Below are 60,948 nucleotides of genomic sequence, written 5' to 3'. Positions count from 1 at the left end.
GATATCAAGTTAAGCGTTAGCTAGTAATATTAGCTACTGCTAGCTGCTAAGTTACCTCAGGATTTAAAAGTCTTGCATGTCCCTTAGCTAATGACAAATAATTAAAATAAATATTTTACAGTTACTGAAAGACAACCACGAGCTGCTGCTTGAAATCTGAATTGTTAAATTTTTTAACAGTACTTTTGTTAACCTAGATTCACATGAACACATACACAAAATTAAACTTTAGTCAGTATTTCTCTTATGTAAATTTATATTAAAAATAGTTCTATGTGTAGAATGAGAAAAGCATATGATGTCTATTATCTAAAAGCATTAGTTAGAACAAGCATGTTTATGCAGAAAATTCTATAGCATTAAAACTATTTGTTGTGCCATGAATATTCACTTATCACCAGTACTGAAAATATGAAACCAAATTGGGAATCTCACTTGGATATTTTCTTTTTCTCCTGAACTGCTTGTAAGACTGAGCAACTGGAGCCATATACTCACATCAAAGAAATGTTAGCGCTGATATATATCTGTGAAAAAAGTGGTATCACATCCATCCATCCATCCATTATCTGTAACCGCTTATCCAATTTAGGGTCGCGGGGGGTCCAGAGCCTACTTGGAATCATTGGGCGCAAGGCGGGAATACACCCTGGAGGGGACGCCAGTCCTTCACAGGGCGTGGTATCACATAGGATATTCCAAAAACATGTGGGATTGTCATTAAGGACAGATCAAGTTTGCATGGAAATGTAAATGATAATAAAATGTATTGTTGAAGTAATTATCACATACTTCTTCTAAGCTAGCCCCTTCCAAGGTGTGTCCTGTGATTCTGGGTAGGCTCTGGCTCAGGCTCTCCCATCGTGACCCTGAATTGGATAAGTGGTTACAGACAATGAATGAATGAATGAATGAATGAACGTCCTAAGCCAGTGGTTCTCAAAGCAGCAAGTTGTGGTATGTCATTCGGCCTCGTAGAAAATACTACTTAATTAAAAAAAAAAATAATAATGCATAATGCAATAAAACTGAAAATCTGAAACTGAAAGATGTCCATGTGAAACCTACATAATATTCCACATTTTTCAAAGTTTGTGTAAATGTAGTTTGTTTAGAATAAAAAAAAAGTCTAGAGGCAAAAAAAAGATTTAGCATAGCTTAGGGAAAACAACATGGCTGATTTTCACATCTTTAGAGTCCTAAAACATTGTTTAACAGCACCAACTTATACAAGTGCTGAGAGCTGCTGTGTGAACCTGCTCCAAGCGCTGCACTGTATTCACAGATAGTCTATTTAATTTCTTTCAAAATGCTTATTTCCCCAAAATTCTATATGCTCTCATAAATGTATAATTGTGTTTAAAACATTCAGTTTAAGCCTAATTATTTATATTCACACTATAATTTTTAGAAATTATTTGCGCTACACCATACTAATAAATTATTGTGGTCTAAAACCAGGTGTTTCAGTTTCATTGTCCAACCCCTGTATGTCACCTGTGTGAAAGTGTTGCTGTTAGGTTTTGGGTATGTTACCCACATTTATCAGTGTGAATTCCTTCTTCAAGAATTTAGTCTTTTGTTAGAAACTCATAAATTTTTCACAGTATATAAGTTTTGTGCAGTTTATGAAAGCTTGAAATTTACCCATATAAAACTAGTCCCTGAATTTTAACCATTCATTCATTCATTATCTGTAACCGCTTATCCAGTTCAGGGTCGCAGTGGGTCCAAAGCCTACCTGGAATCATTGGGTGCAAGTCAGGAATACACCCTGGAGGGGGAGCCAGTCCTTCACAGGGCAACACATACACTCACACTCACCTACCGACACTTTTGATTCACCAATCCACCTACCAACGTGTGTTTTTGGACTGTGGGAGGAAACCGGAGCACCCGGAGGAAACCTAAGCAGACACGAGGAGAACACACCAACTCCTCACAGACAGTCACCTGGAACAGGAATCGAACCCACAACCTCCAGGTCCCTGGAGCTGTGCGACTGTGACACTACCTGCTGCACCACCGTGCTGCCCACTGAATTTTAACCAGTTTTTCTCAAAAATATTTTGAGAAAACCTCACTTGTGGCACAACATGAAGCCTACTGCCTTCCTGACCCATAGGTTAGGGTTCAAACTACAAACTGGAACACAGCGGCAAGAAAACGAGATCATGAATGCCTTGGGAACTTTGTATACAGAGACTGTTACAAAAGTATGTTAAACTGAAAAAAGAAGTATTTTAATGTTTATAGTAATAATTGCAAAACTTGGAACAATTAGTCCCAAGTTTGACCAAATTTAAGCAATGGTGTGGCATTGAAGAATTTTCATAACTGTCACATGTTAAGCATTTCACAAGTGAACAAAATCAGAAGAGGTTTCCATATGTGTTAAAATAGTTTTTCAAGGAGGGGTGTTCATATGACAATATCAGACCGTGAAGGTTTAAACTAGACTCCATCACAGTATATTTGTTGGTTATCCTCATGTATATGTAAAACGTACTTGCAAAAAAAAGTACAACAAATTAAAAACCAGATTGCCACTTGCAGCTATATTTTTCACTTTTTCACCTTCAGGGGTTTCTGTTTTTCACATAAATCAGTTAAATGAATGGGTTGATTCAGAAAACCTGTCAATGAAATGTAATCTGCAGTCTACTTAACCAGACCAAAACATAACTTACTTCAAAATGCTGCTTGAAGAAAATAAATTTATGGTTTTTCTAAAAAATTGTTTTGAAATGAATATTACAGCTAGCTTTGATAGGGTTTTCTCTTGAGTGTGTAGTTCTAAATATTTATGTCATTTAAATATTGTTATTTTCAACTTTCTTTATATAAATTGTCGCTGTCCAAAGAAGATGCATCTTTATTTTTGTCGATTTTAAGTTTCTTGCCTAAATTAAATACAGCTGCTTTCTTTTACATTGTGTGAAAAATGTTATCACGTATTGACCAATAAAAATGCTTCAAAAGTACTTATAATAAAATATTTTTACATTGACTTACATTGAAAGTTATAATGGTTTTTTCTTTGGATAGTGATGGAGTGCTTCCGATCGCTTCTGTTCTATAGTAGTGAAAACAATATTATCTACCATGTCTGATTTCAGAGACTACACAATAGAGATCAGCGGCAGAGACAGAAATGGTTCATAATTTGGGTTTCAGACTTAAGTGCCCAAAGATGATATGCAAAGGGGAGCATGAAACTGAACAAGATGGCTGACAATACAATTTAATTGTTATAATAGATAAATAGATAATGGTACAGTTAACTAGCTAACTTCCTAACAGCTCTCCATGTAATTAACAGAATCCCTTTAAGTATGGGGTATGACATTTCATTCCATGCCTTCTTATGATATAGCAGAATATATATATATATAATCTATAAAATCCTATAAAAATGATAAACTGCTAAAATTGGACATGGGGTGGAACAGTTAAGAGGACTAAAATGACATTGAAAATGGACATAATAATAAATAATATGGGAGTATTTTAAGAAACTGAAGAAACTATCCTACTGAAGTTTATATGGGGCTTGTAACTCGATTACAGATATAAAAATCTGAGTAAACCTCAGTAGTGTTCTGTGAAATCACAAATCATAGTTAAAAGCTAAAAACGCAGCTTTTCTGCCTCAAGGCTGCATGCATGTTCAGCAGAGAACCAAGAGAATGCACGCATACACACAAACTTAGAAAGAGATAAGAAAAGTAGAGCTGGTATTTGTCAGTTAAAGGTGCGCGTTTCTTATAGTTTTTTTAAATTGAAGTCAAATATGGAGCTTATAGACTGGTTTAAAAAATTCAGACCCAAATCCTTAAACCCCTGGGAACAGTTAGCGTTAGCTCGAAAGTTTGCTTTGATTTGGAGAGTCATGTGAATGGTCAGGTAAACTTTACCAATTTTAGGACCAACTGTTTTACATCCAGAGGAGAACAATGCTGGTAAAATACAGTGTTAATGTATTGGAAATTGGGATGATATTCCTCAGCATGACTTGATGAACCATAAAAGCTAAACACTGTCAAATTTGTGAGTTAAATTCGTTTGAAAGACAACTCTTTACTCTGCTTTAGGTGCCCAGTGGCTTTAAAGACTTTCTGAGGACTTTTAACGTCTGTTGTTTTTTAAACGCCTTTTTTGGTGTCTTCGGCACACCGTAGCGCAGCTAGCGTCGCCGCTTTGGGGATATGGTTCGATGTATCTTTAGACGCTCATTTTTAAATCCAAATGCATTTTTTATGAAGAATCAAAATGTCTCGCAACATTCAGAGTGTGACTCTCTCTCTGACTTTACCCATAGCCTGCCAGATCTGCCTCGAAAATGTAAGTTTAACAAGCTCATTTTATTAATCCATTTAGAATATAGCGCCATGTATTAACACGAGATGTTGCTTTTGTTTACTTTGCTCGACTTGGGGAGAAAACAGATACCTAATATTAGAGCTTATTTATAATGTTAGACATATGTTTTATTTAAAAAATAATTTATAAGGTTTTTTTTAGAACATTTAATGAAAAACTGCATGTTTTATAAAACAGACTGCTTCACACCAGAGACAGCAAATACGCTGATATGCACTGATATAAAACATTAATATGACTATATTCTACCCTAAATGTCCATTTTATCAACTTCAATTACCATACATGTGCACTTTATATTTCTACACTTACAGACTGTACTTCACAAGGACCCACACAGGACTGCCACAGTGTAGATATTATTTGTGTGGTGGATCATTTTTAGCACTGCAGTGACACTGACGTGGTGATGGTGTTTGTGAATGATTAGCATGCTGGTATAATTGGATCAGCCACAGCATTGCTGGAGTTTCTGAACACTTGAGTGTCACTGCTGGGCTGACGAACCAGCAAAAACATAAAGCTAATGAATCTTGTAGGTAGCTGAATTAGATGAGGTAGAGAAACAGGTGTGTTTAAATAGAACCACTTATCACAACCCAACACACACTGTTACATTAATGTCACTGCAGTGCTGAGAATGATTGTGAATACCTTCTCTGTGCGGGTCCTGATCATTACAGAACAAGGTAGATGTGGGCATACACAGTGAGCATAATTAGACCTGTTTAAATGGATTTAGTTTAGGGCAGTGTGCGAAAGGTTAAACAAAATAGAATATATTTATTGTTTTGATAATATTTTGTTAAGTGAAGTCACAATGTGATGTAGTTTTAGGAGCCAGACCATGCCCCAATCACTTCTCCACTGCTCTATTTATACCCTTTCACTCTCACTTCATCCCCTTGTTGAACACCATCGCACACACCGCCACCCCATCTCCTCCTTTCTTTTTGACCAATCAATCCCTGGGTGCGGGGCATGGCATTACATACATGCATCCAAACCACCCAGAACTCCAGCCCAAAATCTCCTGAGTTCACCCCCTGCCCATCGTGTCTCCGAGCGTGGTACATCCTAGCAAATGTGCTTTTATGTCATGCTTTCAGTCAGTTCAATCAATCTCAGAAAAGTTGTACTACATGTTGTTTGTTGCGCACCCTAGCTATAAATGCTTTTTACAACATAAAGCACTGCATGAGACAACAATTCCATGTTAAGTATATTACAGCATTCAGTTCAATTAAAGTACTGAAACTAAACAGATTTAGTATTTTCTGTCTCTACAAGTGTCCATCATATTAGTCACAAACTAACATACTAGTGAAAGTAGAATATAGTACAGGTTTCACATCTATAGTCAGACCTTTATATTATAATGTTATTTATTAATTTGTTCTTACAGATTGTGTGGTTTCTTCTGAACAGGTTCATAAGCCCAAGATTTGTTCCAATAACCATGTATTCTGCACAGTCTGTATTGATCTTTGGCTTCTGAAATGCAGTCAGTGTCCCACATGCAGAGTGGCTATAACCCCAGAAAACCCCTGCAGAGAAATCATAGGTAAGCTTTGGTCACTTTTTGGGCCTATGTGCTTTTTGAAGTTATGTAAGGGCCATGCCTCCCCTCAGCCCTATATATACCCCGAAAATTCATGTAATTTCCACATCGGACAAACTTGCTCCAACCTCCACCCTGTCTCCACTCTTATCTCGTATCCATCTATCCAAGGGGAGGGGAGGGGGGGCTTCATATGCATTCATAAGCCACCATGAACTCCTTCTGAGTTCACATCCCCATTTCAGCCTCTATGGGTGTGGTCTGTACTAGCAAAACACTAGTAGTATTAGTACAAAATTAAGGTTACAGATACTACCATATACAGTGGTGCTTGAAAATGTATGAACCTTTTAAAATAATAGATATATATATTTGTCTTCTATTTAAGTCAAATTTTCAGAAATGTGGAAACAGACGAATATTAGAATATTATGATCACCACTACACTCACTGTCAATTTTCTCAGCTCCACTGATGAAACAGGAGAACTCTTTAGTTCTGTAATTACAGACTGTACATAAACTGTGTATCTGCATACTTTATTCTCCTTTCAGCCTGTTCTTCATACCCTGTTATTCAATAGATGGACCTCCACAGGACAACCAGAGAGCAATTATTGCTAGTAGATTATTCTCAGCACTTCAATAATGCTTATGTTGTTGTCGTTGTATGAATGCATCAGACACAGCAATGCTTCTGGAGTTTTTAAACACCTCAGTGTCAATGGCGAACTAAGAACACTCCTACAGCCAGATGTGTCCTCTGGCCAAAGTCTAATGACCACTGTTGAAAAAATATAGGAAGACCCACACAAACTGTGCAGCAACAGTTGTCGTCTCTGACTTTACATCTGTAGGGTGGACCAACAAGGTAAAAGTATCTAATAGAGTGGACAGTGAGTGGACACAATGTTTAAAAACTCCAGAATCACCACTGTGTCTGATCCATTTGTACTAGCACAAAACACACAAACAAACCACCACAATGTCAGTGTCACTGCAGCGCTGAAAATAATACACCAGCCAAATAATACCAGCTTTCTGGTGGCCCTCTTGGGGGTCCTGATCACTGGAGAATAGATGATGGGTTAACATTGTATGCAGAGAAACAAATTGACGGCAATTTGCGTTTGTAGAACAACAAAGTGCTCCTATAGGATAATTAGAGCTGATCAAATGGGCATTGACAGGTACAAAGTAGGTATATATGCATTGGGGATACAGTATACAGTATCAATATAATCTACTAATTCTGCAAGTAATTTTATAATGGTTCTGGAAAGTGTCACTATCTGGGGGAAATCAGATCATTTTGATCATTAGTATTGTTGCAGTTGTTATGAAAACTAAACCATGATATTGTTGACAACTGTTGAGTCCAAAATTAGTCATCCATACAACAGCCCAGACTTGGTCCTGAGTGATTTTTAACTGTTCCCAAATTTGAAAAGATATTTCAATGAAAAGCGATTTTTCTGATGATAGTAAAGTTGATTTATAAAGATAAAATGCATCTTTCAGGTAATTGAAAAGCAAATGCTAGGTCTCACAAATGATATTTTTAGGTTAACAGTGATTACATAGAAGAATGCATTTTGTTGTAGATTTTGTTATACTTTCTGGTGTATTTTGTAATATCCGTTGTTAATATAAAAGAGATTTTTAAACTGTTTTTTTTTTTTTTTTTAATGTTATTATTTATTTATTTTTTAAAGAAATACTGGCTTCTATGTCTGTATATAGGTTATGTGCTTTTTAACAACTTAAAACTGGTATATTTGTAAATGAATTTTGTGATATCTGAACATGCAGAATGGAAGAATAGGATTTGTTTTGACTTAACACTCACTTTTCTCTTTTTGTGTGATGAGAGGAGCCACCAATGACATAGAATCAAATGGAAATCATTCTCTTAAGAGGCGTCTCAGAAGGACTAGAGGGGAATTAATACTTCAGGAATACGAGGTTAGAACTTTTAATACTATTTGGGCACTAGGAACATCATTTAAATCTTTAGAAGTGAATTGGGTCTTTCTTTTCATGTATTGTCATGATGACAATATATAAATAATATTATAAGCAGTTGTTTAAATTATTCTGTGTTTTATTTGTGCAAACCTATCACGTTGATTGATATGACAATAATGTAATTAATTGAACTGAACTGAATACTCCATGCTCCTGTTTCTTCCCACAGTCCAAAAACACACCTTGGTAGGTGGATTGGTGACGCAAAAAGTGTGAGTGTGTGTGTGTGTGTGATGGTTCCGGGGAGGCTTCGGACCCACCGCAACCCTGATCTAGATAAGCGGTTACAGACAATGAATGAATGCTCCAACTAACCTGAAGGGTAATACTTGTTTAATGCAACTTTTCTTATGCAAGATATCCTTTCTGATACATTGGATGGTCTAACTTTCAGGATGAAATTGAAACCTTAATTAAGCAGAATGAGGACCTGAAGAGCAAAAACCTGAGACTCCAGTCACAATTGAAAACTGCTCTGGAACCCAGCACTTCCTTCTTTCCTCAAAATGAGACTGAAGCTGTTGACTTGTGTGTACTGGAGGAATCAACCAAAAAACTAAAAGCTGCCAATCAGCTCTATCAGAAAGTCAAGCAAGATATGGAGAAGCTAAAAGAAGTAAGATTTTAATGTTTCTAAAACTGCAAAAACAATAATTTTTAAATAATACTGTCAGAAAATGTCAAATATTTGGAGCAATGCCATTAAAAAAAAACATTTGGTTTTATAAAAAAACCTATAAATGGGTGGTAACTAAAAATATTAATAATACTGTGGTTGGGATGTTCAAATGTGATGAAAACTTTAAAAAGGAACAGCAAAAGTAGGTGGTGTATAATCATAACTATAAACTAACGGAAGGATGTTAAATAACAAAGATTTGATACAAAACCAAATTGAAACAAAAGTTATGTGAAAAGATGTGTACAGATTTTTTTTTAACTTGTATGGGCCAAAAGCTTGATTTCAGGCCGTGAATGAGGAAGACTTGTAAATCGGTTTGGTTTTAATATCATTCAACTGACTACTGAATGTACTTGTACAACTCTACTCCTGGTCAAACAGGCTTTTCTTCAAAATATGTGAACGTTCCCTGACCCTGTCTCTGCAAAAATTGTCGGATTTTATATGATGTCTCCTGTGGATTCTATTGGCTTTGAGCCACTGCGTTACTTAATCAAAAGTCTAGTGGTCTGAAGGCAAACTTGCATTCTCTTGCTTCAGGCTAACAAGACCCTAAGGTCCCAGAATGTAGACCTAATCCAAGAAAACATGCGCTTGAAGGCTGAAGTGGAGAGCAGGTCTCCTCAAAAGTAAGCAAAACTTCACTACTGTGTGCAAGTAACTCTGTGTGTGTGTGAGATATATATATATATATATATATATATATATATATATATATATATATATATATATATATATATATTAGTTAAAATAATGATAAATAGTATCATTAGTTAAAATAACTAATGATAAGTAGGGATTAATTATCTCAAACAAAAACGGCAAAGAATTATGGGTAGCTGTGAGATTTTATTGTTTGATACAAGTTTGTGTTTGAAAGACAATCTTGAACTTACAGTCATATCTGTCAGTACAGTACTGTTGATAGTTATGTATATGTTTTGAGGATTTGGAGATTTAGATGTATTTAATTGCACCAAGCATGTAAAAAGGTTACTTTCATGCATTTTGTTGCACTCTTTGAATCTGATATCCAACAAACATAGAAAACAAAATATCAGGAACGTGGAATCACAAGGCTTTCTTTGAGGGACAGAAATATGGAATTAATCTGTCACCTTCACTAGCAACAGACAGCAAACTACTGTTTTTTTTTTTTTTTTGTTTTTTTTTTTATATAACTACACTAATGAAAAAAATAAATCAGTTATGTTATCAACCACAAAACAAACAAACATTTTTTCATGTACAGCTGGTTAGAATGGGTCCAGTAGCTATATAAAGCATTCATCAATCAGGAATCTATTTAGGTGATCATATAGATTGTGTTAACAAATCAAAACAGAAGATATCGCCTTGAAATTTTCTGAGAATTGTGATTTGCTATGTTTTTGCAAACAACAGAGGGGAAAAATGCATTAGCAAGCTAACCATCTAATCTGCTATACATGTAATACTGGGTGCTTATTTTTGTATCTAGCAATAAAAATACTAAAATATCTTAGCTGTTCAGCAAGAAAAAAGCCAGTTCAGCATCACTTTTGAATCCTTTCAGGTCACGGCTCTCGCGACAAAAAGCCAAGCCAAGTTTAATCCTGGTTTTAGCAAGGACATTCTGTTGGCTTGCAATCTTTCATCAGTTAAATTTCACATTTAAATTGTTGGATAACAGGTCAATTTGCAAATGTAGATTGAATTAGACTTTCTTATATATTCATGCTTGCTTTTGTATTCAGCACTTGTAGAAACACTGGTAACCAACAAAAGGCACCAGATCATCTTCTAGAGGCTGTGCATGTGACATGGCCACAAAACACTTATGAAAACCTACCTTACAGCCTCTGCAAGGAGGGCCACCCCAGCACAGATACCATTTTATTATATATTGTTCCCTTCCTGTTTAGGAATCCTACTTCTTTAAATTAAAAAACTAAAAAAATGTATGGACTGCCACTTTAACAAATGTCATTGGAGTATAAAATTGATATCAAACATAAAAATGAATTCAAAATAATATGGGACATGAAAATTATGAAGTATAAATTTTTTTAAAACTCCAGGCCATAAAATTTGTATTTGGTTTGTTCTAATTTATGCTCCTCATTTTCATATTATTAGAGCTGTACACTAGTGTGTATAAAAGCACTGTTTTTTAATCTCAGGTATGGCAGGTACACTGTAGCAGCTCTAGAGGCAAAGATCCTTCAGAATGAGCGAGAAGTTGCTCAGCTGAAGAAGGCCCTGGAGCGCAGCGACAAATACATTGAGGAACTAGAGGCCCAAGCGTCAACAAGCCAGAGGGATGGTGGCAAAATTAAAGAAGATTCCCAACCAGAGGGTAGTGCCTCTGGAGAAATGCAGACTGGTGGTAACACTGCACCCTATATTGTTTGTTGCAGATATATAAGGCCCCATTCTTAGAGCCCACTGATCAAAGTTTACGGATCACTGGAATGAATGGTTTTACTGTTTCAATGATCAATGCAGATACTGATAATATCTACTATGCAATTCTAGCTAATATGTTGCAAATAATTTTGTTAGCCAATGTTATAGAACATAAATCCAGGACTTTATGTCACTAACTTAAAGATTAAACCTGTTTGTATTATCTGGAGAAATGTTATTAAAACGGAATAAGATGTGGTTATATACAGGTGCATCTCAATATACTATGTCATCAAAAAGGTTAATTTTTTTTTCAGTGTTTCAATTCAAAAAGTGACTCTCATATAGATTCATTATAAACTGAGTGATCTATTTCAAGTGTTTATTTATTTTAATGTTGATGATTGACATGCAGCCAATGAAAACCCAAAAGGTATTATTTCAGAAAATTAGAATTACAACACAAAAAACTGCAAAGTTTTCCTAAGCTTTTAAAATGGTCCCTTAGTTTGGTTCAGTAGGCTATACAATCATGGGTAGGACTTGAATTGACAGATGTCCAGAAGGTAGTCATTGACACCGTCTTGCCAAGCATATTAATGTAAAGTTGAGTGGAAGGAAAAAGTGTGGTAGGAAAAGGTGCACAAGCAACAGGGATAACTGCAGCCCTGAAAGGATTGTCAAGAAAAGGCCTTTCAAAACTTTGGGCGAGTCATTGCTTCAAGAGCCACCACACACAAATATACCCAGGACATGGGCTACAACTGTCACATAACTTGTGTCAAGCCACTCATGACCCGGTGACAATGCCAGAAGCATCTGCTTGGGAAGCAAGCAGCACTTGGCACCTGTCCACACTGCTAAAAGTTCCTATACCTGGTTTAATAACCACAGTATCACTGTGCTTGATTGGCTAGCAAACTCGCCTGACCTAAACCCCATAGAGAATCTATGGGGTATTGTCAAAAGGAAGATGAGACACACCAGACCCAACAATGCAGACAAGCTGAAGGCCACTATCAAAGTAACTTGGGCTTCCATAACACCTCAGCAGTGCAACTGGTTGATTGCCTCCATGCCATGCCACATTGATACCATAATTAATGCAAAAGGATCCCCGACCAAGTATTGAGTGCATATACTGTACATACTTTTAAGTAGGCCAACATTTCTGTATTAAAACGGATTTTTTTTACACGGTTCTTATATAATATTCTAATTTTCTGAGATAATGACTTTTGGGTTTTCATTGGCTTGGGTTTCATTGAAATAGATCACTCTGTTTGTAATGGATCTACATGAGTTTCACTTTTTGTGTCGATTTACTGAAATAAATTAACTTTTTGATGATATTCTAATTTATTGAAATGCACCAGTATTAGTAATCATAATCAATGATTATGTAATAAATATGACCAGCTTGAATGTTTTAATACATTGCAAGACATGTTACAATCTCAATGGGTAGAAATGTGATTGCACTGTTGTTTTCTCTGCAGATGGAGGTGCTACACTGAACTGTAGCAGAATTGCTACAATGCAAAGGAGCCTTGGTGAAAAGGAGGAGGTTTCAGTTTGCACAGGTTTGGAGAGGAAGTCCATAAATCTCCCAAATGGCCATGGCTACTTGCTTACCACATCTGATATGTGCCCTGGGATTGGAAATTTGGTTGAAGGTTTGAGCTCTCAGAATGATATGCTCCAAAATATTATCATGCCCATTCCTTCCACTCCATCAACACCATCTTCAGGCTTCAGCTCACTCAGTCTTAAAAGTCCTGCTGTGTGTTGTAACAAAAAAACAAGCTTCAAGCACCTTACATACCTAAGGAGACTCAGTTTTGATGATGGTTGCAGCTCTAGTAGTTTTTGTGCCACAGCTTCAGGAGATCAAAGTTTTAAAGTTAGCCAGGTAGACAGTGGAGATTCTTTGAGTCAAAGAAACATTTCAAACTCAGATAACGGTGTGTTATGGAGTGGATGGCAGGACACTAAAGCCACTAACCCTGCTACATTTCTCAGCACAAATGAGAACACTGCTGAGTTCAAGGAAGGAGTGAGCCAGGATGCATCTACACTTGATTATGATGACTCTAGCGAAGTAAGCATGGACTTAGCATACCATGACCAGATATCAGAATTGGACTCCATGATGGCTCACACACCGGACATCAATGTTCCATTAATACCAGGGGGTGATATGTACCTACTAACTGATCCTAGATCAGCCACTGAGAAACATAGCACAACAGGTCAGGATGGCAGCAGAAGTGGCCCAGGAAACGTTGGGGAATCCACAAAACGGAAGTGCCCTATTAGCTTATCAACTGCTAGTCCTTCCAAGCTTTCTAGAGTCAAATAAAGCAGAACATTTTTCTTAGTCTCCTTGCCTATTTAAACTATTTCAGTCTGGCTCAAGAGAATTTGGTTCAGCTCTTTCCCTTTTTTTTTTTTTTTTGTAAAATCAGACCAGTATTGCATTTTTATGTCCAAATCATGTAGAACAACTGAAACTCCCTAGGCTTTATTTAAGACCTGTTGTTCTGGTGTTTTTTTTTCTATTCTTTTATAAATCTGGATATTTCCAGTATTTGGTGATTAGAATTTTTTTTATCCTAGTGTATCAGCATCCAATTGAAATGAACGATCTTAGATTGAGTAAATGAATCGAAGTATTATGTTTTTAAATTACTGATGATTTTCTGGTCATTTAAATTGGAACTTTAATAATATCTAAGCTTTCAATGTGGACTAATTCTTTTAGATTGTTATTTTAGTTGGGTTGATGATTATTTCTCTATTTTAGGTAATTTGCTGCTTATATTTTTGTAATTTGCATTTCTGTCAATGATGGCAGCTAACTGGCATGATAAATGATGTAATAAATGTTTTAGTAGCAGTAGTTCCAATGTAGTCTTTAAAGGCATACTTCACGATTGTCATCAAATATGTGTCTAGTATTCTAGTCTCTCTCTCTATTTCTCTCTCTCTCCCCCTGCCTGCCTGCCTGCTTGCTCATGGCAGAGGCATCTGGACTATATTTAAACAATGTAGAGAACTCCAAACATTGAAGAGCATTAACCGAATGAGGATATTGTTCATGACTGCTCCATAGGTGGATGATGCAGAATTATTTTTGCTATTTCAGATTACTTAAGGTGAAAATGTTTCCAAATTCAGGAGACGGCTAACTGCATTACTGAAAGTGCTAGGAAACTAAACAACTCAAGTTAAATACATTTCTGTGTTAATTAAAACTGAATAAAAACTTACAGACAAGTTAATCTTCAAAGTGTAAAAATCAGAGAGAACTGCAACGTACCCTTTAAGAACTGGATTATTTTATATTTTTTTAGAATTCTATTCTGGTTTTACATAGGGTTTTCACTAATAATTTGCTCTATACCGTGTAATCTTGCTTTTATCACTCATTTGCCCTGTCCTGTGAAATAAATCTGTGGTTTTTCACTGAAATAAAATACAGCTGGCATATAATCAGGACATTTTTGTGGATTATGAGTTCTGAAAACAATTAGAATTACAACTAATAGAAAGGTTGACAGTGATTCATAGAACACTTTTCTATGAGATTTGTGTGATTATAGAGAACAAATTTAAGGATTAAAAACAGGTGAGGACAATGTATCAAACTTTGTTTAAAGAGTCAAATTTAAGTTTAAATATATATATATATATATATATATATATATATAACAGAAATGTAGCTTGCTTTTTTTTTTTTTTTTTTTTTTAAATCAGCTCCACTTTGTAGTTCTACAATTTTATACCTGGAATAATCTGCTTTGATGGTCCCCTTTTACTATGTTCCATAATGTGACTGGAACTACACATTACTGTAATCATACCCTAGATTTGTTACTGATCCTTGGGGTTAGCATAGATAACAGAAATATTTTTCCCCAAACTTCAGCCATCTCAGATCATTATCTAATTATATAATTATCATTTCAGATCATTATCTAATTATATAATTTAATTATATAAAAATGAGTTTCTCCTCGTTATTGTCTGTTGTGCTCAATTGCATCATCTACAATTTATTAATAACTTTCCTGAATTATCAAGCTGATGTTATTTTATTTATTTTTTTAAAACACCCCGTCAGACACAATGGAACCTGAGAGATTAACTAACGGTTTAGATGATGTGCTTCAATCCACCATAGATAATGTGGCATCACTTAAGTATAAAATGACAAGGCAAAAAACACTTGCACCTTGGTATATTGATCAAAACTAGAGCGAAAAGTCGGTCAACCAAACAAGCTATTCCATTCTGCCTGGAAGGACAGCCTTATTGACTACGGAAGGACACTCCCAAATGCTCAATGTATTTGGCCTCACTAATCTGGAACAACAAACACAATCCTAGAATAACTGAACTCTAAACTTTCTAAAAATCAAGCGGTTACAGAACCTCAGATTCCAGGTATTCTTACCAGCAATGTTCTTAATAATATAATAATAAAAATATTAATAAAAATAAAAATATCTTATAGTCTAATAAAAATATTAGACTGCAAATCCAATCTGTAGTGTTAAATTCAACCCATCTGTCACCTGGTGTGGCTGATATAGAACAAAATGTATTTGTGAAAGAAAGGTTAGAAACGTTTCACCCACTTCCACAGCCCAAACTAGAGAAAATAATCTCCTTGGAAAATTGTACAAACAGCACACTCGATGCAATTCCTTCTTTACTACTTTACTGTACTGTACTACTAGTACTACCAATTATAATCTAACCTATTTTAACAAAATACACTCACGCCTTAACCTGTGGCATGTACCCAAAGCTTTTAAAGTAGCAGTTATTAGACCTTTGATCAAGAAACCAAATCCTGATCCTATTGTATTGTCTAATTGTAGACCTATTTCCAACCTAATATTTATATCTTAGATCTTGAAAAAAGCTGTAGCCCATCAAGTTTGCACTGAAACAGCTCTAGTTAAGATAACAAATTATCTTTTTGTTGCCTCTGATTATTGTCACTTATCTTTATTAGTGCTACTCAATCTGAGTACAGCTTTTGACCCAATAGACCACCACATTTTCCTAGAAAGATTAGAGAACATTGTTGGAATCACAGCAACATATATTTCATGGTTCACATTTTATTTGTCTGATCATTACCAATTAAGTAAATTATGTCTCTTCAAATTATTCGAAAGTGAGATATGGATTTCGGCAAGGTTCTATTTTAGTACCATTATTGTTTATATTATACATGCTGTCACTAGGTACACTCAAGCAGAAAAGCATTAACCTCCACATTTACACAGATGATACACAGCTGTATATATCAGCCAAACCTGTTGACAGATTTAGATTAAAGAAAATCAAGGATTATATAAAAGATGGGAAATGCTAAATAGTGATAAAGCAGAGGTTCTCCTTTTGGGACCAAAAGCAACAAGAAGTAAATTATCAGGCTTGTAATAAACTGCAGCATGGACACAAATGTGACAGGCTTACTACTACTAACTGCAATAATCAATAATTATATCCTAATAAATGTTCCAAACCAGTTTGTCTTCCTAGAGATAGGGTGACCATTTGACATATTTAGCATATGAACAGGCAAAGCAGGAAGTGCTACAACAGCTCTCACTGTGGAACCAGAAGACCTAATCAATTTCAAAAGTTTATTACTGAGTAATCAACAACCATCACAGAGTTGGAACTTGAGTGGTATTTGCACATGGACTATATTCAGACACAACAGATTTCACCGTCAGGAGGAGCTAAGGGGAAGGCGGTATTGTCAATTTATGTTTTGTCAATTGAGTGTTTTTCTACTACTCAATGTTCAGTTCAGCTCCGCTGACTCCACGGTACATAACTGTATCTTGTTACTGCTTGCTGTAAAAAAGGTTTCCATCTTTTCATCAATTTTTGAGATGTCCCATTTTTCCTACAGACTTAATGTTAAACCTGGCTGATTTCTGTGTTAATCCTGGTTCATCTTGGAAAATCTTGGTGTTGTCATTGATTCAATAAATTAGAATATCTTCAAAAAGTTAATTTATTTCAGTAATTTGATTAAAAAAGTGAAACTCGTCTTTAGATTCATTACAAACAGAGTGATCTATTTCAAGTGTTTATTTATTTTAATGTTGATGATTATGGCTTACAATGAAAACCCAAATTTCATTATCTCAGAATATTAGAAACATAAAATTATATAAGAACGATTTAAAAAATTATTTTCAATACAGAAATGTTGGCCTGCTGAAAGGTATGTAAGGTATATGCACTCAAAAAAACATCTTAAAACAAGACTTTGGACCACTGAGCAACAGTCCCGTCCTTTTCCTCCTTGTCCCAGTTATGATGCTTCTGACGTTGTCTCTGGGTCATGAGTGGCTTGACAAGAAATTGCGACAGTTATAGCCCATGTCGTGGATACATCTGTGTATGGTGGCTCTTGAAGCATTGACACCAGCAGCAGCCCACTTCTTGTGAATCTCCCCCAAATGTTTGAGTGACCTTTTCTTCACAATCCTTTCAAGTCTGTGGTTATCCCTGTTGCACCTGTATGTCATTTGATCAACATATAGCCAATATTACAAGAGCAGCTTTTTAAACGTCAATCTAAGAAACACTTCATCCCTGCATGATACAGACAAACTAGTACATGCTGGTACTAGTCTTCTCGCTGCTTGCGTTTGTAGACGGTGGACAGATGCAAGTGTTTCAGGGTGCCCCTGTGTTTGTTTTACCTACTGGTTCCCTTCTTTTCAGTTATGCTGCTATAGTCAGATCTGTCGAAGACATCAGCCATACTCTGATTATTTTCACATTCTCTGTATGCCTTAAACCCATAAATCCAATCTCATCCATATTTGGTCTCTTTTTTTTTCCCTTGCCACTTGTTCCATTGGCTTGCTCAGTTTGTGAGGAGTTTGGTGTGTCCAAAAACACACATCGGTAGGAGGATTGGTGACTCAAAAGTGTCCATAGTTCTGAGTGTGTGAGGCCCTGTGAAGGATTTGTGCCCCCTCCAGTGTGTGTTCCAGCTTTGTGCCCAATGATGCTGGGTAGACTCTGGAAACAGCAACCCTGAACTGGAGAAGTGGTTACAGAAAATGAATGAATGAATACTGTAATTGTTCTTTATCTCTGTAAAGCTGCATTGTGACAACATCATGTATAAATTGTTATATAAATAAACTTGACTCATGTGGGGCCTGACCATTAAAGAATGGTGAAAATGGGCTAACAAAGTTAGCAGAGAAGCCTTTGGACAAAAGTATGTAACTACAAACTGCAACTATATTATAAATAGATCTAATAAAAGGAACAATCGCAGTAGAGAGAAGACGGTTATTTTAATGTTTTTGCTGAAGGGTATAAGTCCACAGGTTTGAAGACCTATTTTCTAATGAGTGAATACAGCTCTGTATATTGTAAATTTGTAAAAAAAAAAAAAAAACAAAGAAACAAAAAATAAATTTAATAATAAACCACTTCCAGCTACTAAAACTGCTACAGCTTACAATGACTTTGTGTGTGAGCTGTTTGTCCTGTTTTTTGTTCTGTGTCGTAATATTGTCAGCGCTTTGGGTTCTTGAAAAGCGATTTATAAATAAAATGTATTATTATAATTTTATTGTTATTATAATGACTTTTATTTATAAAAACACTTTTCAAAAACCTATAGTGCTGACAATATTAGAATACAGAACAAAGAACTCCAAAGGACAGACACAGATACATAGAAAAAAACAGTTCACACACACAACAATAAATAATAATAATAATAATAATAAACAAAACTACATAAAGGCCAGTAAGCAGCACTTAAAATTGGTCCCAAGGTTGACACTCATTGGAAATAGTAGCAGTTTTAGCAGGCAAGTAGCTGGAAATGGACCATAGAGTTAACACACCATCACCCATTGCATGGTATGTGGTGGAACAGCTGCAATTGTTTCTAATTTGAATAATTCCAGTGCTAAATGTCTACACAACTCAACAACTCTGTGACTCTGACTTTCACTTCAAGAATTCAGAAGACCTCAGCAGGCAGATTAACTTTTTTATATAAAGCTCCTCCAACTCTGGAAAAACCGTCCAGTTACTTTTCCAGACTCAGGCACATTCTCAGTCTTTATGTCTAGCCTGGAAACTTACTTGTAAAAGACTGTAGGCCCAGGGGTTATTGACATAAGGAATTATGCTAAACTGAACTAATGGCGCCTCTCTACTCCCTTTGAGTTAATGACTGCCCTCTTGTCAGGGTGACACTGATAGATGACTGGCTGCCAGAGGCTCCTGCTTCCTTGCCTTGAAACCAGTTATCTGCTCTCCTTTCCCAGTATCTGCTACACTCCGTACCTTCACATCTCATCTGTGGCCCCTGTTGTCATCATGCAGTAAAGCTGCCTTGTGACACCGTTAGTTTGTAAAGATGACTATAAAAATACATTTGACATGATAGTACCTAGCTCATATCATTCAAAGTTTTAAGGTCTACAGGACTGTTGCCAACCTCCCTAGATATGGCCACATGAACAATATGAATGATAACAAAAGAACTCAGACCAACTTCCAGAGTTTAGAGGTGAACTCCAAGGTCAATGTACATCAGCGTCAGATTGCACCATCTATCATTATTTTAGCCAAAGTGGACCTAATTGGAAGACAGCCAAAAGCAAATCATAAAAATGTGAGGCTGGAATTTGCCAAAATGCCTATTGACATGCCTCAAAGCAGCTGGGAGAATGTCCTTTGTACAGACAAGACACAACTGGAGCTTTTTGGTAAGTCACAACAGCGTCATGTTCAAAGGAGCAAAAATTAAGCAAATAAAGATAAGAGCATCGTACCTACTGTGAAACATGGAGGAAGCTTGGTTATGTTTTGGGGCCGCTCTGCTGCATCTACCACATGGTGTCTTGATTCTGTGCAGGGTACAATGAAATCTAAAGACTATCAAGGCATTCTGGAGTGAAATATGTCCAAAGTCAAGGTCATGTGTCCCAGTCACATGAATGCTTTGAATGACATCAGCACATTTTCGACCACAGGACATCACTACATTTACATTTACAGCATTTAGCAGATGTTGTTATCCAGAGTGACTCACAAAAATGCTTACTGTTCAGACAGAGAGTGTATCCAAGCTAGTACAAATAGGTTAGGGTCCAAACTCCCTCTGAGCTCCAACGCTTGCCAGACAAGGGCCTATGCTGATACCTAAAGAACAAAATTTAGTAAGTGCAATACAAAGCATCTAGTCAGTGCTCAAATCTAGAAAGAAAAACTAGTCAGCGCTCATACCTAGAGTGAAAGGAGTTAAGCACAGTATAAGTGCAAAAACAGTCTGTTACTGTGAGCACGCACTTAATTGGGTCACAGAGAGTTGGGTATTCTGTCTGAGTTTGTAGACCATAAGAGAATCCTCTGTTCGGACAACCAGTGCAAGTTCGTTCAACCATCTGGGTGCCAGGACTGAGAAGAGTTTTGACACTAGTAATCCATGTATCTTTAGAGACAGCAGGTCAAATCAAGCTGTACTTGAAGATTGAAGGGCTTGAGGTGCAGTCCAACACTTGACCATTGCAATAAGGTAGGGAGAGGCTGGACTGTTCTTGGCTTTGCAGGTAAGCATGAGAGGCCTGATGCGGCAGCTACAGGAAGCCAGTGAGGAGAGCGCAGCAGTGGAATGATGTGGGTGAATTTAGAAAGATTGAAGACAAGCTGTGCAGCTACATTTTGTATCAGCCGATGTGGTCTGATGGCCTGCAAAGGAAGACAAGAAGGAGTGAGTTGCAGTAACCAAGCCTTGAAATGAATAGGGACTGTACTAGCACCTGGGCAGCCTCCTGAGAATGAAAGGGTCGGATCCTCCAGATGTTGTACAGTAGAAATCTGCATGATTGAGTCAGGTTCCCAATATGGGTTGGGAATGATAGCTGGCCATCTAGGATCACACCAAGGCTTCTTGCATCTCCAGACAGAACAATTGAGGAGTTGTCATTAAATATTAAGGTCATGGTGGGGACCAGATGTTCCAGGGATGAAAAGATTCTCAGGCTTACTAGGATTGAGCTTCAGGTCATCCAAGAAGCATTGTCAGTCAGACAAGACAAGACTGGAAACTTGGGTGTCAGATGGTGGAAAGGAAAGCATTAGGTGTCATCAGCATAACAGTGGTAAGAGAAACCATGAGAGGTAATTATATCAACAAGAGAACTGGTATACAATAAAAATAGAAGAGGACAGAGCACAGAGCCTTGAGGGACACCAGTGGAGAACCTGCACAGAGTGGAAATAGATCTGTTCAACGTTACCTGGTAAGGGCAATCCTCCAGATAAGACTCAGATTCTGAACAGTTCAGAGTTTGTTGAGGACCAACAGGAGGATCTTGTGGTTGACTGTGTCAAAGGCCGCAAAAAGGTCCAGAAGACTCAGAACCGATGGCAGTTTGGCTGATCATGCTGCTTGGAGTTTCTCAGTAACTGCTACAAGGGCAGTTTCGATTGAGTGCACTGGTTTGAAGTATGACTGTTTGGTGTCCTGGAGCTGGTTCTGTGTGAGAAAGAAGGACAATTAATTATAAACTGCATGTTCAAGGAAGGAGTGATACTGGTCTGTAGTTGCTGAAGTCTGAGGAGTCAAGAGTGGGCTTCTTCAGAATGGGAGCCAACCTAGTAGTCTTGAAGACTGATGGAACTTGACCAGAAGACAAGGAACTGTTTATGATGAGAGTGATGAAAGATAGTAGATCTACTGAGATTGACTGGAGTAGTTTTGATGGGATGGGGTCCAGTGGGCAGGTGATTGGCTTGCTGGACCTGTATCTGCAGGATGTCGTCTGTGGAAAAGAAAGGAAAAGCAGGTTAAAGAATTAACAGTATGACAACTACTAGTGGAGGGAGGGGGGACAGAGGAAAAAGACTGATGGATTTTATTAACCTTCTCCTCAAAGAAAGTGACAGAATCCTCTGGGGTGAGGGAAGAGGGTGGAGGGGGATAGAGGAGAAAGCTTTGAAGAGCTTGCGTGGATCAGATGCTGACGCTTCCAATCTCCCTCTATAGAAAGACGACTTTGCAAAGTTACTTCATTAGAGAACCTGGATAGGAGAGATTGATAGGAATGAAGATGTGAGTCAAGATGGGATTTCCTCCATCTTCTCTCTGTCTTTCTTAGTTCCCTCTGGTTGCTGTGGAGAACATCTGTCAGCCAAGGTGCAAGTGGTGAGGATCTTGTAGGCCTGGAGGATAGAGGACATAAAAGGTTAATTGCAGATGGGAGTGAGTAAAATATTTGTGGCTGTATCCAGGCAAAGAGACGAGAAAAATTATGTGTGGGGAAGGGTAGTCAGTATTATTATTAATTGAATTACAGTAATTCAATTCAAAATGTGAAACATATATTATATAGATTCATTACAAACAGAGAGATCAATTTCAAGTGTTTATTTCTTTTAATGTTAATGATTAAAGCTTATAGCCAATGAAAACCCAAAAAGTCATTATCTCAGAAAATTAGAATAATCAACACAAAACACCTGCAAAGTTTTCCTGAGACTTTAAAATGGTCCTTTATTAGGTTACACAATCATGGGGAAGACTGCTGACTCATTGACACCCTCCTACTGTATCAAAGCATATTAATGGAAAGTTGAGTGGAAGGAAAAAGTGTTGTAGAAAAAGGCGCACAAGCAACAAGGATAACTGCAGCCTTGAAAGGATTGTCAATCTTAATGGAGATGTGGATTTCATTGTCCAACAGGACTTGGCAACTGTCCATACTGCCAAAAGTACCAATAGCTTTTTTAATAACAACGGTATCACTGTGTTTGATTGGCCAGCAAACTTGCCTTGTCAAAAAGAAGATGAGAGGGACCAGACCCAACAATGCAGACAAACTGAAGGCCGCTATCAAAGCAACCTAGGCTTCCATAACACCTCAGCAGTGCCACAGGCTGATCGGTTCCATGCCACACCACATTGATGTAGTAATTAATGCAGAAGGAGCCCGGACCAAGTACTGAGTGCATATACTGTACATACTTTTCAGTATTTAAATCTTTCTTTAAATTGGTCTTATAGAATATTGTAATTTTCTTAGATAATGACTTTTGGGTTTTCATCGGCTGTAAGCCATAATAAGAAATAAATGTTTGAAATAGATCACCCTGTTTGTCATGAATCTATATCACATTTTATGAAGAAAAAAAAGATATTCTAATTTATTGAGATGCACCTGTACATGAGGGCGGCACGGTGGTGCAGCAGGTAGTGTCGCAGTCACACAGCTCCAGGGGCCTGGAGGTTGTGGGTTCGATTCCCGCTCTGGGTGACTGTCTGTGAGGAGTTCTCCCCATGTCTGCGTGGGTGCTCCAGTTTCCTCTCACAGTCCAAAAACACACATGGATAGGTGACTCAAAAAAAAGTGTCCGTAGGTGTGAATGTGTGTGTGTCTGTGTTGCCCTGTGAAGGACTGGCGCCCAATGATTCCAGGTAGGCTCTGGACCAACCGCGACCCTGAATTGGATAAGTGGTTACAGATAATGAATGAACCTGTACATGAGCTGAGAGATAGAGTGCAGGTTGTGTCAAGTGAAGGAGGAGCAAGGAGGGAAGACATGAACAGGAAGAGCAAGGACAGAAAGCGTAAAAGAAAGAAAGTGATGATCTGAGCAGCAAAGTAGAGTTACTGCGATGTCCAGCAGAGGGGTAGGTCTGCTGAAAATCAGGTCCAGAGTTTTGCCAGCTCTATGAGTTGGGGGAGACTGGATGAGAGTGATGTTGAAGGTTTAGATTAGGTCTTTGGGCTGGCCATTTCATTATTTTAATGTTTTCCATTTCAAGGAACTGCTTTACCCATTTTGGGAGCTGACAGGGCATTTTCACTTTGCCATGTAGCTTTATAAAGCCCAACTCCTGCTGCCAAAAACATTCCCCAAAACATAACACTTACTTTGGGTTCAGTTTTATGATGAACATATTTTCCATCTGACCCAAATAAATTAAACTTGCTTTCATTGCTAAAGTGAACTTACTTTAGCACATTAGCATTTACGTAAGTGGACTACTTCTCCTGTGTCCACCCAACATACTCCCCAGCAAAGTTTAGTCTAGCTTTTGATTCGTTCTGCTAATGAGAGGTCTGGTCACTTTCAGTCCAAATGCTCTTCAATGTTGAGACACGATGGTGTGACAAGACTGATCAGTGCTGAACTGGCAAGCAATTCCAGCTGTAGTGTTGAACCAATTTCCCACTGAGATTCTCTGTATTATCCTATACTCTCATTTGCCTTTCATGGATGACCAGCCTTCCTGGGGCACTCGAATGTGCTTGAGATGTTGTAAAAATGAAATATTTTAGAAATCACAGATATGGGATGACCTACTTTTTTAGGCATAGCTGATAGGATCATCCATTTCACCTTTATTCAACCTGCTGCTGGAGGGTTTCAGTCAGTTTAGAATGGTTCACCATTTGCAAAGTCAGTTAAATAGTATTTGTCAGATAATTAAGGAATTAGCCCCAAGCACCAGATTAACACTAATACTCACATGGACAAAATTGTTGGTAGCCCTCCGTTAATGAAAGAAAAACCCACAGTGGTCACAGAAATAACTTGAATCTGACAAAAGTAATAATAAATAAAAATTCTATGAAAATTAACAAATGAAAATCCAACACTGAATTTAAACTGTGGTTCAGCAGATTTATTTTAAAAAGTAAACTCATTAAACAGGCCTGGACAAAAATGGTGGTACCCTTGAAAATAATGTAATCAAAGTTGTCCACTAATTAGCATCACAGGCATCAGTCAGCGGGCCTATATACAGGGCTACAGGTAGTCACTGTGCTGTTTGTTGACATGGTGTATACCACACTCAACATGGACCAGAGGAAGCGAAGGAAAGAGTTATCTCAGGAGATTAGAAAGAAAATTAGAGTCAAGCATTTTAAAGGTAAAGGCTATAAGACCATCTCCATGCAGCTTGATGTTCCTGTGACTACAGTTGCACATATTATTCAAATATTTGGGTGTCACAGGGTGTCTTGAATCTGTGCAGGGTACAATGAAATCTGAAGACTATGAAGGGATTCTAGAGAGAAATGCTGCCCAGTGTCAGAAAGCTTGGTCTCAGTCGCAGGTCATGGGTCTTGCAACAGGATAGTGATCCAAAACACAGCTAAAAACAGAGAAGAATGGCTAAGAGGAAAACATTGGACTATTCTGAAGTGGCCTTCTATGAGCCTTGACCTAAATCCTATTGAGCATCTTTGGAAGGAGCTGAAACATGCAGCCTGGAAAAGGCATCCTTCAAACCTGAGGCAACTGGAGCAGTTTGCTCATGTGGAATGGGCCAAAATACCTGCTGAGAGGTGCAGAAGTCTCACTGACATACAAGAATTGTTTCATTGCAGTGATTGCCTCAAAAGGTTGTGCAACAAAGTAATAAGTTATGAGTTTGTTTTTTGTACATAATTCTGATGAAGCATGTTTGAAAAGCAATGTCTGACTTTCACTGGTTAATTTTCATTTATTTATTTGTATTTATTATTACTTTTGTCAGATTCAAATTATTTTTGTGATCATTGTGGGTTTTTCTTTTATTATCCGCTGGGTACGAACAATTTTGTCTAATTTTATCCTGGCAACAGGTTGGCATTTGTCCTTTGCTACATAAGGTGCATAAAATGCAGCATCTAGACTTTTGTGTTAGTAAAGCAGATATGTATTAATATGTGTAATATATTATACAATAACACATATCTCTGCTTTACTAACACAAAAGCCAATATGTTTGGCTAGATAGATAGATAGATAGATAGATAGATAGATAGACAGATTGATATATAGGTAGATAAAACCCAGCCAGACATATCAGCTTCTTTAATAAATATGTTATTCATTTCATCTTTTCCTTCACCTGATCTCTCTTTTCCTTTCTTGTTCTGTTTGCAACATCTTAGTTCTTTATTATCATTAGTAGAAAATATATCCTAATCTCGCGAGTGTAGGATGTGGGACCTCTCTATCTCTCGCTCGCTGGCTTGTGGGCCACAGTTTCTTATTCTCGCGAGATGTCGAAGTTTTGGCTCCTCCCCCCCCTCGCTCTCGCTCTCTCTCTCTCTCTCTCTCTCTCGATGTGCAGGTGATTCTGCGGCTCTCTTGCGCGCACAGCACAGCAGCAGCGTTGGGACTGGTCCGCGCGCTTTCACTTTACGCGCTGCATACACTTTTTCTTTTTTGTCGCGCTCTTATTCGGTTGTACTTTATTCTTCTTCTAGCGGTTCACATACTTAGACACACACACACACACACACACACACATACACAAACACACTGCAAACATGATGTCCATGAACAGTAAGCAGCCGCACTTCGCCATGCACGCGAGTTTACCTGAGCACAAATACACCACGTTACACTCGAGCTCGGAGGCCATCAGGAGAGCGTGCCTACAGACTCCACAGGTAAATACACGCGCGTGCGCGCGTGTGTATATCACTGTTTGTGTGTGTGTGCATGTATGTGTGAATGCGTGCGTCCTCACTCCGTTTCCCCCCCATATTTCTTTCCACTCTACATCGGTATATCGGTGTTCATGTCATGTTCATGTCTATACTCCTAAAGTCATTCTGTATGAATTGCAAAGTCTCTCTTTCTTTATCGCCCTCTTTTTTATTTTATGCTTGCGTTATTATTATTATTTTTTTAGTTAAACAAGTAAACCCTTCTCTTTCTTCTGTCTTTGTGTGTATTTGAAATTTTATGAATGCAGGCTTCAAAATAGCAAAATTCTCTCACTCATTCTCTTTCTCATACAAAAACTCCCTCTTTGTATATATATATATTGTTTGTACTTTAATACATTTATATGCAAAATAATTTATTTCTATTTTCTACAAGTTATATATATCAACTCTTTTTTTCTTTTAGCGTTGTTATATTTGCATATTTCTAGAAAGTAATACAATTTCTTTGTATTTTCTTTTATTTCTCCTGTGATTTATTTTTATTATGATTAAGTTTCTATAGATGTATTCTTTTAAAAAGCAAATTTTTGTCCTTGTTTTTTCTCAGTTAAATATAATTCTTACATTCTTCCAAACAGCCATATTTTCTCACTTTTTTCTTTCATTCTTTCTTAACTGCATGCTTCTAAAAATGTCTTATTTTTTCTGGTCTTTTTTTGCATTTTGTGATCACAGTCATTTTAACTGGCATTATTCCTGTTTCCTCACCACTCTATCTTTTCTTTTTTATGCCCCAGCTACAAAGCAACATCTTTGCCAGCCTGGATGAGACACTGCTTGCCCGCGCTGAGGCGTTGGCCGCCGTGGACATTGCCGTCTCACAGGGCAAGGCCCATGGCCCATTTAAGCCAGATGCCACTTACCACACCATGAACAGTGTGCCATGTTCATCCGCGTCCACTGTGCCACTCGGGCACCACCACCATCATCACCATCATCACCATCATCATCCTCACCCACAGAACTTAGATCCCCCGGATTTGATGGAGCATATTGGCTCACCAAGTTTGACCCTTATGCCCAGTGGACATGAAGGAGCAGGCAGTGGTGGTGGTGGAGGTGGAGGAGGTGGTGGAGGAGGAGGAGGTGCCAGTTTGATTTCAACTCCAGCGCACCCACATTCACACATGCACGGTTTAAGCCACCTTTCGCACCAGGCTGCAATGGGTATGACCTCCCCCCTCGCGCACCATGGCCTTCTGCCTGGGCATCATCCCGTGGGTACAGCAGGTACTGGAGTGGGCCCTGGTAACACTGGGTTACCTGGCAATGGCCTGCCCACCATCAGCGACTCAGACACAGATCCCCGGGAGCTGGAGGCATTCGCTGAGCGTTTCAAACAGAGGCGTATCAAGCTCGGGGTTACACAGGCTGATGTGGGCAGTGCCCTCGCTAATCTTAAGATTCCGGGTGTGGGCTCGCTCAGCCAAAGCACCATCTGCAGGTTTGAGTCTCTCACCCTTTCCCACAACAACATGATTGCCCTCAAGCCCATCCTGCAGGCTTGGCTAGAAGAGGCTGAAGGAGCACAGCGAGAAAAAATGAGCAAGCCTGAGATATTCAATGGTGGTGAGAAAAAACGCAAGAGGACATCCATAGCAGCACCAGAGAAGCGCTCGCTGGAGGCTTACTTTGCTGTCCAACCCAGGCCATCCTCTGAAAAGATAGCAGCCATCGCAGAGAAGCTGGACTTGAAAAAGAATGTGGTGAGAGTCTGGTTCTGCAACCAAAGACAGAAACAAAAAAGGCTGAAGTTCTCAGCCACACACTGATGGACAAGACAACATACAAATATATGCACTGAAAAGGGGATGCATTGCATTTACCTGGTTTAAATATGTATCATTTTTACATGAATATAATATATTTTATTTGAATACAAAACTCTGTTCAGTAAATAAACTGGTTGCCTTATTTTTTTTAAAGTTCATATAATCTGTTAAATTATTTGAAAGTTTTATACAATCTAATTCCTAAGACCAACCTAGATCCAAATCATTACATTTACTATAAAACCATTCAGCACAGTTCCTGCCTATGGGGTTGACTCATGTTTTTGTTGTAGGCTCTTTATTCACATGGATAGAATATACACATTTAAATCTAACAAATTCAATGCACCCCTTTGCATTTCAGTGTAAACACAAACAAAAATACACTCTGTTCCTTCCTGCCTGCCTGAGTTTGTTTGGGGACCAAAAAGGGAAACTGCAGGACACTTTGGACAGGACATTTTTGTTCATGAGGACATTAACTCTACGTCCACACGCGCTGGTGAATGTGATGTATGCAAATCCACCACAGGTAAACTCACTACAGGTGATGTGAGGGGAGAAAAAACTTCAAAACAACCAAACAAACTAAACTCTCCTTTACATTTCAGCAATGCCTTTTATTCTAAATCCCAGAGAACAGATCCAGGACTGGGTTTAGATTATTTATTTATTTATTTATTTATTTGTTTGTTTGTTTGTTTGTTTGTTTGTTTGATCATTAATAGTTTATTTTTTGCCCCAGCAATTTTTATTTTGTTTTGACGTTTGATGAAATAGCCATTGGAAGGATTACCTCATACTATAAAACTCTCCATGTCCTGTTCCCTCTTCTCATAAACTGTTTTTCAGCATTCATTTGTGTATTTGTTTGGTCTGTAATGGGGATTTTATTGATGTCATTTGCAAATCCCATCAGTCAGCATCTGAGCTCACCAAATGTTCTCATGCAGTGTTTTAAATGTTTTAACAGAGAGAGAGAGAGTCTTTTTCACTGCTCCTATTTGATTTGAAATTGCACTGAAATCTATTATTCCTCATTGTTATTGTTGTTTATTTATTTATTGGATAATTTATTGTAATTATACCACATAAATCTAAATTTCTCTAAATCTGTTATTATTATGATTATTATTATTATTATCATCATCATCAAGCAATTTTCTTTAAAATAAGTAGATTATCATACATTCTGAAATTATTATTATTATTTCGGTTGTGTAGATTTACTGAAAATTTTGTATGTAAATATCATTATGAATGACACTTTGCTCATCGTGCATACAACGATTTATTCCCAATAATTTTGCAAATCAGGATTAAATTAGTTAAATCTGTTTATTTAGCACAGCTTTAGCGCGCATGCGTCCATCAAAACACAACCTGATGTAGCAGAATAGAGAAAAATTAAAACAATATTTTGTTGTTTGGTTTGCAGTGCAAACCCTCTATGCATTAAAGTGAGGAGCACTAAAACCCCACAGAGTCTGTCACACACACGCACACACACACACACACACACACACACACAATAATCAACTAAAACAATATTGTGTAAATACTAATTCATTTTGTGCACACGTATGTTTACATGCAGCCGCCGCGTGCATCCTGTGACGTCACACGTACCTGTGCACTAGTCTGGCTCGCGGAGTGTCTCTCACCTGCGCGCATGCGCACTTCCTCTCTGTGTGTGTCCCTCATCCCCCTCTGTTCTGTACGCCAAACCCAGCGAACACAGCCTGGGCTCTTCTAATAAAGCAGAAAAAACTCTACTGTTCTTAGATTTATTACCGTCATTATTTCCGTTATTATTATTATTATTATTTGTATTAAATTTTTTATTTAGATCTACTAAGAAGTTACAGTCAAAGATCAAATATAATCTACTTCTGCTGCTACGATTAATGCTATGGTGCACTGTCGCTGGTACTGTGTACTGCTGCCGCTGCTGTTATAATTCTCCGAAACACAGTTTCTTTAAAAAACGATAACAGCTAAATAATTACATGTGTTATGAGTTTTGCTGGTAGGTAAACCCTCCTGTATTTGTGTAATGAAATATTAAAGGTAAACAGACATGAAACCTCTATGCGTATTAAGCCCATGAAACCGTCTGGTCTGAGCCATATCTATAGTGCAACGATCATTCGTAATTACAATCGTTTATATTTGATATATCAATTGGATATTATTATTATTATTATTTAACATTATTTAACTGCAGTAAAAAGAGCAGTATATCAAACCACAAAGACACAAATCTATTACACATCAGTTCAGGAAAATCATCACCGGTCGCTTCAGAGATACCATTAGCTATATTATTAAATTATTATACTATTATAATCCCTACGGCTCCAGTCTAGTCCATTATAATTTTATACTGTTCTGTGATGAGCTAATCACTCATTCTCCATTTACTGTAAATCATTAAGGCAGAAAAGTCAGACGGAAGTATGTTTTAATGCTTTTCTGACTATTATTATTATTATTATTATTATTATTATTAATTATTATTATTATCTTCCTCCGACGCTCCACCGTCCAAAAACACATGTTGGTAGGTTGATTGGCTTCTCAAAAGTGTCACTAGGTGTGAGTGAATGTGTGAGTGTGTGGTGCCTTGTGATGGACTGGCACCCATTCCATGGTGTGTAATTATTATTATTATTATTATCATCATCATCTAATGTTGCTGATACAACAACTACTATAATAATAATGTTACACATCAGCAACAACAACGATAATATCAAACGGATATTAATAATCAGAAAACCCTGATATCAGTGTTTAAATGTTCATGTAAAACACTGATTGTATGTAAAGATGAAATCTGAATACCCTTGATTCTAATTAGTAAATAATTCATGCGATGAGATTTGAAAAATTAATAAACCGTATAGAACACGAGGCTAATTAAAACCTGAGTAATTATTATTAGACTGTTAATGGTCTCTAAACGTGTCCTGCAAAGGGTGTTTGTGTTCTTTGAGCGTGTTCGGATAAAGAGGGAACACGCGTCTTGCGTTTAATGACATTATATTTTCCCAAATCAGCCCCACAGGTCACAAGTCTCTCCAGCGTGGCACTGTTTATTTCAGCAGCATCAGAGTAAATGTCGATCCTCTTTCAGATCTGTCAGCTGCTCGGAATCATTTTACCGGAGAAGAAGAATCTGGAAGCTGGAGGGTTTTCCCTCCGCAGCACCTAATAAAGAATTAATGAAGGTGGAGAGCCTCTCGGTGAGCTTTAAGAGCAGCATTAAAATCCCCACAAATAACACTCACTTTTCTAAAAGAACCTTTCTCTTTAATGCACGCTGTTGTCAGTGACACTGCAGATGTTTATGCAGACGTTTATTTGCTGTTTCTGCAGCTGTTTCATAGCAGTATATGCTTCACTTAATTCTCTCTCTCGATCTCTCTCTCTCTCTCTCACACACACACACACACACACACAGACAGAGAGAGAGAGAGAGACAGAGAGAGAGAGAGAGAGAGCGCGAGAGAGAAATGTTAAATATTGGTAATGCAATATTAATCGCGCTTTGCTGATATAAAATGCAATATTTTCAGCAGCTCTCGGGCTGCAGACTGCCGCATTTCGCAGCTGCAGTAGCTGCAAAGCAAAAGAAAAGAGAAAAGCCGCGCGCCTTATTGCTTCTGTTTGGCTTTTGGCGACATATGCACGAGGAGCAGAAAAAGTAAGGACAGTTTCATATATTTGACATATATTTTATGAATATTTTAAATTGATGAAAGCTGCTGCCATTTCCCTTCTTTGAATTAATGCGTTACAAAATAGTAATAATTAATAACTGTAATAACAATAGTAATAAAGAAAGTTCTCGTCAAATGAGAACGTGTACGAAATATGGATGTGGCTTTGCAAAAAGCATATATATATATATATATATTGCAAAAACTGGTTTATTATTCTACAGTGTTTCCATTTTCTTGGTTAATTATTCCGCATCCTCCAGGATCCTTAAATATTTCTGTTTTTAAAAATGAAACTGGATTGATAATAATAATAATAATGTAATATATATATGTAATATTTCTAAAAATGCTTTTTTCAGCATGTTGTTTTTTTGTTTTTTTTTTATATAGATTTTTCTTCCTGTTTGACATCAGCTCGAGGATCAAACCCCACAGCGTTTCAACACGGCTCAGAGTTTCAACACCGCGGACAGAAACAGGGTTTCAAAAACGTTTCTAGTGCTTGCTGTTTTCCTTCTTATCCAGACCAGTTGTAATATCACACATCAGCAACACTGACAGAGTAGCCAGTCAGAATTGTCAGTGTAATTATTAGTATCATTAGTATTCCAGCACCGTGGACAGAATCCCTCTGATTTTTAGTATTTCAGAACCATGGACAAAGCTAATATTTTTCAGTATTTCAGCACTACGGACTCAGTACCCGTGAGAAAACATTTCTAAAACATATGTGTTTTTTTTGTGTGTGTTTTTTTTGGTTTAAACACATTACCTTATTTACTTCTGTAGGATGAAGGCCATGTTGCAGTTATTTTATATAATATGTAATACATGTTACCGCAAAGCAATGATGGAAATACACCAACCATTGTTGCAGTGTTTTAGAGTTTCAGATGGGAATTCTTTCCTTATTTCACTGTGTCAGTATTGTCATGTTTTGTGACAGATATTAAGTTTTTTAATATTTTGTAGTATCAGTAGAACAGAATTTGAATTATATGCTATAGTTTCTCGGTATTATATTGTACTGTTTTGGTATTAAAATATATTTCAGTACAGTCAAAATATTCAGTAGTGTTCGCACTAGGACCAGCTCTGTGCTGTATTACTGAAGCTGCTGCGTGTGTGTGTGTGTGTGTGTGTGTATGTGTTTGTATGTAATGTATGTTAGAGCCTGAGGCGATGCTGCGGGTCCACACAGCTGCCCGCGCACCACGTGTCAGCCTCTTTACCACGTGGACCTATTCGTTAAGAAATGTTCATCAACCACTCACATTCACATTTGTCAAACACAGCCAGGATACAGAGATACCACACCATATAAAAAAGAAATAATTTGATATATATATTTTTAAATCAATAAATTGGTGTTCTGCTGTTTCATTTAATGTAGCACTGAATTAAATCGTCCGTTTGTAGAGGTTTCAGCTGAGTTTTTAATTTATTTCTACTTCAGGCCAGAAAAACCCAAATATTCAATTAAACAATTAAATAAGTATTACCCCCCCCCCCCCCCCAAACCGATGATATACTTGTTTTATACTTGACAAAACTCCACAAATCTCTTCCAATATTAATGCGCATGAACCTGTCAATGATGAACTTAAATATAAACAAATTAATAAAATTAACACCCGACACATCACCCCCCACCCCACCCCCCCCCCAAAAAAAAATACAAAAAAAAACACACACACAATAAAAAAAGAAAAAGAAAACTTACCAATGAGTTACATGCGTTTTTTCTTTTACAAGTACTTGTTGATCGTTTGGGAATTTATTATGATTATTGTTGCAATTTTGCAAATGAATTTATGTTAATTCTTGCTGTAAAGAAAACCTGAATGCTCAATATAGGCAGTGGTCACCCTTGTCTGATTCTCCTTTTTATGATGTGCCATACATTTTCTTTAGGAGACTGATTTGGCCGGCCAATTATACACATACACACACTATTTGGTAACATTTTAATTTACAGCCTGCTATTTACTTGGTAAGGATAGAGTAAGTACCTGTTAAGTAAGCTGTAAAATTAAATAAGTGCTAACTAAGTTAAAGGGTATGATACTAGAAATATGTGGTTATTACTGGTATCTTACAAACATTTTACAAATGAGGCACACCATAAGTACAGAGTAAGTACCTATTAAGTAAGGTGTAAGATAAAAAAACAAAACAAAACAAAAACCTACTGAGTATGTAAAGGGTATGACAGTAGAAATATGTGGTTTATATTATGTTGTTTATACGTGGTCGTAAAATAATATTAAAAACATTTTACAAATAAGGTACATAACTACTTTCAAAATCCATTGTACTTCTCAGCATAAAAACAGATTACAAAATTGAATTAAAGTTATGACAATTTATGCAAGTGCCTCTTACTGTCATTTTTTTTATAAATGAGGACTGCAGCTTCTATTTTGAATTGACTGTAGTTCTGAATATAATTATGGATCCTTTAAAATTATTTACAGTGCACATACAGGGAAGGACATGGACAGCTACTTTCATTACCGGCACTAGCATAGATTTATGGTGCTTTGTACTTAGTTTCAGGACACGTGATTTACCATTATAATCATCATCACATACTTCTGAGATATGTAATATCAGTAGAACATCTCTGACTAATGATGAAATTGGTGTTTCTCTTCTGTTTTTCTTCTTTATTTGTAAAATATTTGTAAGATACCCAGTTATAACCACATATTTCTAGTATCATACCCTTTAATTACTCAGTACTTATTTTATCTTACGGCTTACTTAACAGGTACTTACTCTGTACTAATTACTTATTACTAATTACTAATACACAGTACTTAGTTGGCTGTAATTTAAAGTGTTACCCTCTGATTATATGAAACCACTGTTGTAACAGAATGAGGCTGTGTCTCTCCAAAGGCTCCGCATCAATAGTACCTCCACATATTTGCAGCTCACCCATGCAGTCAGAGATGTTATGGCTTCTATGATCTTTGACTAGTGGAAAACATCTGATTTTCATGAAACCAATCTTTCCATCTGTCGCGCTGATTTTGAGCCCAAAGAACTCGTCTGCATTTCTGAGCAAAATTAATATATGTTTTATCACGATAGCATGACAGTTTCTCAATACCACCCGAGGGCTGGATGATCACGCACTTTTAGTAGGTTTCCACCTTTGGCCTTCACCTACCGAGATTTCCCCTGACTCCCTGAATTTTTCTCATGATATTATGAACTATGAACTATAGCTGGTGCTTTTTTGCTTAAAAATACTGAGCTTTTTAGATCATGTTATAAATTTTATACTTACTTATTTATATCATAATTCCTCCAAACCTTGTGACATGAATTTTCAATAAACTTTTCCGTTTTATTGTGCTGTCCCAACAAATGTTTTTCTAAAATGATTTATATTTACAAAACAAGTTAGGGAGTGAAAATATTAGATATGTCATTTAAATAAATTTTCAGTCTCATTCACATCATCTACCATGTTTTCCCTGGACAAATTAGTTAAACACATTAATTAGAAAACAACTGGCATGGCATCCCTATTAAATTCCTCTACTGGATTTTGAAATGTGGAAAATGGTGGAAGGTACAGCACTCTGACCAATAGCACACCTGGTGACATTCCCGCTGCTCAGTGACACTGACAGTGGCATTGTTGCCAATGAATCTTCCCCTTGCCAACTGGTTTTCAGCAAGTTGAACCCTGCCTTCTTAGTGAAGATATATGAACAAGTAACTGCACTTTCTGAAGAAGGGAGAATGACCAAATTAGAAAAAAAAAACCTTACATACAGGGACACTAAGGTTAATAGTGACAAGCCTACACAGAGTTATGAGAGGATGCTATACTCACAAACATACTGGTATTGCTGCTTCTTTGTGCATTCTGAGTTGCACTCAAATAACACAATACACCATGACATGTCGATTGTGGACAGGCTGATCTAGTGTTTGTGAAATGCTCATTGACTTCCAGGAGCTGCCAACTTCCAGCACTTGCTGACAGGCTTTCAGTTCTGTGAAAAGAATATATACACTGTATAGCCACATAAATGTAAGACACCACATTACACTATAGGTTACATTTCTTTGAACACTGTAGATGTCAGTAGAACCCATAAAGTATACCATAATTATAGTGTACAATAATTTATGTAGAGAGCACTGTAAATCTTCTCAAGGGGTTGCTTACCTATTCAATTCTCTAAAAGCCAGATAACTGAGGCTAGTCTAAAATGGCACACATTTGGCTGGACTGACTGCTGAGGTTAAGTAATAGTAAGGAAATGATTGAGTGCATGGTCTACCAAAGCTGCACAAATTTATCTGGCTTACATTTGACTTCCTCATTCTCCTTATCCTTATACTGTTATTTTTCCTCTGTGTTCCATCTTCCTGCATTAGTCACTTGAGGCCTCTTGTATGCTCTGACAAATGATTGAAGTGTTCTGCTAATTGAGTTTGCAGATGTGCAACATGTATTAGGCTAATTTGTAATCATGGTGTTACACTGTGAAGGCTAGTGTTACTAGTGAACACAGTGTGCTAAATGATGCAATTTCTGTTCAGAGATTAGCAAAACAATGATTTAGAATGATAGCATGTGAACAAATGGAGTTGTGTTTAGAGCGTAAAAGTTTGAGTAACGTATATGCTTCAAGTTTTCAGAATTGTGTGTATAGTTCCATTTTTGTGTATAAAGTAGGGATGAGTGTATGAAAAATTGGATACTGTTTATCCCTACTTTATTACAGGGTTGCGGTGTGTACAAATTTTAAATAACACAGTCCCTGACAAAATTATTGTTCTGTATACAAAAACACCACTGTGTGCTGTGCTAAACAGCATAGCACAGACCATGTTCCAGCTACCCAAGGCTCAAACCATGAGGATCATGAGAAATTAATGAGGATAAAGCCTCATATCTATGAAAACAATGTTGACTGATATGTCTTTAGTGCTTTTTGTCTGTTTTCAGTATTGCTTCAACTATATATTACTAGAAATCAGCTCTAAACTCAAAACTACATAGGGTTACTGGGCTTGTTTATTTTCCCTACACATTTTCAAAACTTGACATCACTAGTTGGTGAGTTCCCACCGAGCTCGCTCACTGTGGCTTTCTCTGTGTTTGCCATATACTAGACACAGAAGAAAGATTTGACATACCAGATGCATCATACTTTTGAAACCCAAGACTAATTTTAAGATACCTTCCACATTTTTATATAATAATAGTATGGTATACAATTTTACTCTGACACCACCCAAAAAAAATTAAATGTAAACACAAACTGTCGATAAAGAGGGTCTTATAATTGTATATAGGAGTTAAACAAAATTTAGAAATGTGCAGGTGTAAACAGTAGGACATGAACTGGGTTAATTTCTGATGGGTTTGATACAGTGAAAGATAATCCATCAAACATATCAGTAAAACCACATGGTCTCTCTAGTTGATAGATCTATTCTGTCACATAGGGGTTGGATAGAGGGACAAGGAACAGAGGAACATGGAGGTATGTGTGGGAGAATATTTAATGAAAGGTAAAGACAATATACTACACAAAGAATGCAAATACAAAAAGTAACCAAACTAGAGAATGGGGCTAAACACAGGACCAAGAAACTAAGCACAGGTTGAAAGAACAAAACTCTGGACAAGGATGCTTACCACAAATCCCAAACACTAGGTACTGAAGCTAAACACTATACACAGAAGTCTAAACACTAAACACAGATCCTAAACACAGATGCTAACCTAGGACATGAGGAAAATAAACAGAACAAACACAGAAAACTTGAGACAGAGCTTTGAACCATGGACAGAGACAGACAGCAGAAAATGACCCACAACTAGAACACAGACATGGGCTATAAAAGGACACCTCAAACAAGAAACACCTGGGAACTTATCAAGACACGCAACACTAGAAAGGAAAGGTTATCACATGACTGGGTAACAAGCAAGAGCCAGGCACAAGACAAGGGGAGCACAATCAAGAAACAATACAAAACAGAACACAAAACCAGGCACATGTTACATATTCAATCAAATGTCCTGTTACATTTCTGGATATATCTGGATCACAAGTGTTTTGCTGAAAACCACTAATATAAATAGTATGATGGTGAAGATGCTGATGATAATGATAACAATCAGAAGATGTTCATGAAATTATCATCTGATTGTCATCGTCTTCAGCAGTTTCACTGTCATATTATCAATATTGTCAATATTTTTCTTTGTTTTCATTATCCATGTAATCATTATCATCATCAGCATTATCATCATCAATTTCATTATCATAATTGTCTTCATAAGTATATACTACAAGGCAGAATGACATGACAATGACAAATTTCACATCAGCATCAGTTTCCTTATTATTATCATCATCACAAGCAACATCATTATCATCATCATCATCATGATCATGATTAAAAACCTGATTATTTATGTTATGAATAATCATCATTCTGGTCATTTCTCTTATTAGAAATGAAAAGAAAAAACATACTTGGAGGTGGATTGACTTTGCAAACTGTCTGTAGGTGTAAGTGTGTAAGTCAGTTGTGAGTGTGATGCCCTGTGATGGACTAGCACCCTGTGCTGTTACATCAACATTACTCTTATCATTATGGTAATCATCCCTGTCATAATCACAAATACATCAATACATCACTGTTTCATCATGATCATTATCAGCCACACTTTCTTACTTTATAAAGGACAAATCAAAGAACATTGCACCAAGACACCACAACACTCTGAACTAAAAGTTTGTTACTTCATTAAAAACCTATTATTTAATGTATTTACAATTATACTGAAAAAACATAAGGTGCCATAAAGGGTTCTTCGAGCGATGCCATAGTAGAACCATGTTTTGTTCCATAAAGAACCATGATTATTTAAAAGATTAATGTGTATGAAATACCGTTTAACCTTTTAAAGGTTTAAAAATCCATCACTCAGTCTTAAGGTTCTTTACCCATTTAAACATATTAGCAAAAATGTTTAGTCCATGGCATTATTAAAAGAACCTGTTGCAGCATGTTTATTTTTTTAGAGAGTATGGTTATAATGTTCATGATGATTGTGATGATTATCACGGTCAGTCATTTCACATATATTAATTGTACATATCGTGGGTTATAAACTGTTTATAAAGGATGACTGTGTGGGTGAGTGTGTGTGCATGAATGCATGCATACTTGAATGCGGATGTGTGTGTGTGCATTTCCACCTCATATTTGTTGGGTAATCTGTCAGCCGGGCAGTGTTTACACAGGGACACACTTCAATCACAGGAGGTTCAGAGTCACAACTGAAACTTATTTGTTTAATAAATTCATCATTTTAGTTGAAAAATATTTGACAGTCCTGGTTTGACCCCTGCAGGAGCATTTACTGCAGTGTTCCGAGGAGCGGGAAATGAAGGCTCAAATAATTCAGAAATGGTCCATGCAGATGGAAAAGTCTTTATGTACATGTTTAATATAACCTTCAACATGTATAACATCCAGACAATGTGCTAGACACAGGTCTGTCTGATCTCTTTAACCTAAGCATACTGTACTTCCACTAAAATAAAAAACAAAAAACTTCCTACGACAAATTTGTCCATCAAGACTTCAGTCTGTAATATATATAATTATTATTATTATTATTTTTTTATTGAAAGCAGTAGTAGGGCGGCACTGTGGCGCAGCAGGTAGTGTCGCAGTCACACAGCTCCAGGGACCTGGAGATTGTGGGTTCAAGTCTGACTGTGAGGAGTTTGGTGCGTTCTCTTCATGTCCACGTGGGTTTCTCAAACAACTTTGTTGGTGACTCAAACAAAGTGTCCGTGAGTGTGTGTGAATGTGTGTGTGAGCGTCGCCCTGTGAAGGACCCCCTCTAAGGTGTGTTTCTGCCTTGATTATGGGTAGGCTCTGGACCCACTGCTACCCTGAACTGGACAAGTGGTTACAGACAAGGAATGAATGAATGAAAGAAAGAAAGCAGTAGTATTTCTGAATGTGGACTGGACAAATATTATCTGTGTGTGTGATGTTTAGATGACAAGCTACACACCTGTTTTAAGCAGAGCCTGGATTCCATGCAATGATGAAATTTCACAATTTTTTTGATAATTATTAAGGTTCAGGATCTTATGATTCTGCTGATATCACGTATGTCCATATTAGGTTACAATTCAGAGACTAGTTTGTGTTCAAATATATGTGGGTTTAATCTCACCAATACATTCAGACGCATTATGGAAAAAACAAAACCAACCTCCTCACCCCTGCCATCCCCGTCTTACTCCTTCTCACACACTAACACCACTAGCCCCCTCTCTCTCAGATTCAGATTCAAATAACTTTATTGGCATGACTGTTATTAGAACAATATTGCCAAAGCATTCCAATAAGTTACTATAACAGAAAACACAAAGGATAAAGAATGGAAGAGAAAACAGTAGAGAATAAAAATATTTAAAAAAGACATTTTGGCAACATTTAGAATAAGATATAACAAATACATATATTTATATATGTATCTACATAGTTATTTATAGTATACATGTTGTAAGTACTGAAGGGTGGGGTATAGTGAAGTGGGTGTTATCCACAGTCTCTCAGGCAGTGGCAGGCTGAGACCCACTGTGCAGCAAGAGTGGAGTGATGTGTGCCCCTCTCCAAGTATTATCTCTAATTTCTCCAGGTCTGTGAGTGTGTGATAGTTTGGGAACAGCTGTTTAAACCTGTCTGTGAAGTGTTCTCTAGTTCAGAATTTCTGACAGTGAAGGAAAAAGTGCAGCTCTGTCTCCACCTCTCCACTCTCACAGTGACCACACACACTCTTTCGTCTCTGGGCCAGGACTGTTTATACCTGCTCTCTTCTACAACCAGGCTGTGGTCACTGAGCCTGTACTTGGTCAGAATCCATCTTTCTTTCTCTCTCCACTAAGTAATACCAAAAGGATCATTGATTATAACACACCATCATAACACTTTGAACACCTCCTTGTTTCTAAATTTACTGTCTATTACCTCAGCTCCACTGACCACAGGAGCACTTTGTAGTTCTATAGTTATACACTGGAGTCCGCCTCTTGCTCTACATACCTTGCTTGTTCCCATTCACCCTATTTATCAATGGTCAGGACCCCCACAGGGCATATATGATTTGGGTGGTGGAGTTTTTAAATCACTGCTGGACCGAGAATAGTCCAAAAACCAAGAGCATCCAGCTGACATCTCCCTGTATCCACTGATGAAGGTCTAGAGGATGACCAAGACACACTGTGCAACTTCAGATGAACTACCGTCTCTGAAATTGCATCTACAAGGTGGACCAACAAGGTGTGTTTGTTTAACAAATTGGACAGTGAATGGACTCCAGCAGCACTGCTTTGTCTGATCCACTTGTCTGAACACTTGTCTCCACTTCCCTCTCCTTCTCTCCTCTGTGCTGTTTCACCACAATGAATATTAAATGTCAAGATGGCCTACACTCACCATAGCCTCCTTCCTCTCCACTGTCTTTGCATCTCCATACACACAGACTGAGAGGCCCACAGAGCTCAAACTCACATTAAAGCCTAACTTATTTTGCTCCACTCTCTGCTTCTCCAGAAACATTGACTGAGAGGCCCACATAGAGATCACACACAGAAATGCTGCATATACAAAAATGGCCAATAACTTTGCAATGGTGTATGAGGCCTTGTACTTGCAAACGTAAGCAAACTTTACAAAGACTGTAAGGAACCCATAAATCATTGCTTGTGGCAACAAATTATTTTTCTTTTTATTTCTTAAAACGAATCACTGAGACCAAACCATAAGGCCTAGAGACTTAAGACTTGGGAAATAGTAGGTCCTGTTACTCATATGCAAAAACGCCGGTTGATCAGCCTTAAGGGGGGTGCTACAGCAAAGGTAAACCCGTTCATTAAAAGATGTTCCACACTGTGTGGCATGGAGACAATTTATTTTTCACTGATTTCTTGGGTCCTGACAAATCAAAAAAGTACATAGAACCACTATGTTTCACCCACTTTGATTTTTTGCTATTTTCCATAATTTGCAAAACCTACATTCGCGTACTAGTCTGTAGATTTTTGTCCAATTTTCTTGAGCTTGGTGTCAAAACGTTTGCAGGAGTCTGAAATTAAACAATCATGAAAACAATATTTTGACATTTCCATTCAAGATGGCCACCATATGCAAATAAACCACTCTGGCTTGTTGCATGTTTTACTTGAAGGTCTATAACTTTACTCAAAATGGCTGATAATTCAGATATTACAGATATTATGTGTTGTGAAAACTCATCTAGGGGGCACTGTAAATACTTGACTTTTATCTCAGCATCCGCAAAGCCAACTGGACTGTTATTTGGCATGCTGCTTCTGTGAGCAAGGCTATAAGTGAAAAATTAAGGACAACTTGATGGGTCAAAACTGTGACCGTCATCGGGCTATTAGGTTTCAACAGCTGTTTGACAACCTTAACAAGGTCCAATCTTCATGAAACTTGAATGGTATGACCATGAGGGCACTTCTTAAGCTCATAAAAAATTTAATTACGATAACCATTAGGTGGGCGGCACGGTGGCGCAGCAGGTAGTGTCGCAGTCACACAGCTCCAGGGACCTGGAGGTTGTGGGTTCCATTCCCGCTCCGGGTGACTGTCTGTGAGGAGTTGGTGTGTTCTCCCCGTGTCCGTGTGGGTTTCCTCCGGGTGCTCCGGTTTCCTTCCACAGTCCAAAAACACATGTTGCAGGTGGATTGGTGACTCAAAAGTGTCCGTGAGTGTGAGTGAATGTGTGTGTGTGTCTGTGTTGCCCTGTGAAGGACTGGTGCCCCCTCCAGGGTGTATTCCCGCCTTGCGCCCAATGATTCCAAGTAGGCTCTGGACCCACCGCGACCCTGAATTGGATAAGCGGTTACAGATAATGAATGAATGAATTAATGAATGAATGAATAACCATTAGGTGGCACAATGACATAAAAAGATCCTGGAGGGTGCATGGGTGTTTGTTCAACCAGTCTGCATGTGCTTTGTGGATCTGGAGAAGGCATTCGACCATGTCCCTTAAGATATTCTGTGGGGGGTGCTCTGGGAGTATTGGGTACTGGGCTATTTGCTATGAGCTATCCAGTCCCTATATAAAATGGAGCAGGAGTTTGGTTCGTGTTGTATTTTCTGGGGAAAGATTTTCTGAGTTACAGCTGTGTTTTATAACTACATACTCCAAACTTGTTATAGGGAGGGGCCTGGAAGTCACACAGTAATCAAAGTTCAACAGGTTTTTAATAAATATTAAAGCTTGGGTTCTAAGGATTCTGCTGATACTTTATATGTCCATATTAGGTGAATTTCCACAGACTAGTTCATACTACTGGTCAGCAATAATAATTAAGGGTTTGTATTAGGAAGAATTACATTTAAATACATTTCTACTCTGAAGTTTCTGAAATGTACCAGTGCATGAAATAATAATTAATGCTTTAGTGCTGTTGAGTGGACAAATAATTAAATGGGAATAAAATAATTTCATTCACAGCCACATGGCACTGCAGGATTAGTTATTGTTTTTCATCCATATTAGGTTTGACCAGTGCTCAGCAGTTAAATCAAATTAAGGTATTTGGATCATTTTTGACTTGATTTGACTTTTTTACTAACTGTGAAAACAAAACACAAGGTTCTTGTGAAGCCTCACTGGCCCTAACTGTTTATGGTCTCATTGTGCTGACTCTTTCTTTCACCCACACTGAGTATTTTGGATGTATTTTCTAGCCACATGAAGGTTTATACTTTAGTCCTTGTACTTGCAAATGTAGCCTCACTGATGGCTTGCTTGGCCTAACGAGCCCATGCTCCTTAAGGACTCATTGTGCTGATTCTTGTGTGTTGGCACATTTAGGCCTTGTGCTTAGTGATTTAGGCTCTCCTTGTGCGAGAACACCATAATTGCCACTGGCGGTTATATCTCTTATCCTTCTTCCCCCCGTCACAAAATTCTTCCTGTCACTTGGGCTCAGACCGGACAAAAAAGCCTCAAGAATCCATAAGCTCTGCCCATTTAGAGTTATTGCTAATTTGCAAAACCTACTTTTGTATACTAGTCCATACATTTTCATCAAATTTTCTTGAGCTTGGGTCCAAAACGTTCGCAGGACTCTGACATTGAATGATTATTATAAAAAAATTTGATTCAAGATGCCCGCCATATTCAAATTAATCACTCCGGCTTAACACAGGTTTTACTTGAACGTCTATAACTCAGGCATACTTTACTCAAACTGGCTGAAAATTCAGATATTACTTTTGAAAATGATTTTGAAGTAGCATGTTGCTTATGGTGTGAAAAATTCCTCTAGGGGGTGCTGTAATAGCTAGATATTTATATATCAGCTTCCATAAGGTAGACCGGGTTGACATTTAGCATGCTGCTTTTATGGGTAAGCTTCTAAGCGGAAACTTAAAGACATTATGGGCAAATTTTTGACCGTCATCAGCCATTTGGATTTCAGCAGCTGTTCGACTACCTTAACAAGGTCCAATCATTAAGAAATTTGAATGGTATTTCCCTGGGGGCACGTGCATAAAAAAATTGGAATGATGGCTACTAGGGGATGCAATTTACATTTTTATAATTAATATATAGAATATCTCAGCAAAAATTAAACATATCAACAAGCAACTTGGCTGACACTGCCATCTGCAGTGTCTCACAACTTTGCAATTGCATGCACTGTCAAAAAATGTATTGTATATAATGTATAGAAATTGGTCAGTTGTGTAAAAAATTTAACGTTTAGAACTAGTCCCTGGATTAATTACAGTTGGCCAACAATTTGTCTTGTTGTGATCTGCAGAGTCTGTGGGTATATACTTATTTTAAAAAGTTCAACATTGACACTTTCTGGCTGCAATATCAAACAAATTAAGGTGGGTGGAACATTGTAAATTGATTCACCTCTAACTCAAATAAATTATGCCCAGTACCAAACTTGGCAGAGTAAGGTACGGCCTTGCAGTGAAGATGCATGTGCAATATGACAAAAATCCACCAACAGGGGGCACTACAATTGGACAATAACTGCTTTTTTTGTGTGTGTGTTTAGTGCCATCTAGGAATGCAGTTGCACCACAATTAAATCTTGTCATCTGACCTTCATATTGATCAAGCATGTTAAATTTTGTCATATTTCGGGAAAAGTTTATTGAGTAATAAGTGCATTTATTTTATTTGTGGAATGCATGCTTGTTTTCTGGCATTGGGAAGGGCCTGTAAGCCACAAAGTGCTGGAAATTCAACAGATTTTGATAATGATTAAACTTCAGGTCCTTAAGATTCAGCTGATACCACATATGTCTATGTTAGGTTAATATCCACATAGAAGTACATGCAAAACTATTTCTGTATGTGCATTTCTAACATGAATGGCTGTAACTGCTCAGCAACAATATAGGAAGTAGTAAAGTTTTTCACCACCAAGACTATTTACAAGACTAAATATTGTTTTAGTGATCTATATTGGGTTTGAAATCCTATTCATCTGTACAGGTCAAAGGTCTGATTTTGCTGATTCGTGCGAGGAAGAAGGCGCTGGAGCCCTATTGTTTTTGGTCCATTTTTTCCGATGGAATGCTATGGGAAGCCCATACCATAAGGCCCACAGACTTGATATTTGGTCAACAGGAAGTAAACCCTCCCGCTACTCAAGCAAAAAGAGTCAGCCCCATCAGCCAAATGGTGGTGCTATAACAAAGTGAAACGCTTTGAAGTTCGTATCTCCTACCACATGATGTAGAAACAAAATTCTTTTTTTCCCCTGATTCCTCAGGTCATACCCTACAAAAAAGCCTCACATAAACTCTGCCTACATAGAGTGAGCTAACTTGCATAATATGCAAAATCACAAAAATATTTGGGAAAGAAATAGTCCCTGGATATTTAGCCAATGTCATTGTGACCAGACGTCCTCTTTTACCCAGACATGTACTCTTTTTTAGACTTAAAAAAATGTCCGGGTGGAATTTTACAAACGTCCTAAAATGTGAAGTAGCCTAAAATCTTCTGATTGCACGCTCTGACTGTAGAGCTACCATTATTGGTTGATAAACATTTAAACATTTAATTGGTCAGTCTGCATGTCAGTAGTCCCTGTTTACATCAGGCAAAGCTGGTGTACCTACCCTCATCTCAAGCAGCTATGCCGAAACGTAAATGTAATTTCTCGGATGAATTAAAAAAGAAATTCCCATGTTTTGTGTAGCAAAAAAAGGTGTAAAGGACTTAAAAGCACACATAGGTTCAGCTAAGCATACAATGGCAGCGAGCACCCCCCCCCCCCATGCTTGTTCCATATACAGTATGAAAGCTATGATTGTATCATGGGGCAACTCCAAGCCTAGAGGGTGCTGCAAATACAAAAATACTTTTATGCGTCACAGGATTTTCCAACTGACATGTCAGTTGGTATGCAGGTAGTGGGTGATGTCCTGAATTAGATTTTATGATGATGATGTCATATAAGAAAAATGGCTGCCATCGGCCAATTAGATTTCAGCAGCTGTTTGACAATTTTAACAAGGTCCAATCATCATGACACTAGAATGATATGTCCATGGCTGAACTTCCTGAGCACATAAAATAATTAATAATGATAGTCAGTAGGTGGCACAATTCACATTTTCAACATGAAAATATGGAATATGGAATAGCAAAAATTAAGCACATCAACAAAGCAATTTGATTTATGGTATATTACTCTGCATAATGTCTCACAACTTTGCAGTTACAAGTATTGAGAAAAAAATGCATAGTTTTCCTTAATTGTCAGGTATGTGACAATGGACATTTATCTTGGAACTTGTCCCTGGATCTTCCTGTCAACAAACAAATGGTCTTATTGCAATCTCTATTGCCTGTAGGTAAATAAACGGTAAATAAAAATCAAAAAAGTTTGAAATCAGGACACACTGTTGCTGCAATATTTAAAACAAAATTGAGTGGGTGGAGCACTATATACTCTTTGAGCTTATAACTCATACTCATATACAGAATTACTACATGTTTAGCCTGCATTTCCACCAATGGAAAAGGACCAATATATGACAACTGTTGACCTGATATTATTTGGCTTGTGGATCATTCCAAGCACAACACTGAGACACTGTGTTTAATATTAGGTCTACAAATCAATCCAAAGTTGTCTCCTGGTTTAAAATGGCTTTTTTGCTGTATATTATATTAATTACAGAGGTTGTTGTTACTGTTGTTACACACTTGTGATTTTTTTTTTTTTGAAAATTCCTTAGCACATGAAAGTTCTTTAGACTGTGTTAAAAATTCATGAATGAAATGGATTAGTGGAAACGTGCAAGCCCAAGAGACAAACATCAACTCACCAGAGATGGTTTAAAAGTGGTCAGCTGGTAGAGCATTGGTTCCCCATGCTGACTAAATAAAGTGTGTATCCTTGCTCTGGTGAAGCAATGTTTATTTCTCTGGACCAAGAATTCATGTTCCACAGGGTGTGAGTTGTTAGCTCTTAAGGTAAATGGCCCTGTTCATCAGAGGTGCATGTTCAGAGTTCGTGGAATTGGGTGCATAGTAGTGCAAGCAGAATATTGGTAGCCTCTCTGACAATTATTCATTCATTGTCTGTAACTGCTTATCCAGTTCAACGTCGCTGTGGGTCCGGAGCCTACCCACAATCACAAGGCAGGAACACACCCTGGAAGGGGCGCCAGTCTTTCACAGGGCAACACAGTCATACATTCACTTATACACTCAAACATCTGGACATTCTGAGTCACCAGTTGAGCACCTGGAGGAAACCCACACGGACACTGGGAGAACACACCAAAGTCCTCACAGACAGTCGCAGAGAGTGTGGTTCAAAACCACAACCCCAGGCCCCGGGAGCTGTGTGAAAGTCACACTACCTGTTGCCCCACGGTGCCACCTGTGACAATCATAATAATTAAAAAAAGTCTTTACATAAGATGTTTTTTTATTATAATATAGATATTTTTACCTAGAGCACCAGGAGGAAACTTATGCGGACAATGGGAGATCACAACAAACGTCTCAAAGACCTTTAGATTTATTGTAACTGTGTGGCTGCAAAACTACCTGCTGTGCCCTTCTAGCTCCAGTGTAAAACTAAAGAAATGAAATATGACTTGAGAGAGCAATCTCATCTGGGGTATCAGGAAAAGCGTGTATATTTTTTATTCCTACTTTTAGTTGGTATTCCTATTATACAGTAGTTCCTATAATTATTTCATCACCTTAGAAAGGAATTATTTAAAATTTTTAAAAGGGGGGTATTTTTCAGAAACATACAAAATGTTATTTTCTGTATGTGAACACATAACACAAACTATAGATACCACTTATAAACTACATGAAAGCGGGTCATATCAGTGTTACTGTGGGAAACACTGGCAGCTGATCATTTCACTCTGTGAATGGAATATTGATCCATACGCACTCAGGGGAAAGTAATGATAATGCTATGAATTATGCATTATAAAACACATCCCAAACATCAGCTGTGACCACTGGATCTCACTCACTCTCCTTACACACCCATTAAATGAGTATGAATGTGTGCAGTGATCAGCTCCAAGGGAAACCTCATATTTATACACTTTATTAAATTTTCAAAGAGAAACGTGAGGTTAGAGACCATGAAGACCTGTGTGTCTGTGTGTGACAAATTGTTGTGTATCAGTAGTAATGAGTGATCCCACCTTTTGTTCTGTTGATCTAGTTACAGTTTGGTGGTCTATCAGTCTTGAGGAGTTGTTAGGGTTTCTAATTTCTCTGATTGTTTCTGAAACTACAGATTAATATAATCCTATTTTAAATTTTACATTGACTTTCCTTTTTTAATTTTTAAAACATCTGTGTTAACCTATAAGCAATTGTGTGTGTGTGTGTGTGTTCAGTAGTAGTAGTAATAGCACAGGTTGATAATGAGAATAGAGCCTCCACCCAGCTCTCTGCACCACACCATCAAATATTCATCACTGTTGATTAAACAGGACAGCAGCAACAGATCCAGTGACACTGTGAGAGAACTCACACATACACACACACGCACACACAGGCTAAAACACATGCAGATGGAAACGGATAAGAAAAAAATGGAGGATGGTGGCAACAGCAGATAAAAGACAAGCTGGAGATGTCCCCTCTGCACAATCTATCCTCTTTATTAAATAATTTTTTGAAGTTTACATTTTTAGGTTTGCACTGGTGCTAAGAGGGTAATGTAGCTAGAACCAAATATCATTTCTGACATTACCTCTCCAACCTATAGACAAAACCTAATTTTATCATAAAAGCTACATTTATATATTTACATTATATTTAATTACTATTACATTACTATTTGAATTGTGTATCACACTTTTAGTATGCAGATAATAAGTTATTAATACATTCAAATAAACATGGTTATATTTCTCAACATCTACTAATGTACATAAGTTAAAATTATATCACCAGAAGCTTAGGTTACTGAATGCACTTGCCAGCAATACCTCCTAATTATACATACACATGTAGAAGGAAGGAAAACTGGTGAACCAGCGAAAGGTCTCAGTCAATGCCAATGGAGTGAAGAGATGCTATGCATTGTGTGTTCTAGCATCATTCAGAGCTGACATTTTCTTCAGCAATTTGTGTTACAGTTGCCCTTCTGCGGGATCACAGCAGATGGACTAACTGTGTCTTGTTTCACTTCATTTGACGATATTTGGTACATTTTAACCAGTGCATAGAACAAGCACCTAAAACAGCCTTCCAATCTGGACATGTTGTAGCCAAAATACTATGACCATCACAGTTTTGTTCCTTGTCAAATTTGCACAGGTTTATGCTTGACCATTGTTCTTGCTTTGCATATATTCAATAACTGTTCAACAACTGCTTACTTGCAGCATAATATACCATAATAGAGCATAATTATATTTCAGCAAGGTATATCATATATGCATTCTTTGGTCTCTTGATACATGCCATGAACATGTGTCATACATCAAGTGTGATCCTATCATAACTGAACCGTGTTAAGTACAAGTGTGAAATGTGTCCACAGAAATAGGTGCTATGATCTGGTCAATCAAACCACCTTGAGGGTGGTTTATTTTATCATGTCCTAACATTCCATGAAATCTATATTATAGCAAAATCCTTTAAAAAGGTATACATACACTAACAGAAAAAAAAAGGTACTGTAGACATACATTAATGGTCACTAAAGTTACAAACTGTGTAAATGCAATTTAAAAAGGTACAAGAGTGGTTTTAAAGTCCAGTGTTGTTCCCTAAAAGCACATTATATTCTCTTCTCCGGAAGGAGAGGTGAAAATTTGTCATTTATTATAGAATTATTTAAAATATTACATCGTAAATCCTATAGATTAAATTGAGCATATGAAATCAACACAATTTTAAAATTTATAATAATTAGAATACAATAAGGTATAATTATGTTCCTAAACTAAAATGTACATGATAGGTACCCTTGATGGTACCACCACAATGACAGTGAACAAAAATATAAGGGACATTTTTTTTCTGATAAATACAGTGATAGGTTGATGCAGTGAATGTGTGCTGTGTATTTCTGCAGTTATGAAAAACATTAGAGGGATGCATTCCAACATTTGAAAATTCCATGCTTGTATAGATACACCTCTTAAAAAGGGACATTTTTATGATGTAACTGGAATTGATCCATTCATAACCCTACCATAAATATGTTCTTTTATAGCTGCTGTTGTCAGTTTTATAAGTTGAAAAAAAAGTGGGATTTGTTTAAGCTTCTAAATAGACTAGTCAGAGATAAAAAAACAAAAAAACCCACTGCTGTGTGACCACTTTAAAAACAGTGTATCAGCTTTAATTCATAGAAATGAAATGCAATTACATTCACAATCACTATTAGTCAGAAAAATCACAATTAGGTATTTTTCCTGAAATCGTTCCACCCTGTGTGATAACCAATATTATACTACTATAAAAACTGAACAGATTGTTTTTGTTATAAGGTTTATAATTTCATAATAAATATTTTATTTGAAGACATTAGTTTTGATATATTAATAATATATAGTGAATTTTAAAGAGTGAAAGAGAGAGAGAGAGAGAAAATGAACAAGGATAAAGAGAAGAGAAGAGAAGAGGAAAGTTTTAAAAAGAGATTTAAAGGAAGATCTGCTACCCATGGTTGAGTGCCTGGTAAGAGGGACAGTAAGTCGTCTAGTGTTGATCGATCGAAGTGTGCGAGAGGGATGGTAAGGGAAAATCAAATAAGAAAGATAAACCAGAGCCAAGCCATGTAAAGCTTTAAAGGTTAGGAAAAGAATTTTATATCAGAGAAATGACAGGGAGCCAGTGTAGTTGCTGGAGGACAGGTGTAATATGTGAAGTGTGCTTGGTAGATGAACAAACTCTAGCTGCAGAGTTTTGGATGTACTGGAGACAGTAAATTAATAACAGGAAGGCCATAGAAAAGGGAGTTACAGGAATCGCTTCAAGAAAAAATAAAGGCATTGAACTGTAGTGGTCTAATGGTAATACATTAGATACACTTCCACATTAGTTCAAAAACGATTTTGCAAGTGATCTCAAATGCTTGTCCAGTCTCATAACAATAACTATGAAAAAAATTATTTGAATAACACAGATCTGTGTGTTTATATTTCTGTGATTAGAAAAAGTGCACAAATATTTTCTACATTTCTCCTGATGCTGAGGTCAGAAAAAGCCACTTCACAGAAATGTACAGAGGTGCTGAAGTAGAGAAAGACAAAAAGAACAGTACAGAGAGATAAGAGGAGAGGGAAAACAGAGCAGAAAGAGTGGAGAAAAGAGCAACTAAGAAGCAAAGCAGTGAAGACTGGAAAGACGAATGAAGTGGAGCTGACAGGCAAGTGGAGAAGTGGATGGGTGCAAAAAAATGAAAAGAAGAAGAGAGAGGAGAGGAGGTCGGTCACTCTGGAGCACATTAAATATTTCATGAGTTATGTGGTGCAGCGGAGACAGGAAAGAGTGTGGTCAGAGAGGTTAGCTCAACTCATTTACAGACAGACAGACAGAAAGAGAGAGAGAGAGAGAGGGAGAGAGTTATTACTTCACATGGGGGATGTCTGATAAACATTTTTGGCATTACTACACATAGGTCCTGAAGGAGCAAACCATAACCTATTGAGTTCCTCTTCATTTTTAAAGTGTAAAAAAAGACAACCGCGAGCCAATGTGAGGCCTATGGTAAAAGTTTAGAAAGACTAATATGGCCAACTCAAGAGGAGAAATTAAATTTTGTTCAATATTGCAGCAGTATAGAACACAATCTGTTGACAGAAGCATGCCTAAGTTGACTAAACGTTTGTAACATTCAGACAAGTATAATTTCCTTTAGGTACTGTTGCTAAGTCAGTCACATGCAGGCCACCTGTAGTACATATGCTAACACATTATAAAATTATGTTCTGTGTGTTATAAATGTAAAATCATATTTATTTTATTTGTGGGTCCAGTTATAACACTGTTAGCATATATCTGGTATCTTTTTCTGTGAATTAAAGCTAAATATATAGGTTGCTTGCAGGTGGCATCACATCACTGCGTGAAGTGAAGAAAGTAGTGATTACACTGGGATATCTATGAGACGGTGTAATAAAACCCGTATTTTACGTTGTTTACACTTGCTCAAAATAATTTCAATTGATAAATCACAAGGAAAATCAAATACCAAAAATGTTGTTCATGAGGGAGAAAATGGCAAATATTTGACTGTAAATGGTCAAGACAAGACAAGGCAGCTGCCTATTCAGAAGATTCTTGTTTGAATTAATTTGTTTCTTGTAGACATAGTTTTAACTCTATCATCATTGCACCAAGCCAACATCAATACAACTGTGTAAAACTGGCTGAGTCAGCTTTTAATTCACCAGAGTCCCGTTCCACCTTAAAGAATGCTGCAGATGCCATGTACCTGCTGCACTATTTATGGTGGAATGGAAAGCTAACTTGACTACGCAGTCTATGGCTTATTTTGTGAAGTAATTTTTTGTATAATTATCCAACAATATCAACTACATTAACACTGTGCAGTCTCTTTTCGTCTTCCATTCTTGCCCTTCATCTGGATTTCATGTGTCAGAACAAGACTGAAAATAACAAATTTGGAGTGGACATCAAAGTTACATTATTGGCAGCAATGGAGTTAAACAAATGAGAGCCACGAAATAATGACAAAAAATTACTTACTGTGCTGTTGGATGCTGTATGTTGGAATGGAAAAATGTATTATATCCATTTTTATAGAATACAATCGTAGAAGACCCCATTCAAGTCAAAATGCAGACTGGTCCCCCCCCACAAAAAACATTTTACAAGTACAGAGTCTAGTCCACCTGTTGCTCTGCATATTTTTTAAAGCCCCATTTCAACCTCTTCATATAATAGCATCGGTAGCAGAGCTGTCACTAGAGATTAATGATTAGGGGGTTAAGCTTTAGTCAGGGTGGTCTGGGGTAATTGCCTCATAGCAGCACATTTCTTTGACAAGGTACAGATTAAGCAAAACCACAATGTTACTTACAGTAGCAGATCCCCCCTACGCTCAAATACCGAGAATACAGACTGGGGCAATCAATGTGCATTTGTTCCATAGTTGTAGTATGTTTAATAACCTTGATGTCTTAATGTGACATTTGACAGCAGAAATAGATTCTCAATTATTTATATATAAGGATACATTACAAATAATGATTTAATCAATATAATTTAATCAAGAGTCAATCAAAAAAGAATTTTTAAATTATTTTTTTTAACTTACAATGAATCAAAAATTATTTAATCAAAAAATATTTACAATGAATAAATACATGAACATTTTAACAGGCATTTTCAGCAGATGCAGTAACAGCAGCAGCTCACCCAGATCCATGTGTGACCATGTTTCATTACATTGTTATTATGGAGACAGAGTGAACAATTAAGTTAAAAATCTAAGGATTTTGGGCCAGGGGGTGGAGGGGGGATGGCAGACTTACAGTCAACACATGCTTGAATATATATGAACAATATAAAATATCAAGAATGAATATACATTGAAGTGTAAATTTTAAACTGTAAAAAGCAGTTTAAAAAGCTCTAGCATATACAATTAATGATTTATTGTAAATGCCTAATTTGTTGTTTAGTGATCTCTCTATCTCTTTCAAAGACACACACACACAGTTCTGGGTTGATATACAGGCTTACATTCAACCCAAAACAGTGTGTGTGTGTGCGTGTGCCTGTATGTATGTTTGTTCCAAATATATATCATGTTGTGGGGACCAATATATGTTTACAGACCTAAATTGTGGGTAATTATCTTATTTTATCTTATTTATGCCCGTATAGTGTGCATTTTAAAATGAAGATGTGCTGGTTAGGATAAAGGTTAGGGTTAGGATATGTATCATGGTTAAATTTAGGGTAAGTTTCCAAATAAATGGAAGTCTGTTCATTTTTCCTTGCAACCATGGAGAAAAGAATGTGTGCGTGTCTGTGTGTGCGTGTGTGTGTGTGTGTGTGTGTGTTTTAGCCTCATGTGGCAAGTGTGAAATATCATCCACAAGATTCAGTTACGAGTGATCTGTCTCTCCCTCTTTCACCTCACCCCCTATTTTTGTGTGTGTTTGTATTTTTAAACACCAATACAATATTGTCTTGTAAGAACAGAATCAGGACTAAGTACATTTATTTAATTTTCATTCAAATTTAAAATAAAAGAAAATTTAATTATCTTTATATGAGTTAATGTCAGAAAAGTTGGGATGCTGATAATGTAAATAAAATCAAAAACCTATGATGTGCAAATTAAATTTAAATATATTAAAATTAAAATTAAAAATTTAAATATAATATTTAATTTAATATAAAGCAACAATAATATTTTGTTACATTGTTTTTTGGAAATTATTTGCCTATTTTGAATTTGATGCCAGCAACCCCTTGCAAAAATTTGGGATGGGGAACAAAAAACTGGTTAAGGCGTTTAATGCTAATAAACAAATAAATAGTGCTTTTCACACCTGACATGGCAAAGCAGCTTTACAGAATTAATATCAGTAAATGTCTTAAAATGGTAAATAAAACTTTTAGTAAATATATGAGGAAAACTGGCAATAGGTCAGGAGAAATCTTTATATGTCATGGACAAGACACAAAACTAGGATTAGTTGGCTGTGGTATTCAGGCCCTCAGAAGGCACTGAATTAAAAACAGACAAGTTTCTTAAGTGGAAATCACTGCATGGGCTCAGACACACTTTCTAAAACCACTGCTTGTGAACAGTTCATCACTGCACAAACACAAGTTATAACTCACAAAGCCAAAGAAGAAACTATATATGAACATATATAATCCAGAAATGCAGCTGCCTTCTCTGTGCTCATGCTCATTTAAGATGGACTGACGGAAAGTGGAAAAGTGTCCTGTGGTCTGACAAATCAAAATATACATTTCTTTTTGGAAATAATGTATGCTGTGTCCCCTGGGCTAAAGAGTAGTAGAACAATCTGGATTTTTATAAGTACACATTTCAAAAGCCAGCATCTACAATGGTGTGAAGGGTTATTATATTAGTGTACATGGCATGGGTGACTCTAACATCTATAAAGGCACCCTTAAATGTTGATGGTATATACAGGTTTTTGAGCAACATGCTACCATTCACACAACGTCTTTTTTAGGGAAGGCCTTGTACATTTCAGTAAGACATGGCCAGTCCACATTCTGCATGAATTACAACAGCATCACTCCTTAGTAAAAGTGTCCTGGAGATAAACTAGCCCAGATCGCAGATATATGTGTATATATTCACACATATATACACAAACGTGTAACCCAAATAAGAGAGATGCTGATGTTCTCAGAACCCAGACTTCCACATCAGTGAATGTGTTTGAAATTATTTAGATCATGAGAAGCAGAAAATTCAACCAGCTTCTAAGAATAAAAGTTGGAAGTGGGTAAAATCTCTCTGCAAACCTAATAGTACATTGAAATTTATAGCAAACGCTCTTATCCAGAACAACTTACAAATTTACTGGTAGGCCAATGTAGACTCTTACTGGCACAGCACAGACTGGTTGCCCAGACCAGGAATCAAACCCAGGTCTCTCACATGGGAGCCAATGGTGTTACCACTGTACCACACCAACCAGCTTCTAAGAAGAAAAATTGGAAGTGGGTAAAATATCTCTGCAAACCTATATCTGAAAACCTAATAGTATATCTCCCAACAACAACAAAAAAATATCTGTACTTGAAGGTGTATGGTTCACATAGGACATGCTACTATTATTATAATATTAATATATATATGCATGAAGTTTATAGATTCATGGCCTGTGAAAATTTCAAAAGAAAATACGTTGTGATGTATTCATATGTCATATCTCTTTCTCTCTCACACACACACCAGTTTGGTCTACCATGTGCCAACAAACTGCAAGTGAAATCCAGCAAGAGCAAACACAATATTACATCTACATCACCCACTCAGAGTAAAGCAGTTGTGGCCAGTGGAGGTGTGTGGAGGTTGCAGCTGAAGGAGCTGAACTTCGTTTCCACTCATTTCTGCCTGCCTTCATCAGCCTGGCACCATGACAGCAGCTCATTGATTACTGCCGTCTGGACGCTGAGGCCGCAGGTCACCAGGAGAGACACTGGCAGCCCACCAGGGACCCCCTCCCCCCCAGTGCCTCTGTGAACCATGTGAGATTTGACAGGTGAGAGAGAAGTGTGGGTTAGTTAGAGACGCAGGCGCTCCCCTAGCTTACTCTAACAGGATCAAGCTGTCAGAGCGAATGCTGGATGTCAGTCTAGATCAGCTGGGGCAAAAAAAGAAGCTGAGTAAGGAGGGGGGTATGGACAAAATCAAAACCGAAACATGCACACAACCAGGGACGTCCCATTTAAAGCTAAAGTTTAGCGATAAATTAAATTTACAACCTCCTCACCAACCTTACACAAACAACCACTACCACACATTAACACTCACCCCAGCAGCAGCTGAACAGCCAAGATATTTGTTCTGGCCTCCAAGGCTTGTATGCTTTTGTTTTGCACCACTGCTAAAAGTCTAACAGTTTAAAATTGTTTTTATTTATTTTCATTCTTGACAATTATGGCTTAAACATTAATGTATGATGTAATCTTTGTACCACCAATAAACTAGTCAAAATTTCTGAAGTAATCTAAATGCTGAGTTTAGGTAAGGAATCAAAATTAATTTATCTTTGCTAAAGATCACACAAAACCAATCAAACAGTAAACAGCAGTTTTGCAATATATAACACAATAAAATATCTTTGTTTAGGAATGCCTATATATACATTTATATAAAAAATGTTTTTAAGTATTAATATGTAGGCTAGAAAGCCCACGTAAAATAAAGGAACACATGAACTGTGATATATTCATTGTACATTACAGGGTATCAGTGCTTCATTCTTAATGACATGGAACCTAGCCTCATTCAAACAGATCCATTCATGGGCTCTTTATTCCTTAAACACGGTGAAATACATAAACAATCATTTTTTGACATAATCTGACAGATCTTACATACAGATACCTGACAGCTGCTATACATTAAGTACAGTACATATTACATAACTTAACTGTACTGTACTTTTACCATTACTTTTTTGCTGCTCGCTCTGACACTTCCCGCTGCAATGTTCATATGATCAGCCTGTCAGGTTACAACCATATTCCCTGTTGCAGAAAAGATAGAGTAGGTGGTGGTGTATCCCTATTTGTCAGAAATCACATTAACTTAATGGAACGAACTGACCTAGTGAACTCCATGTGTAGTGAGATGGAATCTGTCTTTTTTTTTTTTTTTTTTTTTTTTAACTTAAGCTGTTGCCTCACAAGAGAAACTTAATTATTGGATGCCTCTATAAACCTCCTAATTTGAACAATCTAACATTCACAGACCATCTTATCAGTATGCTTAATAAAATTACTGAAGAAAATAAAATGAGGTAATTTCAATGTGGTAGGTGGTTTCAACATTGATCTTAAGAACAAGCAGTCAGCCTACTTCATGAATCACCTAAACGCATCATCCTTCTTTCCTCTGATAAACCAACCTACAAGAATAACAACAGGTTCTGCCACAATAATCAAAAATATAATAACAAACTTCTCAATGGCCAATACCAGAGGAATCTTAGCAATAGACATTTCTTGCCATATATGCTATAATCCCAAATTTCACCCATAAATTACATGAAATGATGACTGTTAGGAACTTTAGCAACCGAAATATTATTAGATTTGTTACCCATATCTCAAATGTGTCATGGAATCATGTCCTTACAGAACCAAGCGTCCAAAAACATACTCTATGCTCAATGAAACCATCAATCAAGCAGTTAATACATTTTTCCCATATCATTGAAATTCAGAAATCATGGATTACCAAAAACCTAAAATAGGAAATCAGAAAAAAGCATAAATTATATAAGGAATATTTAATAAATCCCTCACTATTAAAACAGAAAATCTACACAACCTTTCGCAACAGTCAACTGACCAAACTCAGAAATGCAAAAAAGCAATAAACATAATAATAAACATGTTTATTACTTAAACAAATTTCAGGCAAACTATAAAGACATGAAAAATGCATGGAAAACTATCAATGAACTTGTCAATAAAAAGCAATCATTCTAGTACACCCACCGAATTCAAACAGGACAACCACCAAGTCATTACCAACCCACTGGACATTGCTAAAGCATTTAATACATTTTTTGTAAACGTCGGGCCTTCACTAGCAGCAACATTACAGCTGGGCTTGATGAGTTAAGACCGGATATTCTCAAAAAATGCTTCCCATATATCTCAGAGCCTCTACTTCATATTATTAACCAATCATTAAACACCGGAATATTTCTGGACAAATTTAACTTGGCTAAAGTAATCCCTATATACAAGTCATGAGATCCATCTATACTCTCCAATTATAGGCCCATCTCTATCCTTCTAAAACTTTGGCTTTCTGAAGTTTTGACAAAAAAAGTCTATAAAGAACTCATAGCTCACATAAAACAATACAATACAAGTATGGATTTAGAACACTCTACATCTATGGCTATAATTCAGCTAATAGAATAAATCTCAAAAGGCACTTGACTGCAATGAAATAACTATAGGTATCTTCATTGATTTATGCCAAGTACAAACTGGAATCCAAAAAAGTTGGGACACTAAACAAATTGTGAATAAAAACTGAATGCAATGATGTGGAGATGCCAACATCTAATATTATTTTCAGAATAGAACACAAATCACAGATCAAAAGTTTAAACTGAGAGAATGTATCATTTTAAGGGAAAAATATGTTGTTTCAAAATTTTATGGCGCCAACAAATCCCCAAAAAGTTGGGACAAGGCCATTTTTTCCCCACTGTGCGGCATCCCCCCTTCTTCTTACAACACTCAACAGAAGTCTGGGGACAGAGGAGACCAGTTTCTCAAGTTTAGAAATAGGAATGCTCTCCCATTCATGTCTAATACAGGCCTCTAACTGTTCAATCGTCTTAGGCCTGCTTTGTCTCGCCTTCCTCTTTATGATGCGCCAAATGTTCTCTATAGGTGAAAGATCTGGACTGCAGGCTGGCCATTTCAGTACCCGGATCCTTCTCCTACGTAGCCATGATGCTGTGATTGCTGCAGAATGTGGTCTGACATTATCTTGTAGAAAAATGCAGGGTCTTCCCTGAAAGAGATGACGTCTAGATGGGAGCATATGTTGTTCTAGAATCTGAACATAGTTCTCTGCATTAATGGTGCCTTTCCAGACATGTAAGCTGTCCATGCCACAAGCACTCATGCAACCCCATACCATCAGTGATGCAGGCTTCTGAACGGAGTGTTGATAACAACTTGGGTTATCCTTGTCCTCTCTGGTCCGGATGACATGCCGTCCCAGTGTTCCATAAAGAACTTCAAATCGTGACTCATCTGACCACAGAACAGTCTTCCATTTTGCCACACTCCATTTTAAAAGACCCCTGGCCCAAGTGCAAATATCTGAGCTTGTGGAGCTTGCTTAGAAATGGCTTCCTCTTTGCACTGTAGAGTTTCAGCTGGCAACAACAGATGGCACGGTGGATTATGTTCACTGACAATGCTTTCTGGAAGTATTCCTGAGCCCATTCTGTTATTTCCTTGACAGTGGCATTCCTGTTTGAGGTGCAGTGACACTTAAGGGCCCGGAGATCACGAGCATCCAGTAGAGTTTTACGGCCTTGACCCTTATGCACAGCAATTGTTCCAGATTCTCTGAATCTTTTGATGATGTTATGCACGGTTGATGATGATGATAACTTAAAAGTCTTTGCTATTTTACGCTGGGTAACACCATTCTGGTATTGCTGCTCTATCTTTCTGCGCAACAATGGTGGAATTGGTGATCCTCTTACCATCTTGGCTTCAGAGAGACACTGACACTCTGAGAAGCTCTTTTTAAACCCAACCATGTTGTCAATTGACCTAATTAGTGTTAATTGGTCTTCCAGCTGTTGGTTATATGCTCAATTTCCTTTTTCCAGCCACTTATTGCTACTTGTCACAACTTTTTTGACGGTTTTTGTTGACACTGTGAAATTTTGAATCAAAATATTTTTCCTTTAAAACGTTACATTTACTCAGATTATACTTTTGATCTGTCATCTATGTTCTATTACAAAATAAAAAATTTACATTTGCCATCCCACATCATTGCATTCAGTTTTTATTCACAATTTGTTTAGTGTCCCAA

At 37.2% G+C, this 60,948-nt stretch overlaps 2 protein-coding genes across 5 annotated transcripts; both read left to right on the top strand.

The window, feature by feature from the left end:
• Positions 1–4,173: 4,173 nt before the first annotated feature.
• On the top strand, positions 4,174–14,535 carry obi1 (ORC ubiquitin ligase 1). 2 transcript variants are annotated; one of them, XM_066665184.1, is made up of 7 exons: positions 4,174–4,344; positions 5,812–5,947; positions 7,817–7,908; positions 8,366–8,587; positions 9,194–9,282; positions 10,816–11,021; positions 12,541–14,535. In XM_066665184.1, the coding sequence occupies exons 1-7, from the start codon at positions 4,273–4,275 to the stop codon at positions 13,401–13,403; spliced, it is 1,680 nt and encodes a 559-aa protein (XP_066521281.1). In that variant the 5' UTR covers positions 4,174–4,272; the 3' UTR covers positions 13,404–14,535. The 2 variants fall into 2 exon arrangements, with proteins under 2 accessions (XP_066521281.1, XP_066521282.1); XM_066665185.1 differs by lacking the exon at positions 4,174–4,344 and having other exon boundaries at positions 5,847–5,947; positions 7,815–7,908.
• Positions 14,536–26,382: 11,847 nt separating this feature from the next.
• On the top strand, positions 26,383–29,380 carry pou4f1 (POU class 4 homeobox 1). 3 transcript variants are annotated; one of them, XM_066666171.1, is made up of 3 exons: positions 26,383–26,514; positions 27,315–27,600; positions 27,661–29,380. In XM_066666171.1, exons 1-3 carry the CDS (start codon positions 26,392–26,394, stop codon positions 28,347–28,349), a joined length of 1,098 nt encoding a protein of 365 aa, XP_066522268.1. In that variant the 5' UTR covers positions 26,383–26,391; the 3' UTR covers positions 28,350–29,380. The 3 variants fall into 3 exon arrangements, with proteins under 3 accessions (XP_066522268.1, XP_066522269.1, XP_066522266.1); XM_066666172.1 differs by having other exon boundaries at positions 27,315–27,621; positions 27,688–29,380; XM_066666169.1 differs by having other exon boundaries at positions 27,315–29,380.
• The last annotated feature ends 31,568 nt before the right edge of the window (positions 29,381–60,948 follow it).

This window comes from Hoplias malabaricus, chromosome 3, assembly GCF_029633855.1.
Source record: "Hoplias malabaricus isolate fHopMal1 chromosome 3, fHopMal1.hap1, whole genome shotgun sequence".
NCBI classification, from domain to species: Eukaryota; Metazoa; Chordata; class Actinopteri; order Characiformes; family Erythrinidae; genus Hoplias; species Hoplias malabaricus.
This window is presented reverse-complemented; position numbering and strand designations above follow the sequence as displayed.

What these genes read in the sequence shown, in the direction of transcription:
- obi1 (XM_066665184.1), top strand. Translation starts at nt 4,273, where the DNA reads ATGTCTCGCAACATTCAGAGTGTGACTCTCTCTCTGACTTTACCCATA. An exon ending in TAATACTTCAGGAATACGAG is followed by an intron (nt 7,909 to 8,365) that starts GTTAGAACTTTT and finishes TCTAACTTTCAG; the next exon opens with GATGAAATTGAAACCTTAAT. An exon ending in ATATGGAGAAGCTAAAAGAA is followed by an intron (nt 8,588 to 9,193) that starts GTAAGATTTTAA and finishes CTCTTGCTTCAG; the next exon opens with GCTAACAAGACCCTAAGGTC.
- pou4f1 (XM_066666169.1), top strand. Translation starts at nt 26,392, where the DNA reads ATGATGTCCATGAACAGTAAGCAGCCGCACTTCGCCATGCACGCGAGT. An exon ending in CGTGCCTACAGACTCCACAG is followed by an intron (nt 26,515 to 27,314) that starts GTAAATACACGC and finishes TTTATGCCCCAG; the next exon opens with CTACAAAGCAACATCTTTGC.